The 67,515-nt window shown below is 54.5% G+C and overlaps 5 protein-coding genes across 10 annotated transcripts in view; 3 read left to right on the forward strand and 2 right to left on the reverse strand.

Annotated features, from left to right (window-relative positions):
• Window positions 1-386: 386 nt before the first annotated feature.
• Window positions 387-7,855, reverse strand: PLEKHJ1 (pleckstrin homology domain containing J1). Its single transcript, XM_058821095.1, has 6 exons — window positions 7,738-7,855; window positions 6,129-6,196; window positions 4,801-4,867; window positions 3,194-3,284; window positions 2,966-3,029; window positions 387-2,369 (listed from the first exon to the last, which is right to left on the reverse strand). The coding sequence occupies exons 1-6, from the start codon at window positions 7,850-7,852 to the stop codon at window positions 2,301-2,303; spliced, it is 474 nt and encodes a 157-aa protein (XP_058677078.1). The 5' UTR covers window positions 7,853-7,855; the 3' UTR covers window positions 387-2,300.
• Window positions 7,856-7,939: 84 nt separating this feature from the next.
• On the forward strand, window positions 7,940-20,011 carry SF3A2 (splicing factor 3a subunit 2). Of its 2 annotated transcripts, none has more exons than XM_058821183.1 (9): window positions 7,940-7,986; window positions 10,106-10,273; window positions 12,160-12,231; window positions 13,500-13,546; window positions 14,284-14,393; window positions 15,579-15,628; window positions 17,424-17,564; window positions 18,557-18,625; window positions 19,630-20,011. In XM_058821183.1, exons 2-9 carry the CDS (start codon window positions 10,148-10,150, stop codon window positions 19,960-19,962), a joined length of 948 nt encoding a protein of 315 aa, XP_058677166.1. In that variant the 5' UTR covers window positions 7,940-7,986; window positions 10,106-10,147; the 3' UTR covers window positions 19,963-20,011. The 2 variants fall into 2 exon arrangements, with proteins under 2 accessions (XP_058677166.1, XP_058677165.1); XM_058821182.1 differs by lacking the exon at window positions 7,940-7,986 and adding an exon at window positions 8,021-8,069.
• A 2,149-nt stretch (window positions 20,012-22,160) lies between these two features.
• AMH (anti-Mullerian hormone) lies at window positions 22,161-27,289 on the forward strand. Of its 3 annotated transcripts, none has more exons than XM_058821048.1 (5): window positions 22,161-22,739; window positions 23,700-23,872; window positions 24,416-24,536; window positions 24,682-24,883; window positions 25,029-27,289. In XM_058821048.1, the coding sequence occupies exons 1-5, from the start codon at window positions 22,199-22,201 to the stop codon at window positions 25,930-25,932; spliced, it is 1,941 nt and encodes a 646-aa protein (XP_058677031.1). In that variant the 5' UTR covers window positions 22,161-22,198; the 3' UTR covers window positions 25,933-27,289. The 3 variants fall into 3 exon arrangements, with proteins under 3 accessions (XP_058677031.1, XP_058677032.1, XP_058677034.1); XM_058821049.1 differs by having other exon boundaries at window positions 24,685-24,883; XM_058821051.1 differs by having other exon boundaries at window positions 24,706-24,883.
• Window positions 26,843-34,002, reverse strand: LOC131568892 (cilia- and flagella-associated protein 251-like). Of its 3 annotated transcripts, none has more exons than XM_058821052.1 (7): window positions 33,945-34,002; window positions 31,641-31,727; window positions 30,212-30,377; window positions 28,678-28,830; window positions 28,529-28,591; window positions 28,251-28,393; window positions 26,843-28,144 (listed from the first exon to the last, which is right to left on the reverse strand). In XM_058821052.1, exons 3-7 carry the CDS (start codon window positions 30,309-30,311, stop codon window positions 27,494-27,496), a joined length of 1,110 nt encoding a protein of 369 aa, XP_058677035.1. In that variant the 5' UTR covers window positions 30,312-30,377; window positions 31,641-31,727; window positions 33,945-34,002; the 3' UTR covers window positions 26,843-27,493. The 3 variants fall into 3 exon arrangements, with proteins under 3 accessions (XP_058677035.1, XP_058677037.1, XP_058677036.1); XM_058821054.1 differs by lacking the exon at window positions 33,945-34,002 and adding an exon at window positions 33,706-33,856; XM_058821053.1 differs by lacking the exon at window positions 33,945-34,002 and adding an exon at window positions 33,657-33,730.
• A 32,143-nt stretch (window positions 34,003-66,145) lies between these two features.
• OAZ1 (ornithine decarboxylase antizyme 1) overlaps window positions 66,146-67,515 on the forward strand; it is a 3,800-nt gene continuing 2,430 nt past the window's right edge. Inside the window, 1 exon segment of the mRNA XM_058820893.1 lies at window positions 66,146-66,261. Coding sequence (XP_058676876.1) covers window positions 66,146-66,261 — 116 coding nt within the window.

Below are 67,515 nucleotides of genomic sequence, written 5' to 3' on the forward strand. Positions count from 1 at the left end.
AGCTGGAGGCCACAAACATTTCCTGAGCCAATTCCTTGTAGAATTTAAAAGGAGACACAGCCCCAGCTTCACCCTGAGCCCCCAGCCCTGCCTGACCCAGCTCCTCTTCCTACACAGCTTTGGCACCTGCCCTTGGCTCCAATACCAAAACCAGCTGGATTAGAAGACTTTTAAAGGTTCCTTCCAACCCAGAATATTCTGATTGTCTGAAAAAGCCTCCCCAAAGCCCCTGGTGGAGCCATCCCCAGCTGGGTCCTGAGCAGGAACCACCCCTGGTGCCCCTCTGCCTCCAGCCACCCCTCCCAGGGAGGCTTTGGTGTTGTACAACAGCTCTGACCAGCACAAAGATTAAAACAGGATTTATTGGGAATGTTCACTGTACAACACAGAAATGGCTCTCAGCAGAAACACAACAAGCAAAGTCATCAGAATGTGAAAAATGAACAATTGTCTGTAAATCACCAGCAGTTGATGCAGATTTCAAAGTGTCTACAAAGTACCAACCTCCCTCCCTAAATCCTTAAATCCCACCCCGTGTCCCAGCCCTGCCCTACAATGGATTGAGTCCCTGGGCCTGGAACTCTTCACAGCTTTTGTTGTACATTCAGGTAAGAAATGTCATTGGTGATGAACACTCAAATGTTGGGCTTTGCTCTTGCTCACCCAACTGTTCCCTGGAACAGCAAATAAAACCCATGTTCTGCACAGTGACACTGGAGGGTGGCAGCTGCACCTGGGGCAGGTGTCCTGCAAGGCACAGGTGACACATTTGTTACAGTGGTGGCAGGCCCAGCCGAGAACTCAGCTCTGCTTTGGAAAAATGCAGGATTGAAATGCCCTTTGGAGTCATGCAAGGACACTGATTCCCTAAAGCACAGCTCCTGTGTGCTCCTGCTCTTAATCCCTCACTGGATTCCCCCTGGAGCTGCCATCTGTCTGCAGCCCCCCCTGGACTCCGCTCCCTCCCTGCTGCCCTCAGCTGATCCCTCAGGGCAGCTGCCCTCGGCTGATTTTGGTAATTTCTGGAGCAAGCACCTGGAATGATTCAAGGGAAAGGGGGGAAAAGGGAAAATCTCAGCTTTGAGATCAAAACTAAAGCCTCAGTGACAGGAGTCACCCCTGGTGCTCAGCTGCATGAGGTAAAGAGGGAACACCAGGATACCAAAGGCTGGAGTGTGGGCTCTGCTTTGGGCATTAATTCCCAAAAAAAACCCAAAATTCCTTTCAAACCCAGCTCAGAGGCTGCTCCACCCCCGCCCTGGGCTGGGCAGCTGGAGGGGAACAATGCCCAGAGCTGCAGCTCCCAAAGGCCAGGCCCCCACCCTGCCCTGCCCTGCCCCAGCCCCTTCCTGCTGCCAGCAGCCTCTGACAGGACCCCTGGCACCTTCCCAGAGGCCTCTCCTGGGAGTTTTCCCGGGCTGGGTCCAGGGAAGCTGCTCAGGCAGTCGGGAATCTGGGTCTGCAGCAGCCCTGGGTGTGGGGAGTGTCCTCACCCCTCATGTCTGGGCAGTTTTCCTTGGGGCAGCCAGAGCCAGGGCTGATCCTATGGGGATGTTCCTATCCTGATCTCCTCCCTGCAGCCCTGCTTCCCTGGCAGCTCATGGCACCTTGGCACAGCTTTTGGTCTGTCCCTTTGGACAAAGGGGACACACAGAGGGGTGAAAAGCTGCAGCAGTGGCTCAGGGAATGAAGGGTTAATGCCTGGCTGAGCTGGTGCATGTCCTGCAGCTCCATCCTCCAGCCAAAGGGAGCAGCTCCTGCCTTTGCCAGCTCCTCCATCTGGATCACTGCAGAGCTCTGCAGGCAGGCAGGATCACACAGGGATCCCTCCCTGCCTTTGTTCCCTCCTGCTCTGCAGCTTTGTCCTTTTGGATGGGCTCATCCAGCCCCCAGGAACTGCAGGGGAGGGAAAGTAAGACCCCAAAAGGCTGCACAGGGCTGCAATGCTCCTCTCCATCAGCTGGAGCTGTGGAATTCCCACTCCTCCCTGGAGGGCAGGAAGGGGTTAATGTGGAGCCCAGAAATGCATCAGTCACATCCTCTTACACCAGGGATGGGCCTGGGGGACTGCAGGAGGATCCTGAGCCAGGGGAGCTGAGCTGAAGGGGGGAGCTGGCCCAGCATGGCCTGGAGGAGCTGGGGGCTCTGCTCCCACTGCAGCACCCCCAGAACAGCTCAGCCCCCCCAGCTGGGGCACTGGGAATGTGCAACGAATTCCTTTTAAAAAAAAGTACAAAATTATTGGGTAATAAATAAAAAAAAGTCAGGTGGTCAGTGTGGGGAGCTGCAGCAGGGGAGGGTTACAGCTCCCTGTGTGCTCCCAGCTGGAATCGAGCTTCCTCTGAGATCCCATACTGCTCCAGGGGGTCCTGTGGGGAGCACAGGGAGGCACCAGTGAGATGCAGACAAAGCCCAGCAGCCCTTGGGACACACAGGACACAGCCAAGGTCCAGGGAGCCACAGCCACCTCCCTCCCCAGAGCTGGGATGCTCCTGGCACCTGGCAGGGCGTGGCTGAGCAGCATCTCCACCCATGGAGCTGCTCCAGAGAGCCCCCGGGAGCTCCAAACCTTGGCCCACTCCAGCACTGGAATTTGTGCATCAGGGTTGGAGTGAGCACCCAGGGCTGGAACACCCAGCCACTCCAGCACTGGAATTTGTGCACCCAGGACAAGGTGCTCAGGTCTGGCTGTGCAGATCACAGCTCCCTATGGGATCTGGGATCTCCTTCCCACACACAGCCCGGGCAGGACTGGCAGCAGCAGCCCCTGTTGCTGCCAGGGAATTTGCTGGGAGATTTCAGGGAAGAGTTTCTTCCCCAGATCGCCTGGAAATGGGGGATCTCCCTGAGCCCAGCCCAGCCCCAGAACCTCCCTCCACAACCAGACTGGATCCCATTCTGTTCCACTCCAGATAGCCCCTGCTGGCACCCAGAGCCACTGTCACACCTGCAGGGACTCACTCACCTTCCCTGTCATCTTCTGGATCTCATTCCTGTAGAAAATCAGGCTCCTCCTCAGGAACTCGTAGCTGCAAGACAGGAACAGAGCAAGGGAAGGATGTGGGCAAGTTTCAGATGCTATTTAGAGCTGAGGGAAGCTTGTCTGGGAGGAGACAGCACTGCCCTCCCAGTTCCTGCTCCCAGAGCAGCCCAGAGCCCCCAGCCCTGCCCTGGCCCTGAGGGCTCAGCCCACCTGGCTCTCTTGAGTGCCTCCACCCACTCCTGGCACTGCTCCTCCGTGGCACACTCAAAGCAGTATTTCCTCTCTGGCTCCTCGATGAAACCTGCCAGGGACAGGGAAAAGGCTCCAGGCAGGTCCTGGCAGAGCTGCTGCTGCTGCTCCCCTGGCTCTGCCCGGCCACAATTAGCAGCTCTGTTAACGAAGATGAGCTGGGAGTGAGTCTGCAATCCCCACCTCCAGCCCCTCTCCCATTCCCTGGGTGCCTGGGGCAGCTGCCCACAGCATTTCCCAGCTCACAGCACCTTGGGAAGAGCAACTTCTCAAACTGAGGGTGACCTGAACAGGATCAGCATGGCCACAACCAGGCTGACTCCCTGAGGCCCCTTGCAGACACCAGGATTTAAATCCAAGTGGGAAACAGCCCTGAGGGAGGAACTGGGAAACCTGCAGGGATAGCCAAGCAGTGAAACTGCACTGGGAGCAGGCCCTGAGCTGCTTTTGCTGGAGGATTTTGGGGATGTGACACTCACATGGCACTGCCACCATGGGGAGCAGGTCCTGGTGCCACTCCAGGACATGCCCCCAGTTCCTGTCCCCAGGGCTCTGTTGAGCTCACCCTCAGGGCTGCTGCTGCCAAACTCCTGGGTCAGGAGGTGCTGTGGACACATCCCAACACCAGGAACTGCTGCTCAGGAATCCTGCCCCATCAGAGCTCCCAACACCCCCAAACCCCAAAATCCAGCCCGTGGTGCTGTGAGTACTGCTGGGTTTAACCCTGCTCAGGAATCCTGCCCCATCAGAGCTCCCCAAAGCCCAGAATGCAGCCCCTGGTGCTCAGTGTGCTCAGGCTGTGTGAGGGAAGCACAGAGCAGAGCCACAGCTGTGCCTGGCAGCCAGGCCAAAAGATACAGGGATGGCCTTGGAGAAACATCCTGTTATTGTGGCCACATACCTCTGGCACAGGGGATGAAAGGCTGCTCCCAGGGGAGTGCAGCTGCACAAGGACACACAGACGGGAGGATGGGGCTGGAGCAGCTTTATCTGAGCCTCTCCAGGGTGTTTTTTTGGATCAAATGCAGCAGGACAGAGCAGATCTGTCAATAAGCAAGCTCCCCCTGCCAGGGATTCCACAGGGGCCTGGCTGCTCTTAGTGCTGCAGTGCAAACCCCACAGGCTGTGCCATGGAACATCCCTGAGATCTCAGGATGGGCCATGGGCACAGGGAGGAACAGCTGAGGAGGGAAAGGCTGAGGAATTGGTGAAGTTGGAAAACTCCAACCATCAGCCCAGCACCACCAGGTTCACCCCTGTCCCCAGGTGCCAGTGCTTCCAAACCTTTTGGGGGAGTAATTTTTCCCCAATATCCAACCTAAACCTGCCCTGGGCACAACTGGAGCTCATTTCCTCTCACCCTGCTCCCTGGGAGCAGAGTCTGAACCCCACCTGAAGGACCCTGACCCCACAGAGGGAGAGGAGAAGGGCTGGGGGCAGAGACCCCAAAAGGAGGGGAAGGGCTGAGCTGCCCCAGGGAAACAGGGAGAGCAGGAACTGAGCAGTGCCAACATTTCCTCCCCCCTGTGCCACCAGGAGAAGGCAAAGGGAGCACAGGCAGCACTCACTGATGGAGAAAACATTCTCCTCCTCTTTGGTGATCTTGCAGTGCTCCAGCAGCAGAGCTCCAATGGGCTGGAAAACAGAGGGAGAGGGGGTTTAACCCACAGAGCCCCCACACCACGAGGGTTTAACCCACAGAGCCCCCACACCACGAGGGTTTAACCCACAGAGCCCCCACACCACGAGGGCTGAACCCACAGAGCCTCCACACCACGAGGGCTGAACCCACAGGGCTTCCCTGGAGCCTTTAAAGCAACTTTCACAAGCTGGGGCTGCTTTTAAATAATTCAGTCTGCACCATATTTCATGTTTCTTTAATCAACCTATTCATGCCAGTCTCACTTGTAGCACTTGGCATTTGTTAATTAGGTGTTAATTACCTTCAGCCTGGTCTTTACTCTGTGATACCAGAGAACATTTGCTTTTAAAATCAAAGATGAAACATTGACTGTGACACCCAGAATAACCAACACTGAGCTGTGTAAGGGCTGTGCTGAGCCTTGCAAGGGGTTAAACAGTGGGAGGGGAGCTGGGGCAGCTCAGGATGGACAAAAATCCACCTGGTAAAACTCAGGGACATGGGGACAGCAGGTGACACTGGCCATGAACAACATCAAGCACAGGAAATCCTTGTCCAAGTGAACCAAAGTGTCAGAAGCAAATCAGACAGCAGGGAAGGCATTGAAAACCTGATTTATCTTGTATTTTATAGAACTCTTTGGGTTGGAAGAGACTTTAAAGCCCATCCAGTGCCACCCCTGCCATGGCAGGGACACCTCCCACTGTCCCAGGTGCTCCCAGCCCTGTCCAGCCTGGCCTTGGGCACTGCCAGGGATCCTGGGGCAGCCACAGCTGCTCTGGGAAATCCATTCCAGGGATGGATTCCACAATTCCTGATTCCCAATCTCCCACCCAGCCCTGCCCTGTGGCAGTGGGAGCCATTCCCTGTGTCCTGTCCCTGCAGGCCTTGTCCCCAGTCCCTCTGCAGCTCTCCTGGAGCCCCTTCAGGCCCCAAAAGGGGCTCTGAGGTGTCCCTGGAGCCTTCTCCTGTCCAGGTGAGCAGGCCCAGCTGTGCCAGAGAACAATTCCTGCCCAATACCCCATCTAAATGGAATTTTTTCCCATCTAAATGTCACTTCTTCAGTGGGAGCCATTCCCTGTGTCCTGTCCCTCCATCCCCAGTCCCTCTCCAGCAGCCCTGCTGAGCTGGTGGAAGAGGAAAGGTGGACCCTGTTCCTTTTTCCTGCACCATTTTCCCAGCCCACACAATCCAGGCACACAAAGAGAAGAAAGGAGGAGGGGAACAAACCCCAGCCAGGGGCTCAGTCCCTACCTCGGCCTCATCGGTGCGGAAATAGAAGAGAAAATTCACCACGAGCTTCACCAGGCGCTTCTTGAGCACTGCAGGGACAGGGGGAGCAGGAAAGGCTGAGTCAGGGGGCACAGGGGGCACCTCTGCCAGCCCTGAGCCCACCAAAGCACCCCCCAGACACTGCCTGGGGGAGACAAAGTGGCCTCGGGGTGACAGAGCCCCAGAGCAGCTCAGGAGGGCTCCCAGCAGCTCCTCCCGGGCACTCAGGGCTCCCAGCAGCACCACGGGGCCTCAGGCACTCCAGGAAAAGCTCCAGATCCCAGCAGCCCCACCTGGAGCTGCCAGCTGGGTGTCACCTCCCAGGGGACAAAGTCCAGCAGGAAAGGCTCAGCACAAGGGAGGGAATAGGGAATCAGGGCTGGTTTGCCAGGGAATTTGCTGGGGATTTCAGGGAAGAGTTTCTTCCCCAGATCTCCTGGAAACGGGGGATCTCCCGAGCTCAGCCCAGCCTCAGAACCTCCCTCCACGCCCAGACTGGATCCCACCACTGGTGCTCCCCATTCCCACAGTCCAGCTCCAACCCTCCCAGTCTGCCTGTCCCAGTCCTGCCTCCCAGCACTGCCAGCCAGTACAGCCAGTCCCACCCTGACCCTGTGCCCCCAGTGCCGTGCCCAGTGCCCTCAGTCATGCCCACCCATCCACCTCTGCCCAGTGCTCCCAGTGCTGCCCACCCAGTAAAGCCAGTCCCACCCATCCCCTGTGTCCAGTGCTCCCAGTGCCCTGCCCAGTGCTCCCAGCCTGGATCCTCCAACACCCTCAATGCTCCCTCCCAGCTCCCCCAGTCCCTCTCCAGCCTTGCCCCCCAGTAACTCCAGTTCTGATTCTGCAGTCGGGGTCCCTCAAGTACCTCCAGTCCTATTCCCAGTTTCTCACCTGTGATTCTCCAGTTCCCACAGCCCCACCATCCATGGCACTCACGGCACTCTCCCAGTACCTCCCCAGTATCCCCAGTCCTGATTCTGCACTCGGGGCCCCCCAGGAGTCCCCACTCCTGACCCACCTTCACCTTCCTCCCCACACCCCCTGCCTCCCCTGTACTCCCAGCTCTCCCAGTCCGGACTCGGTCCTACCCCAGTTTCTCACTGGTGATTCTCCAGTCCCCTCAGTGCCACCACCCCAGTTCTCCCAGTCCCTCCTCGCCCACTGCTCCCACTTTCCCAGCCCGGATCCTCCAGCACCCTCTCAGTGCTCCCAGTCCCTCCCCAGTAACCCCAGCCTGGACTCCCCATCTCGGGCCCTCAGGTACCCCCGGTCCTGCCCTGGTCCCATCCCAGTAACCCCAGCCCTGATTCCCCACTCGGAGTCCTCAGGTACCCCCAGTCCCGCGCCCCCTGATCCTCCCAGTACTCCCAGTCCTGCCCTGCTCCTACCCCAATAAACCCAGCCCTGATTCCCAACTTGGGCCCCTCAGGTGCCCCCAGTCCTGTCCTGCTCCCTCCCCAGTATCCCCAGCCCTGATTCCCCACTCGGAGCCCACGGGTACTCCCAGTCCTGTCCCGCCCGACCCTCCCAGTACCCCCGGTCCTGCCCTGCTCCCATCCCAATAAGCCCAGCCCTGACTCCCCCTCACCGTTGCCCTTCTTGGGGACGCTCATGCGGATCTCGGCCGCTTTCTCGGCGGGCTGGCGGGCCAGGGACAGCAGCTCCCGCTCGTTGTAGCGCATGGCGGGCCCGCCCCGGCCCATGGCCCCGCCCGGGCGGCGCCGCCGCCGCCGGAAGCGCCCTCAGAGCCGCCGGAAGGGCTCGCGGGGCGGCGGGAGCGCGCATGCGCAGGGACGGGAGCGCGCGTGCGCCGGGGAGAGAGCGGGGCCGCGCGCAGGTACCGAGAGGGGGAGGGGGCCGTGAGGGGAGAGGGGGAACCGGGCAGGAGCGGGAGAAGCGGAGCTGGGATAACCGGGAGAGGTGCGTGAGGAGAGACCGGGGGAGCTGGGAAGGGGGCATTGGGAGAACTGGGTATGAAGGGTCTGGGTGAGCTGGCAATGAGGGATTGGGAGAGCTGGGTCAGGAGGGACTGGGAGGGTTGAGTATGGAGGAACTGGGAAGGAGGGATTGGGAGAGCTGGGTATGGAGGGACTGGGAGAACTGGGAAGGAGGGATTGGGAGAGCTGGGTATGGAGGGACTGGGAGAGCTGAGTGAAGAGAGACCGGGAGTTCTGGGTGAGGAGGGACAGGGAATGTTGGGTATGGAGGAACTGGGAAGACTGGGAAGGGGGGACTGGGAGAGCTGGGTATGGAAGGACTGGGAGAGCTGGGAAGGGGGGATTGGTACTCTTGGGTATGGAGGGACTGGGAAAACTGGGTGAGGAGATACCGGGAGAGCTGGGTCAGGAGGGACTGAAAAAGTTGAGTATGGAGGGACTGGGAGAACTGGGAAGGAGAGACTGGGAGTTTTGGGAAAGGACAGACTGAGAGAGCTGGGTATGGAGGGACTGGGAAAACCGCGTAAGGAAGGGCTGGGAGAGCTGGGTGAGGAGAGGCTGAGAGAACTGGGTGAGGAGAAACTGGGAATGTTGGGCATGGAGGAACTTGGAAGGAGGGACTGGGAGAGGTGGGTATGGAAGGACTGGGAGAGTTGGGTCAGGAGGGACTGGGAGAACTGGGAAGGAGAGACTGGGAGTGTGGTAAAGGAGGGACTGGAAGAGCTGGGTGTGGAGGGACTGGGAGAACTGGGCAGCCTGGGTGATGGGGCTGGGGAAACTGGAGAATCACAAGTGGGAAACTGGGGGAAGGGCCCAGGCAGGGTTTGGGCTACTGGGAGAGTCAACAGGGCAGGACTGGGAGCACCTGGGAGACCCTGAGTGCAGAACTGGGATGGAGTTACTGGAAAAGTACTGGGGGAACTGGGTGCCCTGGGTGGGAGCACTGGGGGTGCTGGAGAAACCGAGGATGCTGGAAAAGGAGGGAACTGGGAGAACTGGGGTGGTGGGGCTGGTGGAACTGGAGAATGACGAGTGAGAAACTGGGGTAGGAGCAGAGCAGCACTGGGAGCATTGGGACGGCAGGACTGGGGCCCCTGGGTGCAGAATCAGGACTGGAGTTGCTGGAGGGGGACTGGGAGAACGGGGTGAGCTGGGTGGGAGGACTGGTGGTACTGGAGAATGAGGACAGGGAAAATGGGGGTAGGACTGGGAGGACCAGGAGAAGCAGGACTGGGGATATTTGGGGGACTTTGACAGGAGAATTAGGACTGGGGTTAGAGGAGAGGCACTGGGAGAACTGGGTGCTCTGGGGGACCAGGGGTAGGATCAGGACAGAACTGGGAGTACACAGTGAGGAGGGACTGGGAGAACTGGAGAATCATGAGTGGGAAACTGGGGTAGGGCCAGGGGAGGACTGGGAATATGTGGAGCATCAGTGGGAGTCAGGGGGCCTTGAGTGGAGAATCAGGACTGCAGCTACTGGGGGATGTGGCTGGAGAGGGACTGGGAGAACTGGGCTCTCTGTGGGGAAGGATTTGGGGTTCCTTAAAGGTCCTTCCAGTGTTTGGGCTCTGTGTGGGAAGGTTTGGGGGGGACTCCAGGACCTCACCTGGGGCTTGGGGACACTCAGAGCCTTGTTGGGGGCTTGGGGGGCTCTGAGCCTCCCATGGTGGGAGGGTGGCCCTGGGGCTTTGGGGGGTGTTGGGGTGGTGGGGAGCAGCAGATCTGGTGGTGGAGAGGGGAGAGCTCTGGGGCTCTTGGTGCCTCGGGTGAGGGGGGAAAGCTCCTGTTTGGGGTCTCGGGGGGCGTCTGGTGGGGCTGCTTGGCTTGGGAGTGGCTGAGGAGATGGGAAGGGCTCCGGGGGGACTTTCTGGATCCTTTTACTCCACTTTCCTGAGTTGGTACCAGATGTGGGATTGCATCCCGTGCTGTGTGCCCAGGGCATGTCTGGGGTGCCCTCCCCATCCTCGCTGCTGGGCTGAACAATCCCGTGATTCAATTATCCCTTTCTTTTGCCAGACTGTCCATTTCTCCGGGAGCTGAAGGCCAGGAATCCCCGCCATGGATTTCCAGCACCGGCCCGGGGGCAAAACGGGCAGCGGGGGCGTGGCCTCGGCCTCCGAGAGCAACCGCGACCGGCGGGAGCGGCTCCGCCAGCTGGCCCTGGAGACCATCGACATCAACAAGGTACAGAGACCCCCTGGGCCACGGGGACAGGGTCACATCCATGGTGCAGGGACCCCCAGGGCCCTGGGGACAGGGTCACATCCATGGTACAGGGACCCCCAGGGCCCTGGGGACAGGGTCACATCCATGGTACAGGGACCCTCATGGCCATGGGGACAGGGTCACATCCATGGTGCAGAGACCCCCTGGCCTGGGGACAGGGTCACATCCATGGTACAGGGACCCTCATGGCCATGGGGACAGGGTCACATCCATGGTGCAGGGACCCCCAGGGCTGTGGGGACAGGGTCACATCCATGGTGCAGGGATCCCCAGGGCTGTGGGGACAGGGTCACATCCATGGGACAGGGACCACCGTGGCCATGGGGACACAGTGCAGGGTCACATCCATGGTGCAGGGACCACCGTGGCCATGGGGACACAGTGCAGGGTCACATCCATGGTGCAGGGACCCCCTGGCCTGGGGACAGGGTCACATCCATGGTACAGGGATCCCCAGGCCATGGGGACAGGGTCACATCCATGGTACAGGGACCCCCTGGCCTGGGGACAGGGTCACATCCATGGTGCAGGGACCCCCAGGGCGATGGGGACAGGGTCACATCCATGGTGCAGGGATCCCCAGGGCCCTGGAGATACGGTGCAGGGTCACATCCATGGTGCAGGGACCCCCTGGCCTGGGGACAGGGTCACATCCATGGTACAGGGTCCTCCATGGCCATGGGGACACCGTGCAGGGTCACATCCATGGTACAGGGATCCCCAGGCCATGGGGACAGGGTCACATCCATGGTACAGTGATCCCCAGGCCATGGGGACAGGGTCACATCCATGGTACAGGGTCCTCCATGGCCATGGGGACACCGTGCAGGGTCACATCCATGGTACAGTGATCCCCAGGCCATGGGGACAGGGTCACATCCATGGTACAGGGATCCCCAGGCCATGGGGACACTGTGCAGGGTCACGTCCATGGTACAGGGACCCTCCACAGCCATGGGGACACTGTGCAAGGTCAGATCTATGGGATCATGGCAGGGTTTGAGCATTAAGGCTCATCCAGGGACATCTTCAGCTATCTCAGGTGCTCCAAGCCCCAACCAGCCTGGTCTTGGATGCTTTCAGGGGTGCAGGGGCAGCCACAGCTGCTCTGGGAAGTCCATGCCAGGGCCTCACTACCCTCACAGCCAAGAATTTCATCCCAATATCCCATCTAAATCTACTCTTGGTCTATTTGAAGCCACTCTTCCTTGTCCTGTGCCCAAGTTCCCCTCCAGCTCTCTTGGAGCCCCTTTATGCTCCATGGTACCCTCAGAGCCTTCTCATCTCCATGCTGAGCTGTGGGTTGGGTTTAAATACTTCTGTTTGTGGACATGTGGGGTTTGAATAAGGAATATTTGGGACAGAGTGACAGGGAGGTGCCAGCTCTTGTGTACCCATCTATTTCCAGTCTCCTCAGGGCTGGTTTGGGTTCTGGTGTTTCCTGCTGCAGCTGGGAATTCTGTCACCATTGCACACAGCTGCTGTTGGTTCTCTCTCTGTTTCCTCCTGCTAAAGCTCTCTTGTGCTGTTAATTTAAAATCTGAACTCAGCTACAGGATCCTGGGATTTCCTGAGCTGGGAGGGACCCTCAGGGATCATCAGTGCAGCCCCTGGCCCTGCACAGACACCCCAAAAATCCCACCCTGGGCACCCCTGCGAGTGGAATCCAAACATTCCTGGAGCTCTGTCCTTGGACTGGGACCATTCCCTGGGGAGCCTGGGCAGTGCCAGCACCCTCAGGAGCAGGAACCACTTTCTCCAATGCAGAACTCTGCAGTATTTTGGTTATTCTCCTGCTTTACCAATGGATTTTGTTTATAACTTGTCCATCATTCTTTCCCCAGGACCCCTATTTTATGAAAAATCATCTGGGCTCCTACGAGTGCAAACTTTGCCTGACACTGCACAACAATGAGGTGAGGGAACATCTGCCTGTCCTGATCCCAGCAGCAGCACCTTGGGAACAGCAGGAGCTTCAGTGACTGCTGAGATGTGAGGGGTGGTGTCTGGGTTTGAACAGACAAGAGTCTGCTTAGGAAGGCAGGAACCTCCCTGAAATGGAAAATGTAATCCCCCTCCCTCTGAATTGTTATAAATTTGAAATGAAGGGACTCTCAGGCAAAGATATGGGAGCAGGAATAAAAATTCTTTATTAGGGAAGAAAATAAAAAATTAAATAATCAGTGCAGTAGTACAAAACAACCCAGAGTCAGGATAGGAGCTGCCCCCTGTGTGCCAGGGTGGTGTCCCAGCCCCATCCCATGGGGGCTCAGCCCTCCTGCAGTGCCAGCTGTGGTTCTGCTGCAGCAGGGTGGAGTTTACCTCTGAAGATCCAGTGGAAAAGGCAACTGCTCCTCTGGGTTTCCAGTGGAAAGGCTGTGCTGGTGTCCCAAACCTCAGATTGTGCCCAGGTAGGAATGCTTGGCTCCTCCCCTGGGCGGAGCATCTCCCCATGGGATGCTGGCATTGGCTCAGCCCTGCAGGGACACTCAGTGGCCCTGGACAGCAGAGATCTGGAGGGAGGGTTGGCTGTGGGAGAGATAAAGAAAAAACTGCCCCATCAACAGCAGAGAACTGCCCCAGCTCTGATGGGAATAGAACACACAATGCCATCTAGGACAGATGGTTAAACCTGACAGTGTGAGCTGTGATCTTGTTGAAGTGTGTAGTTTTCTTCTGAAAGTTCAGTAGTGTAGATGAGCTTGATCTTCTGAGAATCTAATAGAAAAGAAAGCTGTTCTTCATAGAACCTAGTAGAGAAAGACTTCTTCTGAAAGAACACTTCTTCTAGTGTGCTAAATCTCAGATTATATCCAAGTAAGAATGCTCAGCTCCTCCCCCTTTGCAGGACATCTCTCAATGAGATGATGTAATTTTATCAGTTATGAAGTGAGATTCAATAGCCCATTAACAAAAGATATTTCCCCAGAGGGAAGATTAGTTGTAGGAGAGATAGACTGCCCAATTAACAAAAAATAACTGCCTCACTTCTAACATATAAGAAATAAAATACACACATATCTTATAACCCAAGCTCAGCAGCTGAGAGCAATCTGCACTTTTGGAGTGAGATTCCTCTGTGCTGAGGATTAAAACACCCTTGTCAGGGAGTGCTGCAACCACCCTGTGACAGGAATGTTTCAGTCATGGCTTCATTTAACTTCTACCTTGGTTTTTATTTCAGGGGAGTTACTTAGCACATACCCAGGGGAAGAAGCATCAGACCAATTTGTAAGTTATCCTCCAAAATAACTTTATTCTTTATTACTGAATTCTTTATTACTGAAGCATTTTAATATTATGATTTTGGGTGTCTGTAGTCCTTTATCTCCACTGCACTCAGCTTGATTGTTATTTTACTGTGGTTCCTTATGCAGCCAGGAGGCACAGCCTGGATCTGGTTGAAAAATGATGCTGAAAATCTCCATTTTAAGCTAAAGTTCAAATCCAGTTGTGAAATTTCTAAAGGAAGAGGGAGATGGAGTTTTAAAAGCAAATTGTCTGAGTCTAGTTAGGAGGCCCTCTCAGTGTATGGACAACACTCTCAGGGATGCTCAGGGTGGGATTTTTGGGGTGTCTGTGCAGGGCCAGGGGTGGGATTTGATCCCTGTGGGTCCTTCCAACTCTGGAGAGTCCAAAATTCTTTGATCTGGATTTGTCAATACAGGTTTGGAGAAGTTTGTAAGTTTTGTTTTAAAGAAACCAGTTTGCTTTGCTTGATCTGTGGGTTTGGTTTCATGTTGATTTCAAGAATTCAAGTTTTCTCCAATCCATCTGTGGAGCCTGGCCTCAAGGTCATGGTGAGGGTGGATCAGATGGTTGAGTGACAACCTTTAGCTAAGGGGGAGGATGGATACAGCTGGGGATAAAACAGGATTTCCTGGCATGATTCCTGTGGAATGCTGTGCTGAGGGATTCAAACTGCTCCTTTAGAAACAAGAATTCTTAAATTCTGAATTAATCCCCAGGGCACGACGAGCTGCCAAGGAAGCCAAGGAAGCCCCAGCCCAGCCTGCCCCAGAGAAGGTGAAAGTGGAAGTGAAGAAATTTGTGAAAATTGGGCGCCCAGGCTACAAAGGTGAGCCCAGGAGCTCCCTGATGGGCAGTCCCTGCCTGGTGGGATGTGAATTACTCATTGGTCTTTTGAGCAGCTCTGCCCATGAATAAGATATGGGCTCTTTCCTGGAGTCTTTTTATTGTTTAAGTTGCTCATGGAACTTCTTTTTATGGCTGACAGGCAGGGAGAAGCACTCAATAATACATGGGTGTGTCTCAGGCTGCCAAGGAGATGATGGCATCTCATCTTCTCCTTCTCTTGTGCTGCAGCACCTTTCATTAATGCTGTAAATCACTCACTCCAGGCAGAATTCATGGGTTTTTTTCTGTTTTTCATGGTTTTTTGGCCTTCAGTACCAAACTTGGCTTTTTAATCTCACCAGTGCTTTGCCCCACAGCAACTGAACTTCAGTAGAGGAGAATCATGGAATAATTTAGGTTGGAAAATACCTTTAAGGTCATTGAGTCCAACAGTAAACTTAGCACTGCCAAGGCCACAACTGAACCATGTCCCCAGGTGTTTTAACACTCCCAGGGATGGTGATTCCTGGACAGCTCCTTCCAGTGCTTTACAGCCCTTTCAGGGAAGGAATTTTCCCAATATCCAACTTAAATCTGGCCCAGCTTGTGGCTGTTCCCTCTCATCCTGTTCCCTGGAGCAGAGCCTGACACCTCCAACTGTCCCCTCCTGTCAGGAGCTGTGCAGAGCCACAAGGTCCCCCCTGAGCCTCCTTTTCTCCAGGCTGAGCCCCTTCCCAGCTCCCTCAGCCTCTCCTGGAGCTCCAGGCCCTTCCCCAGCTCTGTTCCCTCCCTTGGACACCCCCAACCCCTCAATGTCCTTCTTGGGGTGAGGGACCCAAACCTGCCCATGGCAGTGACACAATCCCAGACTGGTTTGGGTTGGAAGGGACATTAAATCCCATCCAGTGCCACCCCTGCCATGGCAGGGACACCTTCCACTGTCCCAGGCTGCTCCAAGCCCTGCCCAGCCTGGCCTTGGGCACTGCCAGGGATCCAGGGGCAGCCCCAGCTGCTCTGGGCACCCTGTGCCAAGGCCTGCCCACCTTACAGAAGTAGCTTTGTGACATTTTGTTTGATAAACAGGAGAAAAATCTTGTAATACTTAATTGTTGGAAAATTTAATGCAGATTAATGCTGCTCTCACTCTGCTGGAGCATGTTCTCAGCTTTCTTACTTTTTTTTACAGTGACCAAACAGAGAGACCCAGAAACAGGCCAGCAGAGCCTTCTCTTCCAGGTAAGGGCAGAGTTCAAACTCTCCTTGTCAGGGTTTTTCAGGTCACACTGCTGCTAAATGAGCAGCTCTTTGCAGGATCTAATAAATCAATAATTATAAGGAGGCCTTATCTTCCTTGCTGCTGCAGCTGATTGTGTTGAGCAAATCCCTGAGCTCAGCTGTCAGGCTGTGTAGTGGGAGAGGGATATTCCTGAGGTGGAATGAGGTGAGAATCACAGCAGAGTTTTGGCTGAAGAAAAAAAATAAATTAAAAATTATCTGTTTCCATCCCCCTGTGATGGGCAGGGACACCTTCCATGAGACCAGGCTGCTCTAACCCTGGCCTTGGACACTTCCAGGGATGGAGCTTCTCTGGGCACCCTGTGCCAGGCCCTCCCACCCCTCACAGGGAACAATTCCTTCCCAAAATCTCTCCTAAATTTCCCCTAATTCAGTTTGTGGTCTTTAATCCCAAACTATTCTGGGATTCTCATCCTTTCCTTTGCTGTTTATTTCCTTTGCATTGGGGATTGCTCTGGGTGTGCTCCACACTGGGGATGTGTTTGGTGACCAATGGCTCCTGGCCTGGATCAGGAATTGTGTGGCCAGGAGGAGCAGGGAGGTCATTCTGCCCCTGTGCTTGGTGATGGTGAGGGCACACCTTGATTATTGTGTCCAGTTCTGGCCCCTCAGTTTAGGAAGGACCTTGAGGTGCTTGAGCACATCCAGAGGAGGCAGCAAGGCTGGAGAGGGGCTGGGAACACAAACCCTGTGAGGAATGTGTAAAGGAGCTGGGGTTGTTTAGGCTGGAGAAGAGGAGGCTCAGAGGTGACCTTATTGCTCTCTACACCTCCCTGAAGAGAGGTTGCAGACAGGTGGGGTTGGTCTCTTCCACCAGGCAGCACTGACAGAACCAGAGGACACAGCCTCAAGCTCAGGGAAGGTGTAGGTTGGATATTAGGAGGAATTTTTTCACCAAAAGAATAATAAAGTACTGGAATGCTCTTCCCAAGGAGGTGGTGGAAATGCCATCTCTGGATGTGTTTAAAAATAAAGATTGGACATGGCACTTGGTGCTATAATCTAGTTGAGGTGTTAGGGCAGAGGTTGGGCTTGATGATCTTAGAGGTCTCTTCCAACCTCATTATTCTGTGATTCTGTGTTTCTGTGATTCTGGGATTCTGAGCAGAGCTGGGGGTGCAGAGGAGGGGTTGTTTGTGGTGGTGTTCACAGCAGTCCCAGGACGAGGGAAGAGATGAGAATCTTGACTCCATGTTTCAGAAGGCTGAATTATTATTTGATGATATACATTATTTTAAAAGAAAAGGGTATATTAAAACTATACTAAAAGAATAGAAGAAAGGATTTCATCAGAAGGCAGGAAAGGAAAGGAAAGGAAAGGAAAGGAAAGGAAAGGAAAGGAAAGGAAAGGAAAGGAAAGGAAAGGAAAGGAAAGGAAAGGAAAGGAAAGGAAAGGAAAGGAAAGGAAAGGAAAGGAAAGGAAAGGAAAGGAAAGGCTCGTGACTCTCAGAGAGTCTGAGCCAGCTGACTGTGATTGGCCATTAATTAGAAACAACCAACATGGACCAATCAAAGATGCACCTGTTGCATTGTTTTTGAGGTTTTTTTATTGTTGTTTACATTTAATTTCTGAGGCCTCTCAGCTTCTCAGGAGAACGAATCCTAGCAAAAGGATTTTTCATAAAATACATCTGTGACAGAGATCTCTCCCAGCCTCATCACTCTACGATTCTGTGACTCTGAGCAGGGCTGGGGGTGCAGAGGGGGGGTTGTTGATGCTGTCCTGCCCCCCCAGATCGATTACCCAGAGATAGCAGAGAGCATCATGCCCCGGCACCGCTTCATGTCGGCCTACGAGCAGCGCATCGAGCCCCCGGACCGGCGCTGGCAGTACCTGCTGATGGCAGCTGAGCCCTACGAGACCATTGCCTTCAAGGTGAGGCTGCCAGGGAAACCTGGGACACTGCCTGGGTGTGACCAGGGCCACCCTGTGCTGGGGGCACCAGGCCCAGGGAGGGATTGTCCCACTCTGCTCTGCCCTGGGGCAGCCTCAGCTCCAGTGCTGGGGGCACTTTGGGCACCACGAGATCAGAAGGACCCAAAGCTGTTGGAGAGTGCCCAGAGGAGGGACACGGAGCTGGGGAAGGGCTGAGGAGCAGCTGAGGGCACTTGGCTCGTTCAGCTGCAGCCCAGGAGACTGAGGGGAGGCTCCTCGGGGGCTGCAGCTCCTCCCCAGGGCAGGCACAGGGGCAGGGGCTGAGCTCTGCTCTGGCACAGGGACAGGAGCCCAGCAAGGGCTGCAGCTGTGCCAGGCCTTGGCATGGAGCTCAGGGCAAGGTTCTGCCCCCCGAGGCTGCTGGGCACTGCCCAGGCTGCCCAGGGAATGGTGCCAGGGCTGCCAGAGCTGCAGGAGCTCCCAGGGCTGCTCAGGGTGGGGGTGTTGGGGTGGCTGTGCAGGGATGGGGCTGCACTGATCATCCCTGAGGGTCCCTTCCAGCTCAGGACATTCTGTAATTAATTCCTAATGAATCCTCTGATGTCTGTGCTAACCCTCACGGAGTGGAAGGGGGGGTCAGGAAGACGTGGCTGGAAGTCTTTAAACCCCACTGAGGTTTGGTGGAGGACTCTGGCATAAAAACCAGACTGTGCTGAGCCCTGGGGAGCTGTGAATTCCCAGAGTCTGGCACAGGCAGGAGCCTCCTGGGTTTCACTCCTCAGCCTCTGTGCAGATGTTCAGGGAGGGATTTTTGCTGCTTGTCCTTGACCGATAGGGAAGTAACTTAATTCTTTCCTGCCCCCACCTCTGTCTAATAACAACCCTGCAAGGCCTGGAATAACTGTGCTTATCTCTCAGGCTCTGGGGCTAAAAAGGGCCTTTGAGCTAATCTGGTGCTGCTAAGAATAGCTCTGTGTTCTCTTTCGTTGCAGGTGCCAAGCAGAGAAATTGATAAAGCAGAGGGAAAGTTTTGGACTCACTGGAACAGAGAAACCAAACAGGTAACTGAGGTTTTGTGATGTCTGTCCTTAAGGGGAGCAGAGCAACTTGAGAGAGTGACATCAGTTCTGTCCTGCTGTTGAAATCTCCATTCTCTAAATGCACCTGAGCACTGAGAGGTGACAGAGATCCTCCTGTGGCGGATCTCAGAGAGGATTCAGTTTCTGGCAGCAGCAGGATGAGGCATAAATACCCAGAGAAAAGGAGGTTCAGGGGGAATCTTCTTGCTCTTACAGCTCCCTGGCAGGATGGTGCAGCCAGAGGGGGTCAGGCTCTGCTCCCAGGGAACAGGAGAAACCAGAGGGAATGGCCTCAAGCTGTGCCAGGGGAGGTTTGGGTTGGAAATTGGGAAAATTCTTTCACTGAGAGCATTGTCAGGCATTGGGACAGACTGCCCAGGGCAGGGGCATACTTCCACCCTTGGAAGTATTCAAAAACACATGGATGTGGCATTTGTGGCCACAAATGGTTTAGTGGTGAACTGGGCTGATGGCTGGACTTGTTGATCTTAGGGTTAGGGTTAGGTTTGGCTTTTCCCAGCCATGATAAATGTTCAGCACTGTGTCCTCTCCATGGCTCTGTGCCCTGTGTTCCCTGCACACACCTGCCTGAGGGAGCCTGAGGAACAGTGCCTGGGGGGGCTCCCACCCCTCACAGGAACCTCAGAGTCCAGAGGAGTTAAAATCTGCGGCCAGACTGGCACCAGTCACAGATGCTGCCAGGGACAGGAGGGTGACAGGAGGAGCCTGAGCTGTGCTCTGGGGCAGAGAGCAGCTCCTGGGTGCTGGCAGAGCTGTCAGCAGGGTGCTGGGCACTGCCCAGGCTGCCCAGGGAAGGGTGCCAAGGCTGCCAGAGCTCTCAGGGATGCTCAGGGTGGGTTTGGGGTGTCTGTGCAGGGACAGGGGTTGGACTGATGATCCCTGAGGGTCTCCACCCAGCTCAGGGCACTCCAGCATTCTGTCAATTCCTGATTAATTAATTCCTCCCTTTTCTCTCCCATTCCCAGTTCTTCCTTCAGTTCCACTTCAAGATGGAGAAGCCCCCGGCCCCCCCAAACCTCCCCCCGGGGCCCCCGACCGTCAAGCGGCCGCCGCCCCCTCCCCTGATGAACGGGCTGCCCCCGCGGCCCCCCCTGCCCGACTCCATGCCCCCCCCTCCCCCTGGGGGCATGGCCCTGCCCCCCATGCCCCCCTCGGGGCCGGTGCCACCCCCCCCAGTGCCCCCCCAGTTGCCCCCAGCGCCCGGGGTGCCCCCCCCTGCCCCGCTGCCCCCCATGCTGCGGCCGCCGCTGCCCACCGAGGGGCCGGGCACCATCCCTCCTCCTCCTCCCTCCAACTGAGGCCCCTCCTGGGCCCCATCCCGTGGGATTTGTGTCTTTTTAACTGCAGCTCACCCCCCATCCAGGGAACAGATCCTTTTTGTACCTCTGCAAAGATGGCTGAACTCTGTAGGTTCATTAAAAGGTTTTTGATTCTCCTTTCCCTCTGCTTTCCTGTGCTGCTTTTGGGGTTCACTTTCCCCACCCCTTAGATACAGGAGATTATATATATATATATATAAAAAAAATATAAAAATATATAAATACAAATATAAATATATATAAAATATATAAAAATACAAATATAAAAATGTATAACATATATAAATATAAAAATACAAATATGTATTAAAAATATATATGGAGCTAAAATATAACCAGGCTATTTTGGAAATCCTCCAAAGAGGAGGCAAAGAATTGGGAATTTCAAGACATCCTTCCATCAGCTGTCTTGGCCTGAGGAATCCCCCTCAGGCTGCCCCATTAATTACCCCCCATTAATCAGTTTTAATTCAACCAGAGCCCTTCATCTCTGTTCATTCACTTCATTCTCTGTTCATTCACACAGACAGGTTCCTGTTACTGATATTAAATCTTAGTTTATTGATATAATTCATTAAGTGGCAGTACCATGGTGTAGCACCTGCTGTCACATGATTTTATTGTGTGCCCTCCTCCCACTTCCAGCTCTTTTCAGGCAAGTTTTTAGTTCTCTGTGGGTTTATTTATCCTGAATGTTTCCTTCCAGCCATCACTTGGTTCCCATAAAAAAGCAGCAGCAGCACCAGCAGCAGTTCTGCCATTTCTCTGCCCTTTCCCAGGTTCCTGAACTGGGGGGTCAGTGGGGGATCCTGGGTGAGGGCATGGCCAGGGTTGGGGTTCCTGACCAGTTCTGGTTGTTTGAGGGGCCATGGGAGCCCTGCAGCTGCACCCCCTTGGTGGGGGAACCAAAGCCTTCCTCTGCTGGGCTGAGATGGTCCCAATCAGTTAAAAATCCCAGACTGGTTTGATTGGGAGGGACCTCAAAGCCCATCCAGTGCCACCCCTGCCATGGCAGGGACACCTCCCACTGTCCCAGGCTGCTCCCAGCCCCGCCCAGCCTGGCCTTGGGCACTGCCAGGGATCCAGGGGCAGCCCCAGCTGCTCTGGGAAATCCATTCCAGGGATGGATTCCACAATTCCTGATTCCCAATCTCCCACCCAGCCCTGCCCTGTGGCAGTGGGAGCCATTCCCTGTGTCCTGTCCCTGCAGGCCTTGTCCCCAGTCCCTCTGCAGCTCTCCTGGAGCCCCTTCAGGCCCCAAAAGGGGCTCTGAGGTGTCCCTGGAGCCTTCTCCTGTCCAGGTGAGCAGGCCCAGCTGTGCCAGGCTGGCTCCAGCCCTGGAGCAGCTCCCTGGCCTTTGTCACCCCCTGTAGAAGTGACCTCAGGTTCCTCCAGGCCTCGCTGTGTCCATGTCCTGCTCCAGTTTGGGTGCTTCATCCTTTTCTGATGATCCTGAGCTCCAGACTGCAAATGCTTGGAAACCCAGGAAGGGTCTGGAACTTTTTTGTCTGGACATTTCCCCAAAATCAGGAACTCTTTTGGGATGGTTTAGACCACCTGGCATTGACAATTCCAGCTGTTCCAGTGGGTCTGGGCATCTCATGGAGGGAAAGGTCTTTGCAATTATATTAAGAAATCTGAATGGTGTGTGAGACTTTCTAAGGGAGGCACTGAGTGCTCAAAGTCCTCAAGCTGCTGCTGCCCCTCATGATTCCCATTCCCAGGATGAATCCCTATTCCAGGGCAGCCTGTTGAGCTGCAGGGTGAAGGTTTTCCAGCCAGAAGAAGGAATGCTTTCCATACATTTACTTTTGATTTCAGCCCATTATCTGCCCCTGTCCCCCTCCTCCTGCTCTGGCTCTCAGCGCTGATGGGGTCGTACGTGCCAGTCCCCATGAGGATCCCATTCCAGACACTCATCCTCCTTTAGAAAATATCCAAAGTCAAGGCCGTGCATCCCTTCGAGCCAGTGCAACAGCTTCGATCTTTGCACGTTTCCAAAACGAGCTGCAGACCCAAAAATAGAACAAAACAAAGTTTCTTTGCCACCTCCCTCGCTGCTCCGCTGCGCGACAGCCCCGGGGCGGCTCAGGGGAGGTGGTTGTGCCTCGGCCACTCAAGGCCACCCGTGGTTAAAAGGCAGAGCTGTCCTCCCTCTTCCTGCCGAGGTTGTTCGGGATCCTGAGCTGCTCCAGGGAAGAGCTGAGGTGGCACCATGAGCGCTCTCGGGGGGCTCCTGCTGTGCCTGCTGCTGCTGCTCCCCTCTGCAGCTCTGCCCAGGAACCAGGGAAGGGATTCCCTGCTGGAAGCAGAAGGGAGAAAGGTGGGCAATGGAAGCTCGCAGGAGTCACCCAGGTCCAGGAGAGCTGCTGCCACTCGCCCATTCTCCAAGGCTGAGCCAAAGGGAGCCAAATGCCCGCAGGGAGCGGCTGAGGATGAGGAGGGCCCGGGCTGGCCCCGCTCTAGCCCGCAGCCCTGGCCCCTCGGGGGGCTGGAGGGGCCCGTGTGCAGGGTGAGGATGGAGCAGGACGGGGCCCACCCGAGGCAGCTGGAGGTGGTGGGAGTGCTCAGCCACTACGAGAGCAGCTTCATCAAACTGCTGCGGCGGCGCCGGAGCTGGGACGGGAACTTCCCGGGCACCTTTGGGCTGTGCCGGCCCGGGGAGGCCGGGGCTGCTCCCCATCCCCTGCAGAGGATCCACCAGCACGTCCTGGAGCCCGGCCTGGAGAGATTCCTGGTCCTGCACCTGGAGGAAGGTTGGTGGAGAGCCCTGCAGGCTCTGGGGTGGAGCAGGGAGGGGAAGGATGCAGGCTCGGGGTGGTGGTGCTGTTTGCTGGCCCAGAGTCAGGGATTTAAACACAGAATTAAATCTGGGGGTTGGGTTCCCTTTAAAAACAGCGAAGTGATGGAGTGAAACGTTTCTGGACATGTTTTGAAGGAGGTGAGGATGGCAGCGTGGCTCTGCCATCTGTCCAACACCCAGTGCCACATTCCAGCAGCGTTTGGGACACACTCTCAGGGATGCACAGGGTGGGATTGTTGGGGTGTCTGTGCAGGGACAGGGGTGGGACTGGTAATTCTTGGTGATTCCCTTCCAGCTCAGGACATTCTATGATTCTTGGTGGCTTCTGCTCTGCTCTCATGAGTGTTTCTCCCTTTCTGTGTTTGGGTCCCCTCCCAGCTCTGGGGAGAACGGAGAGGCTCAGACCCAGGTGCTCCTGCTGTGCCGGTAGCCCAGCACCTGCTGATCTCCGCTCTTGGGGCTGTGGAGCTCCTGCAGCTTCAGCCTTATGGGAGATCCTCAACACACATTCCCCTGTCCCATCCCGGGGGTGATCCCGGTCCTGGAGAGGGAGTTACAGCCTCCAATTTAATCTATAACGAGAGGTCCTGAAATTTTCTGCCTCTGGCTTTGGATTTTCAGCTGGGCTCAGCAGTGCCGGGCAGCGGCGAGGTGCCTCTCCCCCGGGCAGTGCCCACAGCGTTCCCGAGGCACTGAAAGCCGATTTCCATGGGCTCTGGGGGAGGCAGCTCCGTGCCCGCCGGGTGCGGGGTGTGTCCCGTTCTCCATCTCCCTGGAGCCGGGATTTGCTGCGTCCCTTCTCCCCCTCGGCTCCGGTCCCGCTGCTCCGGTCCTTTCACGGGGATAGCGCTGGGCCCGAAGCCCCTTCCCCACGCTCGGGAGGGGATTCACGGCCGTGTCTCCCCCGTTGCAGTGCAGTGGGAGGCGCAGGTGAAGCTGCGGTTCCAGCTGGTTTTCCAGGCGGAGGTGGGACGGGCGGTGGGAGAGCTGCAGGCGGCCGTGATGCTTTTCTACCTGGGCCGCCGGGAGGGCTCCGGGCTCCCGCAGGAGCTGCTGGCCACGGGCCCGGGGCTGCCGAGGGACCAGGTGGGTCCGAGCCCTGCTGGGAGCAGGGGAGGGATGGGGTGTCCCAGTGCCGCTGTCATCCCTCCCAGCCCATTCCACAGCCCCTCCAGCTCCCTCCCTATTCCTTCATCCTTCCTCCCAGTCCATTCACCATCCCCTCCCAATCCATTCACAATCCCCTCCCAGCCCCTTGTCACCCCTCCAGGCCTTGGCCAGCCCTCCCGGTCCCTTTGCGGTCCCCTCCCCGCAGCTCCGCCCCGTCTCCCGCTCCCGCCGTGCCTGAAGATGGAGCTCTCGCCCTGCCCAGCGGGGCTGCCCCGGTCCCCAGCCCGGTCTGGGGTGCTGAACCTGCCCCTGGGGGGTTCTCTGGGTTCCCTGCACCCCGGAGCAGCTCTGGGGATGGGGATGAAGCTCCCAGCGCTCCCCACCCTCCCTGTGGCCGCTCCCTGGCGTGGGTGACCCGGGCCCCGCAGGGACCGCAGCGGGGGCTCAGGTGAGTGTGTCCCCCGTGATGCCGCACTCACTCCCTCCCTCGGGGTTTCTGTGCTTTCTGCCTCGATGCAGAGGCTCTGCCTCTCCAGGGACACGCAGTACCTGGCCCTGGCAGCCGCCGCAGCCTCGGTGACCCGCAGCGCGGAGCGGCTCCGCTTCTCGGCTTCCCTGAGCATCCACGGCGGCGCCGGAGGTAGGGACGGGGGGACCCTGGGGACAGCAGCATCCCCGCCCTCCTGTCCTCGCTTGGGCCTCTGGGGTCCTCTCAGGCCCGCGAGAGGTGGTGGGGACACGCAGGAGACCCCAGAGACGGACGTTCTCCCCTCTCGTGGCCGCAGCAGGTGCCCCCCTGCCCCGCACAGAGGTGCAGCAGCTCCTGTTCGGCTCCGATGACAAATGCTTCACCCGCATGACGCCGGTGCTGCTGCTGCTGGCCAAGTCCCGGCAGCAGGAGGAAGAAGAGGAAGAGGAGGCTTTGGCCCCATCCTCCTTCCTCTCTGCTGAGGGGGTGCTGGACACGGCTCCGTACCCACAGCTCAGGTCCGTGGCTGTCGCTGCGGGCACAGGAGAACACAGGGGCTGGGGGATGAAGTGGGGCAGGGGCAGCCCCAGCTGTGGGGACAGGGATGGCTGTAGGGCACAGCCTGGTGGGACCCCCGTGACTCTCCCTGTGCTGTCCTTGCAGCCCACCCCAGGAGCTGCCGACCCCCACGGCCCCGGGCCAGGCCAACACCTCGTCCCCAGCGCCCGGGGGCAGCGCCCAGTTCCTGGCAACCCTGAGCCGCTTCATCCGGCAGCTCCTGAGCTCCTCCAGCGAGCCGCCCCCCCAGCCCAGCGCCCACCACTGGCTGGACTTCGAGATGATGGAGACCCTCCCTCACCAGCTGCTCAACCTGTCGGAGGAGGCGGCGCTGGAGCGGCTGGTGCAGTCGGAGGAGCCCTCGGTGCTGCTGCTGCCCCAGGACAGCGGGGCCGTGCTGGAGCAGCACCTGGGGGACTGGCAGCCGGAGGGCACCGTGCTGCAGCTGCTGATGGGCAAACTGCAGCTGGTCATCCAGGAGCTCAGGGACATCCCGGCTTTCCAAGCCAACGCGGCGCTTTTCCAGCACCTCCTTTCCTTCTGCTATTACCCAGCCGAGCCCGGTGAGGCCGAGGCGGCCGAGCGGGGCCCGGGCTCCCGCAAGCTGCGCACGCTGCTGCTGCTGAAGGCGCTGCAGTCGGTGCGGGCGCGCTGGCAGGAGCGCAGGAAGGTGCAGCGGCAGAACCGCAGCGCCCGGCAGCAGGGGCACTGCCGCCTGCAGGAGCTCACCATCGACCTGCGCGACAGCCACTTCGTCATCATGCCCACCATGTACGCGGCCAACAACTGCGAGGGGCCCTGCCGGCTGCCGCTGTCCACACGCATCCCCAGCTACTTCTCGCACACGGTGCTGCTGCTGGGCATGCAGGACCAGGGCTCGCCGCTGCGCAGGGCTCCGTGCTGCGTGCCCGTGCGCTACTCGGACCAGCTCATCATCAGCCTGTCCTCGGACGGGCTGGAGATCCGCAAGTTCCCCAACATGGTGGCAGAGGAGTGCGGCTGCCGGTGAGGCTCCCGCCGGCCTCTCCCCGCCCGCCCCACCCCGGCCCCTCTCCCGGTTCGCCCTCCCGGCTCGGGGTCCGGTGCTTCTCCCGTGTGTCCTTGCCCATTGGTTTGGCTCGTTAGCGTCGCTCTGGTTCTGGGTTCACCCACGCCTGTCCCTGGGGCTGTGTCCCACTGGGGATGTCCCCTCCTGCTGCTGGGGGTGCCCGAGGTGACTCTGCTGGGTACATGGGGGAGGACAAAGCTTGGCAGATCCAGGCAGGACCATTCTTGTTTATCCCTCACTCTCTGCTCTGTAGTGCAGGGAAGGGCAGCTGCTGGTGCCTCCAAGCCTTGCAGCATCCTCTGGCCATTCCCCATCTCACGGGACCCCCCTTGGATGCACAGCTCTGCCTGTGACAGCAGAGCAAGAGCCCAAATCCCCTGGCAGAGCCCAGCCCTGCCCTGGGGACACGGCTCTGTGCTAGCCTGGCCGTGTCCTGGGGCTCCCGGCCAGGTCACATCTGCTCGCCCCGCGCTGACCCCGCCGCCGGGCCGAGGGGAGGAGGGAGGGAGCGATCCCGTTACAGCTCCCGGGCTGCTCACACCATTCATGGTGCCAGAGCACCTGCTCCGTGACCCCGCCGGCGTCAGCACGGGCTGCCCGCCCCAGATCATCTTCCAGCCCAGCCAAACCCTTGGGAGCAGCTCCTGGGCTTGTCCTGGCTGCACCTCCTCGGGGTTTGCAGGGCTGGAGGTTGGTACCCACCAGTCCCACCTCACAGACCTGCAGGATGAACCCTGAAAACACACACACACATAACCAGGGACAAAACACAAAACCAGGGACAAAACATGTAACCAGGGACAAGGGCTTTTCTCATTTTCCATTTTTTTTTTTTTTTACCTTATTTTTTAAAAACTTCCACTTGAATACCTTATTAAAAATGAAAATAGTTTATTTTAACCACTGTTGATTTAGCAAATACTGAAACCTGCCATGGGTGGGGCTGCGAACATCTCTGGCTGTGTGATATTGCTCTTGTGTTTCCTTCCTAAAGTGACTCGGAGAAGGCAAGGCCTGCAGGGATCCCCTGGGTGAAGGGCTCCAGCCCTGCTCTGTCACCAGCACCTCCTGGGCCACCCCAGTGATGGCACTGGGCTGGCTGAGGTCTGGGTCTGTCCCTGATGTCCCTTTGAGGATGGCTGCAGCCTGGTTCTGTAACCCAGAATGTTCTTCTCTCTTGATTTGCTCTCAATAAAACCATTAACCCAAGAGCTGCACAGTCTGGACATGACTCTGTTCATGGGGATCCCCAGAACCACGAGTGGAGGGGAACTGCAGAGGGGTTTGGGTGGGGATGGAGAAGGCAGGAGGCCCAAAGAAGCTCCTTCCATGAGTCCTTTCAGGTCACCTTTGATCCAGGGGGTCCCAAAGCCCCCGGGGAGCTCATGCCAGGCTCCTGGGCTGCTCTGCTGCTGCTCGGGGTCCTGGTGCTGCCCGTGCCCGGGGTGTCTCTGCAGGGCAGGCAGGGTGGGATTGGATCCCCCTGGACCCGGCTCCATCCAGCCCCGTGCCCAGCCCGGCCTCAGTCGCGCCTTTTGCCCTCCCTGGCCCTGCCGTCCCTGCCCGGCTCCCAGGGCCTCCTGCCCTTCTGCTGCTTCCAGTCCCGCCTGGGGCTCTCCCGGCCGCCCTCAGCCCTGCCGGGCCGGCCCCTCCACCCCTCCCTCCTGGGCTCATCCCGCTCCCGCCGCTTCTCCTTCCTCTCCCTCCTCTCCCGGTCCCGTTTCCTCTGCGGCTGCTGCTCGGGTTCCCTGGGGGCCCGGGGGGCTCGGCCGGGTCTGTCCCTGTGCTTGGCTCGTGGCTCCCTCCGGCTGCTCCGCTCCGCATGGACAGCTCGGCCTTCACGGGCTTTTTCCTTCTTCTCCTCCTTCTTCTTGTGCTCCTTCTCCTCTTCCTCCTCATCTTCCTCCTCCTCACTCTCTTCTTTTTCTTCCTCCTTCTCCTCCTTTTCTTCCTCTTCCTCCTCCACCTTTTCCTCCTGCTTCTCCTGGCTCTTCTTCCCCTCCGTCACAGCCGTTGGCACCTCGGGGACATCTGCAGGTTCTTCATCCTTGTCCTCATCCTCATCCTCATCCTCATCCTTGTCCTCATCCTTGTCTTCATCCTTGTCCCCGTCCTTATCCTCATCCTCTGGTGTTGCACGGCCAAACCATTTCTTGAAGATCCAGGGTTCTCCCTGTGGGGACAGAGGGGACCAGAACTGCTGATGCAGCCCAGGGACAGGGACCCCTCTCCATCCCTCCCCCTGGGGACAAGCAGGGAGGTGCCACCCTGACCCATACCAGGTTGCTGTCAGCTTCGCTGTCATCGTCATCATCACCATCATCATCATCATCATCATCCTCCTCCACTGCGCTGCTCTCGGGTGGCGGCGCAGGCTGGGCAGTCACCGCCTCTGGCACCTCCACCTTGGGGCTCACAACCTCTGGGAGGGGACAGGGACAGGCCACGGTCAGCTGGGGCTGCTTGGGTGGGACATCCCAGCCCGGGGCTCGCAGGGCCCTGTCCCTGTCCCAGGCCAGACCCGGGGCATCGGGCAGGGATGGAAGGTCGGACCCACCGGGAACGGGAGGAGGTGGAGGCTCCTGGTGGCCACGGGCGAGTCCCTCCTTGGAGCATGGAGCTGCAAGACAGGAGGGGACAGCAGGGGACAGGAGGTGACAGCACGGCCTGGCCACCCCTTCCCGCTCCTCCCAGCTCCCCGCTCACCTTGCAGCACCTGGAAGGTGACGCTCAGCAGGGCCACCACAGAGGCCACCAGGATGCACTTGTTGAGGGTGAGCCCTTCCCAGAGCAGCGGCTCCTCCGCGGGGTCCAGGCTGGGCGGCTCCGCCTTGCTGGGCACGGGGAGGCTCCTGGGGACTGGGACACGGAAAATGTTACTGGGGGAACGGGGAGGAGGAAAAGGGCTCTGAGGTGGGGGGTGGGAAGAGCTCTTAATGTCCTCATGCACAGCCTGCTCAGGGCAGGGATAGGGGCAGGGACAAGGACAGGGGCAGGGACAGGGATGGGAACAGGGAGACAGGGGCAGGGACAGGGACAAAGAGCAGGAGCAGGGGACAGGGACAGGGACATGGGGGCAGGGACAGGGACAGGGACAGAGACAGGGACAGGAATAGGGGCAGGAGCAGGGACAGGGACAGGGACAAGGGACGGAGACAGGGATGGGGGCAGGGGCAGGGACAAGGGCAGAGACAGGGGACAGGGACAGGGATAAGAACAGGAGCAGGGGACAGGGCCAGGGATAGGGACAGGAGCCGCTCCTGCCACATGTTTGCACTGCAGGAGTGGGGACAAGAGTGTCTGGGGGGGCTGAGACTGAGGGGTTTGGGCCATGGTGGCATTAGAGTATCCTGGCAGTCAAGCTGGGAATAGCTCTGCCTGTGCTCCTCCTCCAGCAGCAAATCTGGGCAGGATGGAGAGGAGGAGGAGGATCTGGCAGGAGGCGGAGGAGCCCCATCTCCATCCCCGAGTCACTGATTTCCCCTTTCCATGGCCAGGGGACACAGGACTGTGCCTCTGTGGCCATTCTGGGGCAGGAAAGGCCTTTCCCACTGTTGAAGATTGCAATGCAAGATGTTTTCAATTGCCATCTGTATGGCAGATTATCGTTGTCAAGTGGGCAGTTTGCCTTATCTCTCTCTCTGAGTGACCACAATCACACCTCCCTCAGGAGGGGACATCTGCTGATAACAGCTACTGAATGTCACTGCATGGCTGATAAGAACTACAGCATCCCACTGGGAGATGTGAGCCCAGAGGGAGGAGCCAAGCATTCCTGCCTGGATATAATCTGGAGATTCTGGAACACCAGCACGGCTTCTGCACTGGATTCCCCAGAGGAACAGCAGCTGCCTCTTCTTCCACTGGATATTCAGAGGAAGAATACATCCTTCTCTACAGGATCCCTGCTCCAGCAGAGCCACCCCTGACACTGCAGGAGGGCTGCAGCCACAATTCCAATGGGACTGCTGCCAACAGCCTGACCCACAGGGTGTCAGGTTGTGTTCTGACTCTGTCAGTGTTATTTTATTTTACTGCATTGTTTATTTTATCCTTTTCTTTTCTTCCCTATTAAAGGACTGTTATTTCCTGCTCCCATATTTTTGCCTGAGAGCCCCTTAATTTAAAATTTATAGCAATTCAGAGGGATGAGGAGGGTTTGCATTCTCCATTTCAGGGGAGGCTCCTGCCTTCCTTAGCAGACTCCTGTCTTTCCAGACCGAGACACCCACACACCCACCTGGCGGCCCAGCAGCGCTGCCCTTGGCTCCCACCTTCTCCACCCGCTGCTTCTTCTCCGCCGCTCTCCTGTCCCCGCTGAGCGGGGCTGGCTCGGGCATGTCCAGCTCTGCCTCTGCCAAGGGATGGCCCCGGTGCTGCTCGGAGTCGCTCTGCTGCTCTATTCCCTGCGGGGAGGGCACGGAGCATGGCTGGGGGACAGGGACAGGGAAAGGGACAGGGATAGGGACAGGGAAGGGAAAGGGACAGGGAAAGGGACAGGGACAAGGAAAGGGAAAGGGACAGGGGCAGGGACAGGGACAGGGATGGGGCAGGACAGGGATGGGACAGGGATAGGGACAGGGACAGGGAAAGGGACAGGGACAGGGGGAAAGGGGGACAGGGACAGGGGCACAGGGACAGGGGTGGGATAGGGGCAGGGGCATGCGACAGGGATAGGGGCAGGAATAGGACAGGGACATGGACAGGGGTGGGACAGGGACAAGGGCAGGGATGGGGACAGGGGCAGGGACAGGGGCACGCTGCTCTGGGGGTCCCGGTGCCACCCCAGCGAGAGGCACCAACCCAGCTCCTGCAGCACCTGGGGCTCGTGTTCACCTCAACAGCCTTAAAGCTGGGGTGGATTTTATGTTATTTAAGCTGGATTTAGCCACGAGTCAGCCCCGACTAAGGCATGGGTGTGCTTGGATTCCCCCCGGAGCAGCCCCCGGGGCAGGCTCGGTGTGCGGGAGCCGAGGGAGCCGCGCTGTGCCCCGGGCTCGGTGCTGAGCAGGCTCTGGGCTGGGCGTTGGTCGGTGCCACCAGGGAGAGCTGCCCACCGGCACAGATCAGTGACAGCGACAGCTGGGGGACCTGCAGGGACGTGCTGCAACCCTGCTGGGCGGAATGGCACCGCGGGACAGCCCCAGCCCGGCCCCTGACCCTGACCCGGCACAGGGATCCATTCCCAGTACCCCCTGCCCTGCCCTGGCACAGGGATCCGTCCCGGGCACCCCGTCCCCTGGCATAGGGATCCATCCCCTCAGGCACCCCCTCCCCTGGGACAGGGATCTGCCCAGACACCCCCTGCTCTGAACAGGAATCCATCCCTGGCACCCCCTGCCCTCCCCTGGCACAGGGATCCATCCCTGCCACTCCCTGCTCTGGCACAGGGATCCATCCCAAGCACCCCCTGCTCTGAATAGGGATCTGCTCAGACCCTCCCTCCCCAGGCACAGGGATCCCCCCAGGCAACCCCTGCCCTGGCAGAGGGATCCATCCCTGGCACCCCCTGCCCTGCCCTGGCACAGGGATCTCTCCAGGCACCCTCTCCCCAGTCACAGGGATACTCCAGGCTCCCCTGCCCTCCCTGGCACAGGGATCCATCCCAGACACCCCCACCCACCCCTGGCACAGGGACCCCCCAGCCCCTCCGTGCCCTGGGCACTCACATGGGCTCTGCGCTGTCCCGTGGCTGTCGCTGCTCACCGGGGCGCTGCCATCTGTCACAGACACAGCTCAGCTCCTCAGGGACAAACCTGGGGACATGGGAATCACCAGGGGCTGGGGGGACGTGTGGGCCCCTTGGGGACACCCCCAGCCTGCACAGAGGGGACATCTGGCCGTGATTCCCCCATTGGTGTCACCCATGGATGGACAGAGGGGTCCCAAGCCAGGAAAAAAAACCCCCCCAGGAATTGAGGGGTGCAAGGGGAGCTCTGAGACTCTGAGCCCCAAAAGGTCACCAGCCTGGAAATCCCAGGGGAGTGGCAGCCAAAGGGACAGTGACCTCCCTGCCAACAGGGGGGAGACCAACAGCCCAGGGTGTGCTCAGACACCCCAAAACCACAAAGCTGGACACTGCAGGGCACAGCCTGGCAGCAGGAGAAGGCCCAGCTACCATGGAGCAACCAGGGCTCCAAAAGGAACTCAAGGAGCTCAGGGAGGGCTCTCAGGGCTTTTCCTGAGGGTCCCCAGGGCTCTGGCACCAGGAAGGGCTGGGGAGGGGGTCCTGGGGGTTTCTCTGCCCTGGGAGGGCTGCAGGGGTGGGAAGGCACCACAAGGTCCCAGCACCACTGGTCCCAGCTCTCTTGGCATCTCTGAGTCCAGTGCCTCAGGTGCCACATCCTCTGCAGAAAGAAGAAGAATTTCTGCCCCCTTTGAGGCAGATTTAGTTGATTTCCCCTCTGTGGAACACTGAGAAAGAGACCAGTACCCAGGATGAAACCTAGACTCAGTGCTGGAGGCAGAACAGATAAATATGAGGAAACCTTTTGGCCATGATCTGCAAGGTCTTTGCTTTCATGAGGAAATAAAATGAATCTTTGGTTTATTTAAGTGGTGTAGGTCTGGTCCTTTCTCTGCTGGGAAGGGACAGAGCTGCCCCAGGACTCTGGTGGTACCTGAGGGGTTCCAGACCCAGGGAAAGCACAAGGGTGGAGAACTTTTCCCAAAGTGTTTCCCCCCCATGTGCTTGCCCTGTTTTTGAGCTTCTCAATCATTCACCCTGGTTTGGGGCACAGATGAGCACCAGGAAGGTGGAGGAGGGTCTGAGCCTCTGTTCCTTCTGCCTGGCCATGATCCATGTGGTGTCACACAGGTGTCACACAGGTGTCCCTCAGTGCCTGAGGTCACCCTGAAGTGACACCACCCTGCAGAACCATCTCTGCCAGGCTGAGCTGTGCCCTGCAGAGTCTCACACACCTCACCAGTGGCCAAGGAACTTCTCCTGTCCTTCCCTGCCACCTCTGAGCTCTCCCTGCCCACCTGGACAGCCCTTAGGTGGCCTTAGGACATCCCAAGTCTTTCTCCAACACCACACAGGGACCATCACCAAACTGAGAGGGGTCAAACACTGTGCCCACAGCACACCTCACTCCTCAGCAAAGCCCAATGCCCTGTCACAGAGTGCCAGGCTCTTTCCATGCCTCCACCCCTTGTGTTTCACCCTGATGGAAGAGCCCAAAGAGCTCCAGACCCAGGGCAGGCAGGTGTCCTTCCCTGCCATGTGCCCCAAGGGCATTAACTCGGCCCCAGAGCTGAACAGATCCATGTCCAGCTCTGTCCCCTCTGTGCCCTGGCAGGGGTGGATGCACTCTGGGGCTCACAGCCCATCAGGGTCCTTGTCCCCAGGCAGGATGGGCCGTGTCACCTGCAGGAACAGCCACCCTGGGCTGGTGATCCAGGGACAGCCACTGCCAGGCCAGGCAGGGCAGGGATGGCCACAATGCCAGGGGTGGCTGTCAGTGCCATGTGAGGCCATTAATTCCAAGGGTGGCCACAGTGCGAGGGGTGGCTGTCAATGCCAGGTATGGCCTCAGTGCCAGGGACACTTTGCCCATGGCAGGGCTGGTCACCCGCAGCCCCCAAGTCCTTGCTCACAGTGCCCCTGCCCAGGGGTGCATCCATCCATCCATCCATCCATCCATCCATCCATCCTCCCTCCCTCTCCCCCGCCCATCCCTCACCCCTCACGCCAGATCCGCCCGTAAATGCTGAAAATCGCAGGCACTTAACAAATAATCAGCTCCGCTCTGCTGCCGCTGGGATTTCTCCCGCACGGGCTCCCGAGGTCGCCTGCACCGCTGACTCACGTCAGAGAAACTTCCAAAAATATCCCCTGGCCTGCCCCGTGTGCCGGTCAGCCCCGGCCGGGGATGAGCCCCGTGGGGTTCAATCCCACCCAGAGCCGGCTGTGGCCAGAGCTGCCTGGGGGCTGCCTCATATCAGGGTTTAAAATCCCCAGAAATTCGTACCTGGGGTCGGCACCGCCTCCTCCTCCTCGGCTGCAGCCCCCGGGCGGCCCCGGCTCTCCCGGGTAAAGAACAGCAACAGCTGCCGGGGGGAGCGGAGCAAAATAGCGCCCAATCACCGGGGCTGAGAGCCACAAAAGGCAGCGCAGCCCCGGCACCGAGCGCTGCGGCTGCCCCGGGCACGGGCTGAGGCTGCCGGGGCACCTGAGAGGGGTTTGAACCTCTGTGACACTTCTGGGGACACAGGGAGGGAACAGGAGCCTGGGCACGGGTGTGTGAGACAGGTGTGGGAGGGATGGAGGGATGGATGGATGGATGGATGGATGGATGGATGGATGGATGATGGATGGATGGATGGATGGATGGATGGATGGATGGATGATGGATGGATGGATGATGGATGGATGGATGGATGATGGATGGATGGATGGATGGATGGCGGATGGATGGATGGATGGATGGATGATGGATGGATGGCGGATGGATGGATGGATGATGGATGGATGGATGGATGGATGGATGGATGGATGGATGGATAGATGATGGATGGATGATGGATGGATGGATAATGGATGGATGGATAGATGATGGATGGATGATGGATGGATGGATGATGGATGGATGGATGGATGGATGGATGGATGGATGATGGATGGATGGATGGATGGATGATGGATGGATGGAGGTGCTGGGTGTGCAGAGGTGGAGCCAGGCACAGGTGAGGAGAGAGGTTGAGAAATCCCCCTGGGGGCAGCAGTGCTCAGACAACCCCAGTGCAAATCCCATTTTGCAGTGTTTGCAGGGATCCATTGCGCTCCCATCCCTCTGATGTCCCCATTCCTGTCCCCAGGAGCCCTGTCACAGCCACAGGCACCTCCTGGGCAGGTGGGAGTGGGGATGTCCCATCCCCGGATAGAGGGAGGAGATGAAGAATCCCACCTGGGGAGCAGCAAAAGCCCCTGGAGCTCTGGCCCTGCCTGTGGGGTTATCCCAAGCCCCCAGCTCAGCACAGCAGGAACAGCCTCAGGCAGGAGCTCCTGTGCCAGGGATGTGGAGCAGCAGTGCCTGGTATCAGTCTGGCACATCCCACTTTGAGGACATTGCTGTTATGCAGAGGCTTCAGACCCCAAAACCCCCAAAACCCCAAAACTGTAACATTTCCCACCTGCAGCACTGACATTTTTCTTTAGCACGCTCTAAAGGAGGAATGAACCAAGCACTGCCTTTTCCAGGTGAGGCTGGATCCAGGCCCTGCTTTAGGGGGCTCAGGAGCAACCTGTGCTCCCCAGGGCAGGGATTTGGCCTTTCTGGCAGGGACAGGATGAGCACACGGAGGGAGAACAATGTGGAAGCCCCCAGAGCAGCCAGAGCGCTGGGCACACCCTCAGCAGAGTTTTCCCGTTTGTATTCCCATTCCAGCAGGGCCAGAGCTGTTCACCGGCATGGCATTTGCTTTATAGGGAGGTGATGAAAGAAGAAAATCATCACCAGGACAAATAAAATCCCTTTTCCTCCCAGTTAATCACGTTTCCATGCTGCCCCCAGGTTTGCTCGCTGCTCCTGCCTCCCGTGGCTGAGCTGCTCCTTCCAGGAAAGATGCCAGGGGCTGAACCGGCACCGGCAAAACACCCTCCCACTTCATCCTTACATGGAGCCAGAGGATCCAGAGCTCTCCTCACCCTTCCCAGGACCTTTCAACACCCCCTTCCCGCAGCGTTTCTGCCTCCACACGTGTAGCTGGGAGCTGTTCCCCGTGGAGCTGCAAAGCCTCCACCTCCATCGCGCAGTTTATCCCGGGCAGATGGAAGAAAGAGATTCCCGCAGGCAAATTCTTTCCTAATCTCTTGAACCCCCCCCACCAAATCCCGGCCTCTTCCATGCCCTGAGCCTGATAAAAGTGTAGCTGGGACGGGGTGAGCTCAGGGAGAGGGAAACCCGATCCGGCTGGGAGAGCAGGAGCAGAGAGACAGGTGGGGAGCAGGGAGGGCAGTGGAGAGGCCAAAGAGTGACTTTGGATGGGGCTGGATGGCACAGCCCCTCTTCCCTGGCTTCCCATGGCCTCTGTCCCCATGAATTGTGGTCCGGGCTGTGCTGCAGCATCCCCTCACTGCCATGGCAACGCTCACTTCTCCTCCCACCAGGACATCATCTCCCTTTTTCTCCCCGTTTTTAATAACTCACAGTTAAAAGGCAATCAGAAAGGCATAAAATTAGTCACTGAGTATTTTTGGCACAGGTTGGTTCTGGGGATGGATCTTCTCTCAGTTCTCACAATTCCCTCTCTCCCCAGAGCCCCTAGGCCCTGCCTGACTCTGTCTCCTGCTGGCACAGGTATGAGGGGTGGCAGATGCTCCAGCTACCTGCTCAGGTGGCTTTCCCACTGCTCACCAGGCTGGCTGCAGATTTTTTCCCCTTGGATTTCATCCCTGGCTCCATCAGAACCTGCCTGACCATGTCCCAAGGCTTGAGACTCCAAAACACCTCCCAGCCTTTGGAGCCTTTACCCTCCAGCCTGGGCAGGGTTGGGCTCTTGGCCTGATTTTAGAGATGGGAATTCGGATGTTGTCTGCCAAGCCAAGTGCCCTGGGCACAGCACAGCTCTGCAGGCAATGCCCAGCTCCAGCAGTGTCACCCCCACGCTGGCATTGTCCCTTGGGGGCCACAGGTCTGAGGGTGCCCAGGGCAGGTTCCCACTGCTGGCACCAAAATCCTGCTGGAGATGCACGTGGAGCTCACCAGGTGCTGCACATGGAGCTCACCAGGTGCTGCCTGGGCTTGTTGGAGGAGCTTGGTGTCTCCCAGCCCTCCACCCTCCCCTCAGATGTGGTTGGGGATGCATTCAGAACGGGGCTGGTGGAGGAGAGGATCACAGAAACACCAAAATTCTCCAGGAAATGGGGTGAAAGAGCACCTTGATTCCCTGCACGAACCAAACCCCAAAGGTGTCCCCATGGCAACCTGGGCACAGCCCAGCGCTGACAGCAATATTCCCAAAATTCCTCTTTAGCTGGATCCACCATCTCCAGCTAGGGGTTGTGCAATGGTTGTGCTGACAGCTGCTGCCTCCTTCCCCTGAGGAACCAAACATCCACCCAGGAGATGATTCCTGCAGGAACCACGGAGCTTCCCAAGCACTGAGGAGCACTTGGGAGCTTTCAGGGAGGGAAGGAATGTCTCCCCTCTGCCAGCTGTGCTGCTCCTGTCAGATCCCATCTGTCAGCATGGAGATTTCAGATCTGCCAAGCTGAGCCATCTCCTTGCAGAGGTGTGGATGATGGAAGGCCTGGAGCAGTTTGGATGCTGGATGTTCCTGTGGCTCCACATCTCCAGGTGTTGCAGCAGGGCTGGAGGGAGCCAGCAGGAGATGAAGCATCCTCTGCATGAGCTGATTCCCACAGCTGATTCCTGGACAGGCTCCACATGCCCAGGAGGCCTGGCTGCACCTCACGGGCCTGCAAAGATCCTCATGCCACTTCTGATCAAGAACTCAGACCTGGGCCCTTCCTCGTGGCTTCAGGGATTTGGTTCAGCTGGAAAACACAGCCAAGGGGATCTTCTGTCTCCTCTCCTGGGTTTGAGGTGGTGTGGAACTGGTGAGGGAAGATGGGAGCTCTCTGGGCTGGTACCTCCTTGGTTTAATGAACCACAGCTTGGAGCATCAACAGGACAAGAGGAAATGGCCTCAAACTGCTCCAGGAGAGGTTCAGGTTGGACATCAGGAGGAATTTCTTCATGGAAAGGGTGGTCAGGCATTGGAAGGGGCTGCCCAGGGAGGTGGTGGAGTCACCAAAGAACAACTGGAGGTAGCACTCAGTGCTCTGGGCTGGTGACAAGGTGGGGATTGGACACAAGTTGGACTCAATGGTCTCAGAGATGTTTTCCAGCCTAAATGAGTCTGGGATTCTGGGATCTTGGAGGATCTTCTTCCTTTTACCCTTTTAGCCTGGAGGGAATGCAAGTCAGATAAATAATGGCTCTTTGTTTAAAGGGAAGGGGCCCAGGAAGAGAGGACACCTCACCACAGGGTTTTGGGAGCAGATGCTACAGCTTGACACATTCCTCCAGCTGAGCATGGAAAAAGGGATCACATCTCAGAAAAACTCTCCCATGCCACCTCTGGCTTCCCAGCCCTGAGCTGGATCCATCCATCATCCATCTGTTCATCCATCCATCCATCCATCCATCCATCCATCCATCCATCCATCATCCATCATCCATCCATCCATGCATCCATCCATGCATCCATCCATGCATCCATCCATCCATCCATCCATCCATCCATCCATCCATCCATCATCCATCCATCCATCCATCATCCATCCATCCATCCATCCATCCATCATCCATCCATCCATCCATCCATCCATCCATCCATCCATCCATCCATAAATCCATCCATCCATCCATCCATCCATCCATCCATCCATCCATCCATCCATCATCCCTGAGCCTTCCATGGGCTCATCCATCACCCCTGGAATGACCCACAGCTATCTGGAGCAGCTCCACATTTAAATCCCAGCCTGGAATCCACGTGTGCCCTAAATCTTCAATTCACAAATCTCAGAGGTTTTTCTCCTTTTCCCTGGCAGCAGGAGCTCATTCAGGTCAGGGGGACGGAAGATCCAGATCCTGTTAAATCCTACTTTTAGTCTCAGCTCCTTTCTGTAATTGTTCCATGATCCCTTTTCTCACAGCTCAGCACCACTCAGGACTGATCACTGTTCTCCCTAAAGATTTGCAGTTTGTCACTCCCAGGAGAATAGGAGGTGTGATTCCACTCCAGGGAATTATCCCTGGAAGTGCCATTTGGGATTGGGAAGGGGGCCATGACAATTGTCCCACCAAGGGCTGGGGCTGTGGCAAATAAACCTAGCAAAAACTAACAATAAGGTTAGGACTAAGTCTTTTGTCCTTGGGTGTGTGTGGCAGCCATCTTGACCTCTTCAGTGTCATGCTTTATATAAGCTACAAGAATGTAAGATTTGGTGGGTGATTGGTTGATGATTTATCATCATGGTTTGTATTTTTATTTGGCTTCTTGGGGGGAGTTAGTTCTGGGGTTAATTTACGGGAAACTGAGGCAAAGGGAGATTTAGGGCAAGTGAAGCTTTGGGTGGAACAGCCTGGCAATATTTAACATCCCAATGATCACAAATCTTTCCTTTTTTTTGGCTTTCCTGATGGATGGAGCATTGGTGCATTTACCCAGACAGGTTCCAGCACTGGGGGCTGCAGATCCCAAATCATTCCCAGTGAAGGAGCTGCTTCCCTCTGCTCTGAACAGACCTGCAAACAACCCAGGGCACCAGGAACCAGAGAGCTCTGCCTCCTGTGGGAATAACTTCATCATCCCAGCCTCTTTGGGATGATGGCACCCACTGGAGAGCAGGTCCTGGTGGATTTAAACCTTTCCCAGGGCCCCAGGTTGGCCCCACAGAACTGAGCAGTTCTGAAGCAACAAATCCATGTCCAGAGAAACATCCCTGTGCTGTGGGGATGCTCCCAGACTTGGCAGCTGGGCTGTGGGACATGGGGAGGGAGGAGATGTTCCAGGCAGGCTTTAGGTCTTAAAAGGGTCATAAAAGTACAAAATCCACCGCAAAGTCCAGCACAAAGTCCTGCAGGGACAGCAGAAATAGCAGGAACTTCCTACCCACCTCCAGCCCTCAGCTGGGGTTTTCCAGTTTCTCTGTGCCTCCCATCCTGTTCCCCGTTTTCTCTCTCTGTTATCAGACCAAAAATTCCCAAATTAAAACTCAGCAGCCTCCAGACACCAAGGGCAGAGGTTTCACCCTGCCAGGCCCCTCTGCTCTCCCCTCCCTGCCTCACACCACGGATTTCCCAGTTCCTTTGGGCCACTCTAGGAAGGCTGGAGGGGTTTGGGTTCCTTCCTTATCCCCTTGCAAGACCAGGACTGTGCTCTGGGGCCCTTTGTCCCTCTCAGGCACTTGCTGGGGTGCTCATGGAGGGGCTTTGTCATCTCAGAGGTCTGGAAACTCTGATGATGACTTTACCTCTGCAAAATTCTAGCAAACTCCTCTGATCTATAGCAGGACAGGAAGGGCTGGGACCTGAGGATGAGGTTTTTGAGTGACGCCCCCCTTTCTGCTCCAGCTTTCCCTCTTCCTATTTTCACACAGCAATGCCAAATTCAATATATTATGTAATGGGAACAAGCAAGAACCAAACCAGCAAGGGCTCCAAGCTGCAGGAAACTCCCTTTCCAAAGCCACACTCTCAATGAGTCACTTTTCTCTCATTTCTGCTCACCACCCTTGCAGACCAGGCTTTGTCCAGTGCAATGAGAAGACATCAAAACTCAGGATCTTTAATGTTTCCCAGTTCTTCCTCAATATGTCCTTGCTGGATATTTGTTCCTAAGACACATCCTACTCAAACAACAAGATTTGTGTTTAAAATAAAGCTTGGGCACTGCCAGGGATCCAGGGGCACCCACAGCTGCTCTGGGCACCCTGTGCCAGGGCCTGCCCACCCTGCCAGGGAACAATTCCTGATTCCCAATGTCCCACCCAGCCCTGCCCTGTGGCAGTGGGAGCCATTCCCTGTGTCCTGTCCCTGCAGGCCTTGTCCCCAGTCCCTCTGCAGCTCTCCTGGAGCCCCTTCAGGCCCCAAAAGGGGCTCTGAGGTGTCCCTGGAGCCTTCTCCTGTCCAGGTGAGCACCCCCAGCTCTGGGATTTAGAAGGCAATCCCAGAGCTCACAGGCATCCAGGAGATCCAGCTTTAGGACAGTTCCTCCTCCTCAGCTCTCTGCCAGCACCACGACAAAGCAAATGTCCCACAAAAGCCAGGCTGGATCCACCAACTCGTGATTAATATAAAATCAGGTGGAATCTTTCACTGAGTGACAGAGAGGAGGTTCCAGGAATGAACCTGGAGTGGCTCTGCCCACCTGGCTGGGGAAGGTGATCCAAGGGATTTGGACAAGAACCTCCCTCCTGGTGGCTCCTGAGCTCAGGAATCTTCCAGCCTGCAGCACTGCCCTGGATTTTGGGCTGTGTTCTCACAAACACCACATGGGGATGTGAGCACCGAGCCTTCTCCTCTCCCTCACTCCCACACAGCCTGTGCTGCACTTTGGGCAGGGCTGCGCTCACACCTTGGATCACAGAGTTCAACACAGACTCAAGTGGTTCCCATGATCAGATACGACACCAGTCTGGTATTTGTTGGCAAAAAGGCACAAAGGAATGAAATGTGCCCCAGGATGGGGCAGGAAGGTGCAGAGACATGCAGGGCAAGGGCAGCCTGCCCAGGAGCTGAGGCAGGAGCCTGCAGGCTGTGGTGGTAACAGTCCTGGAAGTGATGATGGAATTATTAAAATGTGGCAACAACACGGGTGTAGGAGTGGGCAGAAGAGCAGGAGAGGAGCTGCTGCTGCCCAGACATTCCCAGCAGGAAGGTGCTCAGTGTCCCTGCAGCCAGGATCTGTCCCTGGGAGCACCCTCACATCCCTGGGGAGCCCCATGGAGAGCTGGGGGTGCTCACCTGAACAAGAGAAGGCTCCAGGGAGAGCTCAGAGCCCCTGGCAGGGCCTGAAGGGGCTCCAGGAGAGCTGCAGAGGGACTGGGGACAAGGCCTGCAGGGACAGGACACAGGGAATGGCTCCCACTGCCACAGGGCAGGGCTGGGTGGGAGATTGGGAATCAGGAATTGTGGAATCCATCCCTGGAATGGATTTCCCAGAGCAGCTGTGGCTGCCCCTGGATCCCTGGCAGTGCCCAAGGCCAGGCTGGACAGGGCTGGGAGCAGCCTGGGACAGTGGGAGGTGTCCCTGCCATGGCAGGGGTGGCACTGGATGGGCTCTAAGGTTCCTTCCAACCTAAACCATTTTGGTTTCTGTGATCTCCTGTCTGTGGGCTCCTCAAGTGACCAGTGAAGTCTCCATGACTTTGTAGATGACAACGAGAGGAGCAAGGACCTGGATCCAGCTGCAGGCTCCATCCTGGGAAGGAAATGGAGGCAGAGCAGTTCGAGGGGGTTTGGCAGGGCCATGGCAGGAGCTCTGTGTCCTCTCCCAGCCCCACTTTGGCTCAGCTGCCCTCAATTGGCGCCTCTGGGTTCCAGTGAAGGGACATTAAGGGACATTAAGTCTCCAACTCAGCTCCAAGCCCAGTGTTTAGGCACCATTACCCACACTTCCCCCATTCCCTCCTCTTCTCCCCACCTGTGCCCAGCCTGCCTCAGCTGGGGGGAACCAAACCAATACCAGTGGAATCCTTCTGGTTTTTCTGACTGTTTCACTGAAATATCCACCACAGCCTGAAAGAATTCCCTCCTTGAGTCCCAAGCTAGGCCCCAGATGAGACGCTGAAACCCATGAGGAGGTTTTTCCATAGGAAATGCTGCAGGAGTCTCTCCCAAATCCAAACACCACATCTGCCACACTCAGGGAGGAACCAGGTCCTGCAGGACACATTCCCTGAGCCAGCCTCGGGTCCCTGCAGGTGCTTTCCTGGTCTAGATACCCAAGGAAAAGTGAGGAGAGAAGTCACCTCCCTTCCACCTCCCTCTGCCCTGCACAGAAATGGGACATGGGACCTCTCCATCCCCACCAGCCCCTTGTGGTGTTGGTGGAACCCAAACACCACCCATCCCCACAGCCTGCTGGTTATTCCCACCCTCCACAAGGCCAGGGAGGTGCTGCAGGAATTCTGGGGGGAAAGGGGCAATTTCCCATTTTCATGCTCACATAAGCCATCCCCAGATGGCTGGGACAAAATCCAAATCTAGCTGGGGGACAAAACACCCCCAGATTGCTGGGATCTGGTCTGCAGATTGCTGGGATCTTCACCATCGGGATCTCCTGTCCCACAGCAACCAGGACCAGAGAACCATGGAATCATTATGGTGGGAGAAGATTTTTAAGATTAAGTCCAACCATGAAGCCACCACCATGGCCACCACTGAGCCATGTCCCCAAGTGCCACATCCAATGCATTTTGGAGCACTCCCGGACAGACATAGTGCTGGTGATGAGAAGATGTCTTGGGTTGGAAGATGTTAGTGGGGCTGTGTGTTCTATTCCCATCTGTCAGAGCTGGGGCAGTTCTCTGCTCTTCATGGGCAGTTTTTTCTTTATCTCTCCCACAGCCAACCCTCCCTGCAGGAGATCTCTGCTGTCCATGGCCACTGAGTGTCCCTGCAGGGCTGAGCCAATGCCAGCATCCCATGGGGAGATGCTCCGCCCAGGGGAGGAGCCAAGCATTCCTACCTGGGCACAATCTGAGCCTGGCACAGCACAGCAGCCTTTGCCCCCTGCATTGCCAGAGGAGCAGCTTTCTGCTGCCCTGCATGGCCAGAGGGAGCCCAGGCCCATCTGCAGCAGCCCTGGAGCTGCAGAGGAAAATTCCCCCCTTGTGCAGGATCCCTGCTGCAGCAGAGCCACAGCTGGCACTGCAGGAGGGCTGAGCCCCCTGGGATGGGGCTGGGACACCGCCCTGGCACACAGGGGGCAGGGCATGGTCTGACTCTTCAGTAGTTTATTTTCTTTTTTTGTACTATTGCATTTGTATTTTTAATTTTCCTAGTAAATAACTGTTATTCCCACTCCCATATCTTTGCCTGAGAGCATTTTAATTTCAAAATTATAATAATTCACAGGGAGGGGGTTTGCATTTTCCATTTCAGGGAGGCTCCTGCCTTCCTCAGCACACACCAGTCTGGTCAAACCCAGACCCCAGGTCCCAGGGCTGCAGAGCACAGGTGCACACACAGGGTGTCAGGTCTATTCTGACACTGGCAGTAGGTTATTTTGTTTGTACTATTGCATTTGTATTTTTAATTTTCCTAGTAAAGAACTGTCATTCCTGCTCCCATATCTTTTCCTGAGAGCCCCTTAATTTCAAAATTATAATAATTCAGAGAGGGTTTACATTTTCCATTTCAAGGAAGGCTCCTGCCTTAGCACACACCTGTCTGTTCAAACCAAGACAGAAGAGAATGAGGAAGAAACCTGGAGAATGAGGAAGAAACCTGGAGAAAGCAGTGCCAGAATCCCCCTGGGAGTGTTTTGCTCCTGCACTGGGAGGTGAATGATCTCACCAGAGAGGCATCAAAGCTTCTCTGCAGGTGAATGAGCAGCAGAGCCAGGCTGGGAACCTGGGACATGCCAGGACAGGCTGTGACACAAGGAAGAACTGGGATTTTGGCTGTGGGGAGCTCGACACCCTGAGCTGCCCCGTGGGAATTCCTTTTAAACTCAGGCTGGGGAGGAGCCTGGCTGAGTAATTGCTCCATGGCAGGTCCAAGAAGTGAATAATATTCCAAGAATAAAGGTTAAAAGCCTGGAGACTCCAATGAAAGGCACTCTATAAATAGGATGAAGTAGGCAGAGCAGTGGGAATTACAGGAGGAAAAACTCAGTGTGGAAAAGGGCTGGGAAGGATCTGACAGCCACAGTGGGGTCGGGCATGGCTCTGCAGAACAGATCTCATACGTGTGTCAGCATTTTGGGGTTTGATCAAAATCAGATTCTGGGCACCCTCAGAGGGAATCTGGTGCCTGTTGGGATCTGCCTGGAGCCATCCTGCCCCAGCAATGTGGGATTTGTCCCTGGATGATGTGAATGGGACAATGCAGCAGCAGGACAGGAGGTGAAATTTGGGGTTTCCACCACATGGGACAACTTCTGCTGTGGCCAAGGGAACTGGAGGAATTTCCTTTCCCATTTTTGTCCCGTTTTCCCATATTTCTGTGTGGGACAAGGGGGTGCAGGGACAGCCTTGCTGCCAATGTGGCACATGCCCTGCATCTTCCCCTCCCATGGGAAAATCACCCCTCCCAAGGATGTTTGCCTGCCTTCCTTCCTTCCTTCCTTCCTTCCTTCCTTCCTTCCTTCCTTCCTTCCTTCCTTCCTTCCTTCCCCTGTTATCAGAAGGAGGGGTGAAGTCACAGCAAAATGTATAACCAAAACCACTCTGGTTCTTTAAGAAATAATAACTTTTCTGCAGAACTGAGCTGTAAAGGAGCCCAAGCTGCTCAGAGGCCTCAGAGGATGTCACTGTGCAAATGTCAGCTCGGGGCTTAAGGCAGCAAAAAGCCTTGCCAGGGAATTGCTGTGGTGGACGGATGATTGGAAAGATCATGCTGTGTTTGCAGGAAGCCCCTGAATCCTCCCTGTATCTGCCAGCAGCTCTTGGTCACCTTGAAAAGGGAGAGAAAAGCAAGAAAAAGGGATGGGTGTGGGAACAAATGGTGTAAATGGAAAAGCTTCCCCAGGAGGAAAGGCTGAGGAGAGGGAAATGCCAGCTTGGAAGAGAAACCACAACCCCAGGGAGCTCTGGAGAAGGAACAGCTTCCCTCTGATCCACAAAGCACAGAAATTTGGGTCCAGATGGAACTGGAAAGCCACAGGTTGAAATCCAACAAAGATCCCTTCATGGAATCCTGGAGATCCTGAGGGGAAGGGATCAGGGACTGCAGCCCCTGTTCCTGCACAGCCACCCCAACACCCCCACCCTGAGCACCCCGAGAGTGCTGGTTTGGGTTGGGAGAGACCTTAGGGACCATCCTGTTCCACCTTCCAGCAGCCCAGGCTGCTCAGAGCCCTGTCCAGCTCTGTCACCCTGGGCAGCAGCAGCCACTGAGAGTTCAGGTGACACCAGGAGTGACAGACACAACCCCACTGCCTGCTCTGCCAGCACAGCCAGCTCCACACAGGCTCAGAGACTGGACAGACCACGGAATCCTGGAATGTGCTCAGTGGGAAGGGACCCTCAGGGATCATTGATCCCAGCCCCTGTCCCTGCACAGGGACCCCAACACCCCCACACCAAGCACCCCTGGGAGCTCCTGCAGCTCTGGCAGCCTTGGCACCATTCCCTGGGCAGCCTGGGCAGTGCCCAGCAGCCTCGGGGGGCAGAACCTTGCCCTGAGCTCCATGCCAAGGCCTGGCACAGCTGCAGCCCTTGCTGGGCTCCTGTCCCTGTGCCAGGGAGTTCAGTGCCTGCAGAAGGGACACCTGGATCTCATTGCTGTGGGATGTGGCTGGAGCCAAGTGTTCCATACTGTGGGAAAGGGTTAAAAACCCACCCGGAGGAAAGATTTGTGAAATCAGACTCTGAGATCTGGTCTGCTGGGATCTTCACCATTGGGATCTTCTGTCCCAGGACCAGAGAACCATGAAATTATTAAGGGGGGAAAGATTTTTAAGATCAAGTCCAACCATTACCCCACCACCAATTCATACTTGAGAGCCCAAATTCAGACTCCAGAGCCCAAAGCTGGGCAAGTTGGTGACTCTTCTGCCCAGCCCAGCCTTACCCCCTGACTCCAGTGCCAGGGCAGATCCAGCAAGGGCAGATGATTTACAGGAGCTCTGGAATTGTGTGCAAGGCTAGAACAGGGGCCCAGATCTGCACATCAAAACAGATTCCCCATAAATTACTCTGTTAAAGCTTTTCAACAAAGTTTCACAGGGGGAGGGTTCATAAGGAACCAGTAATGTTTAATTAAAGGGGAGAAAATGATCCTGCCATGAAAATCTTTCCCATCCCATGCCAAGCTCATCACTGACTTGATTTATGGGGCATTAACAGGCCAGAAAATGGCATAAGTGAGAAAGCTGAGGAACTTCTGCCAATTTTGGATACAGAGATGTGCAAATGGCGGGAGGGGGGGATTTACAAACTAAGTGAGGCAAAGGTGGAAGTGCAGCAAAAAAAAAAAAGAAAACAAGGAATAAACTCCTGGGCACAGGATGGGAGGATCCAGCCTAAATCCAACCTCCAGCTGCTGTTTTTGCTCCTACCCTGAGTTCTGCCTCTTGACATGAAGGTCACTGCCATGAAATTCCCTATTGCTTAAATGACCTGTGTCCTTCAGGCTGGAATCCCACATGGAAAAGTATCAGGGCTGTGATGTTGGTGACACAAACACTGCTCTGGAAATGACAGAATGACTCTGGACTGACCCACTTCCACCCCACCCACTGCCAGGGGAACCTTTCTCCAGTTTTGCTCAGGTTTCCCTGCCCTGCTCATCCCCCTCAGTGTAACAGTGCCCATGGTGGGAGGCAATGTGTGCCCAGAAAGGGATTCTTGGTGTTATTCACATGGAAAAAATGCTGTGGGATTGCTTCAACCCCAGAACTAACTGGTCCCATGAGCTCAGCTCATGATTCTTGATCCCTGAGTGGAAGAATTTCCAAAAGTGAGGAGGGAGAGGCTGCTGGGTTTGTACAGAAGGGAGAAGGGAGGCTGCAGTGCTGGGAAAAGAGAGAGCTCAGCTGAGCCTGGCTCCCCACACCATCATTCCAGACCAAAGCAGGGAATTGGGACCCCAAGAGCCACAGAAATCTGCTGCTGGGGATGCCTCTGATGAGGAATTCACCAGCCACTAAACAGAGCAGCTCCCCACTACCAGGGGAAAGAGGGAAGTGAGGAATTCAAAGGCCAGGAGGGAGAGGAGGTCACTGCAGAGCTCCCCCCGCTCAGCAGCAGTTTCATAAATGCTTTAAAGAACTTGAAATAAAACACTTGCAACAACACTCACTGCTGGCCTGGGCACTGCAGACAAAGCTTAAAGCTCAAGGTTTTGGGGGAAAAAAAAAAGGTGAACAAATGCAGAGGAATGTCAAGAGCAGCTCCCTGATTGTACAAGGAGATGCCTCCACCTCCTTGGATGATCCTTGTCCAGCTCAGGACATTCCATGATTCTACAATTCCTCCGTCCTTTGGTCACTGTCAGAGTCAGGATTTTGCAACAAAGCTGAATTTGAGTGGAGGGAATTGCCATGGCAGTCAGGTGCTGCTGTCACATCCTGGAGCATCCCACAGGCAGCCCCAGCTGAGGACCTGGGATGTTCCACCTCCTTGGGAAGAGGCTCTCATTGAGTTTTGGAGGTAGCAGGGGCACAAGAGGGATTTCAAAGCAGAAGAAAACAAATCAGAAAGGCAAAAATACAAGGAAAAAAAGCCCAACCCAAATCCCTCAGCTGCAAAATGTTGCAGGAACCAGGAACGACTGTGCATGATCCACTTTTATATTTCCATAACGAGGAAATATCCTTGATCCAGTGTTTGCATTCCCACAACCAGGAATCATCCCTGATCCAGTGTTTGCATTCCCACGACCAGGAATCATCCCTGATCCAGTATCTGCATTCCCACAACCAGGAATCATCCCTGATCCAGTGTTTGCATTCCCACGACCAGGAATCATCCCTGATCCAACGTTTGCATTCCCACAACCAGGAATCATCCCTGATCTGATCCAGTGTTTGCATTCCCACAACCAGGAATCATCCCTGATCAACTTTCACATTCCCACAATCAGGAATCATCCTTGATCCAGTGTTTGCATTCCCACAACCAGGAATCCTGTCCCTGTCCCTGTCCCTGTCCCTGTCCCTGTCCCTTCCTGCCCTCCCCTGCCCAGGGAAGTGTCCCCAAAGCTCCAGAGGGGCTCAGGGATGGAGCACAGCCCCGGTGGGAGTGGGACCAGCATACTCCGCCACGGGCACCTCTCCCATCTGCTCTTCCCTGTGCCAGATGGGCAGGGGAGGGAGGGAGGGAGGGAAGGAGGGAGGCAGGGATGGGGGATGGAGCCGCATCGCTGGGATGGCGGGGATTCATTTCTTCCCGTTCTTTTCTCGGTGCCATTTCAGCGGCTCGCCCCAAAACGCTTTCTGATTGCTTTGCCTGCCCCAGTGACACCAAGGCAGGAGCCTTTCAGAATTCATCATTTCGAGGCACAGAGAGAGAAAAAAGCAGCAGCTCCGACCCCAAAGGCGCAGACACCTCCCTCCTCCTCCTCCTCCCCTCCCCGCATGTTTTGGAGCTGCTGGAGCAAAGGGGAGAGCGAACAGGAGTAATTTTCCACGGATGCAGGGAACAATCGAGCCCCGCATGGTTTTTTCTGGTTGAAACGCTTCCCTGCAGCACTTCGTGCTCATCCCCGGCACACAAAGGCGATGCACATGCAGGGACCGGTCGTGTCTTGCTCCAGCCGCCGGTGCCGAGGTGCGGGGGATGGAGGAGCGGGGGAGATGCTGCAGGAATCATCCCTGATCCAATATCTGCATTCCCACAGCCAGGAATCATCCCTGACCCAGTGTCTGCATTCCCACGACCAGGAATCATCCCTGATCCAGTGTTTGCATTCCCACAACCAGGAATCATCCCTGATCCACTTTCACATTCCCACAACCAGGAATCATCCCTGACCCAGTGTCTGCATTCCCACGACCAGGAATCATCCCTGATCCAGTGTCTTCATTCCCAAACCAGGATTCATCCCTGATCCAGTGTCTGCATTCCCACGACCAGGAATCATCCCTGATCCAGTGTTTGCATTCCCACAACCAGGAATCATCCTTGATCCAACGTTTGCATTCCCACACCAGGAATGATCCCTGATCTGATCCAGTGTTTGCATTCCCACAACCAGGAATCATCCCTGATCCACTTTCATATTCCCACAACCAGGAATCATCCCTGATCCAGCGTCTGCATTCCCAAACCAGGAATCATCCCTGATCCACTTTCACATTCCCACAACCAGGAATCATCCCTGATCCACTTTCACATTCCCACGACCAGGAATCATCCCTGATCCAGCGTTTGCATTCCCACAACCAGGAATCATCCCTGACCCTGTGTCTGCATTCCGACAACCAGGAATCATCCCTGATCCAGTGTCTGCATTCCCAAACCAGGATTCATCCCTGATCCAGCGTTTGCATTCCCACAACCAGGATTCATCCCTGATCCAACGTTTGCATTCCCACAACCAGGAATCATCCCTGATCTGATCCAGTGTCTGCATTCCCACAACCAGGAATGATCCCTGATCTGATCCAGTGTTTGCATTCCCACAACCAGGAATCATCCCTGACCCAGTGTCTGCATTCCCACAGCCAGGAATGCCCTGGGCAGGGGATGGCTGGAGCGGCGTCTGAGTCAGCCCCGGGCACAGCCCCTGCCCTGCCCAGGGACGGGAGAGGGCACAGGGAGGAGGAACCTGTGGGTTTAGGGTTTGGGGTTTAGGAGCATCTTCGAGAGAGTCTGGGGGAGGAAGGAGGCCATTGTGACTTCACAGTGGTTTTTGCTCCAGCTTTGTGCCCAATTTCTCTTGGGATCCAACCCCTCCACTCACACCCAGACCCCTGCCCGATCCAAGGGTTGCTCCCTGGGGACAGGGTGTGCTGGTGCTGAGGGTGGATCCTGCCACCACCTGGGGAGAGGCTTTAGAGGGGAGCAGGGAGCCCTGGGCACCCTCAGCACCACCCCCCCAAAGGGGGCTGGGCAGTGATGGGGTGCAGGCAGGACCTGGGAGTGGGGTTAGGTCCTGCAGTGCTGTGGGGTGAGCTCCAAGTCAAGCAAAGCCTTGCCAGGATCCTTTTTCCCCTTTGTCCCTATTCCCTTCCCATCCCAACTCCTTTCAAAGAATCCTGGAATGGTTTGTGTTGGAAGGGACCTCAAAGCCCATCCAGTGCCATGGCAGGGACACCTCCCACTGTCCCAGGCTGCTCCCAGCCCTGCCCAGCCTGGCCTTGGGCACTGCCAGGGATCCAGGGGCAGCCCCAGCTGCTCTGGGAAATCCATTCCAGGGATGGATTCCACAATTCCTGCCCAATCTCCCGTCCATCCATGCCCTGTGGCAGTGAAAGCCATTCCCTGTGTTCTGTCCCTCCAGGCCTTGTCTCCAGTCTCTCTTCAGAGGGAAGAATTTCCCCAAGCTTCACCCTCAGCCCCCTCAGGAGGAAGGGTCCTCAGAAATCCCCTCCCCACTTGTCAAACCTGTGAAAAGATCAACTTTTATAGCCCAGACTTGCCCCAAGTAAGAGCTTCAGACCTCTGAACCAAAAAGAACTTTGAAATGTCCATCTCTGGGGCCTGCAGGACAGCAGGAGGTGTGGTTTGGTCTGGCAGTTTTGCTGCTCTTGCACATCATGACACCATTTCTGAGCCCCTTTTGGCTCCTCTTCCCTGGGGTGTGCCTGTTAAACCCTCTGGGAGCACTCAGGGCTCAAGGGACAACACCTCTGGTCTTGTGGGAATCCTGTCAAGAGGACCCTTAGCTCTGGCTGTGAAGAAATATGAAACCCACCCCCCCACCCAGTTTCCACAAAAGAACCCAAAATAATTCTTAGTTCCTCATCAAAGATCAGCACACAGGAGCCAAACAGACCCAGACTCCTGCTGGGAGATCTCTAAGCAACATTTTTGTGGTGCAGGGTGAGGTTTTCCTTCCACCTCCATCCTCCCGAGGCAGGGGCTCAGCCAGGGCTGGTTTGGATCCCTTCGGGGGCAGCTGCCAAAAGAACATCACAGCAGAGACCAACAGGGACCACAGGATGCAGGGTGAGGATCCAACAGCAACACTGAGATGGGAGATTGGGCAGGAATTGTTCCTCTGAGGGTGGGGAGGGGCTGGGATGGAATTCCCAGAGCAGCTGGGGCTGCCCCTGGATCCCTGGCAGTGCCCAAGGCCAGGCTGGGCAGGGCTGGGAGCACCTGGGACAGTGGGAGGTGTCCCTGACATGGCAGGGGTGGCACTGGATGGCCTTGAACAAACCATAAACCACAAACCATTCTGTGATTGTGTGGAATCCTTTCAATCCCAGCTGTGCTCAGGGGTCTCCCAGGTGTGGCTGTGGCTGCAGGGCCAGGGAGGAGCTGCCTCTGCCTGGGGAGCTCCCTGGGCTGGGCTGAGCAGGCAGAGGGGTCAGTGGCACTGTGTTTGTGTCCCCAGTGGAAGGACACGACTCCAGTGAGGATGCCAGAGCCTGCATGGAGCTGATGGTGTGGAAGATCAGAGAGGATGCCCCTGGATCCCTGGCAGTGCCCAAGGCCAGGCTGGACAGGGCTGGGAGCAGCCTGGGACAGTGGGAGGTGTCCCTGCCATGGCAGGGGTGGCACTGGATGGGTTTTAAGGTCCCTCTAACCCAAAGCACTCCAAGATTTTGTGATCCTTGTCAAATCCTAACCCTGCCATGTAAATGTGCCAAACTCTTCCCTCCTTGTTCTGCTTGGGTGTTTGTGCTTTTTTAGCTCCGTTTCCAACATTCAGCAAATAAATTTAGAAACATTTGGGTTTTACCTAAGAGGTGATGGCACTGAGGTGGTCGTGGAGAGAAGCTTTCTGTAAATAACTTGTGTGGGAATGATTGTGGATGGCTGAGAGGCTTCCTCGACGAGAAGCAGGGAAAGCAGAAAGGAAGATTTACAGAGGAAAGTCTCAGTTTGCTTTGCCTACCAAAACAAAGGGGTTGGATTGCTACACACAAAAGCACCAAGAGAGAGCCAAGATGCCAATTTAAGCATAAAGACAATGCTGGCATGAAACCAACTGGGGAAAAAAAATGGCTAAAATAAATAAAACTGGAATTAAAAAGGAGCTTTGTAATTCTGAGAGCTCCCAGCTTGTGCAAGGGACACACTGGGGGCTGAAGGGGGAGCTCTGTGCCTTCATGAGTCCTTGGACCACATGTGGACAGCAGGATTGGGCTCAGAAGGTCCCTCCCTGCCCTACCCAACAGCAAACACATCCACATCCAGGTCTCCAAACTGGGAAGCCAAACCTTGCATGTGGAGAATGCTCAATGTCCCCTTAAAGCTGCACCAAGAGCTCTTGAAACCTTCTCAGAGGAAAAATCAATCCAAGGAATGGGGATTCCTTGGGAATGGGAGTTTTTCAAAACATTCCAAGGAGAAAGGATCTGGGAGAGCTGCAGCAATAGCTGATTTCCAAGGAAAATGAAGTTCAGCTTGTTTTCCCAAATCCCAATTTCCTCCCAATGTGTCAGAGCTGTTATACCTGGAGGTCAGGGGAAAAAAAAAAAAAAGCCGTGGAAAAAAGGCCTCACTGGAATGAATATGTATTTTGGATGAAAGAAAAGATTTGGGATGTGTCCTGGCTGAATCCAGTGAGGACAGACTGGAGAGAAACTGCTCCTGCCTGTGGGAAGTGAGGGATGAGCAGCAGCCATGGATTTAAGAAGAAAACCCCAAATACTTTATAAACACAGCAAAGTATTGGAGGGATTGTGTGGGGAAAGCTTGGCCTCCCTCTCTCTGAAGGGTTTTCTGAACAGCTTTGTCAGGAAGGGCTCCTGAAAATCCCTTTTAGGGCAGGGATTTGGGTTATTTGTCCTACAATGGTGACTAACACCACCTGTGACCCAAAATGGGCTCCTCTGTCCCAAACTGGACACAAAACTGGCAGGGACCCCAAGGACCCTGCACATCCCAGCTTGGGAGCACAGTTTGGGCCAGAATGATAAAGGATTAATCATATTAATTAACTTTATTTGCATTGATTTGCATGGAAGCCTCAGGAAAGGCTTGTTGTTAAAATTCAGAGTTTTTTAAGTCCCAGGGGCACTGAGAGCAATGATACAAAAAATTGCAGAACATAAACCTGACAGTGCCAAACAGCAGAGAAACCTGGGAAAATAAGCCAAATGGGATAGAAAAGAGAATTAAACATGATTAGCAGTGCCAAAGTGATTTCCCATTTTTTAAAGGTGACAAGGAGATCAATAAAATAAAATAGAATAAAATAAAATAAAATAGTATTTAAAAAAGGGGGAGTTGAGGTAGGATTAGGATAATAAATATAAAATAAATATTTTATCCTAAATAAATATTTAGGTGGTTCCTGTTGGAATCACAGCTCCAAAGGGGCAGCACGGGGCCACAGGGGGAGCCTAAACCCACAAACCTGGGCTCCCTGTCTCAGGTGGGTCTTGATGATCTTCAAGATGTCTTCCAACCTCAAAAAGCAAAGCAAAGCAAAGCAAAGCAAAGCAAAACAAAACAAAAAAATCCAAAAAAAGAACAACCCTCCCCCCTGAAAAAAACCCCAAAAATCCACCAAAAATCAAACCAAACCAAACCAAAAAAAACTCCAAAACAAAAAACCAAAACCACACCACCAACTCCCCCCAAAATCTCCAAAAAACCAAAAACAGAACACAAAAACAAAAAAAAAAAAAAAAAAAAAAAAACAAAAAAAAAAAAACAAAAAAAACAAAAAAAAAAAAAACAAAAAACACCCCCTCCAAAAAAAAAAAAAACCAAAACCCCAAAAACCAACAAAAACCCTCAGAACCCTGCAGCCCCAGGGATGCTGTGGGATCTGCCCTGCAGGGATCAGGTTTAAGTTAAGCCTGAGCCTGGGTTTAGCAGAGCTGCAGTGGTGGCTCTGTGCATTTTACTAAAGCCTGACCTGCTGGCTCCCATTGCTTCCTGTCACATCCTGTTCCTTCAAGGATTCCTGGTGGTATTTTCCTCCCTTAAAGGGCCAAGAAAGCTGAAGATGGGCTGAGAGTGATGATCCTGGGGCCAGGTGAGGCTGTGTGTGAAGCCAAACAAACATGGGAATGTTCAGGGGAATGAGGAACTGAGAGCTGGGAAATGAAAGTGCTGTAGGACAAAAGAGCAGGGAAGCAGAGCAACACCAAAATCTGACAGGATTTACTCACTGGAAAATCCAACAGGGAAATTCTAACCCAAAACCCAAGACAAATATTTATAAGGGGGATCAGAAAGGGCCTAAATACCCCAGAAAATGATTTCACAATGAAATTTCCGCTCCTGTCCAGTTTATTTCCAGTGCTCACAGCCATTCCCAGTCTTCCACACATCTCTGAGGAGGGAGATTTTCAGCTCACCACCTGATGTAGCTGGCAAAAGTCACCATGAGCAGGAAATCAAACTAAAGTAGGTCACAGCTCCGAACCTGAGCAGGAATTTCAAGGGTCTTTACCTTCCTTATGCCACCTCTTTATCTTCCAGCACCTTTAGGAAATCTGCTGCTCACATTTAGAGCTCAGCTCTGCTGGAAGTGGGGTGTGCCCACCCAAAGAGGATAATAAATATAAAATAAATATATTATATTGCAGAGTGTCTGTGTGTGCAGGACACATGGGAATGAAGAGCTCCTTGAATTCTGGTTCCTCTGGAAACACCAGGACAGGCAGTGAAACACTGCTCTGCTCACCCCTCTGCTGGAGCAATGAACCCTTCAAAGCTCAGCTTCTCCCACACTTAATGACCAACAGGAGGCAGGGGAAGTTAATCTGTATCTAAGAACAGCTTCATAAATAAAACTGGAAAATTCTGGCACTGAATTAAAGCTGCTTTCATTTTAAAGCCTCCACTCCTGAGCGTGGTGGCAGCCTGGGGGCTCCTTTGATGGCAGTGCCAGTCCCTTAGGGAGCACCAAATCTTTAGATTTTGGTTTGTCACTTCCAGAGCAGGTTTGTCACTCCCTGGGGAGATGCCAAGGCCGGCCCAGACCCCCTTCCAGAGGGAATTTTTGCCTGTAGAGCTCTGGGATGGGCAGGTTGCTGCAGGGAGGGCTGGTGTTCACCAGAGTTGTCACCTCTTCCCAGCCTGGAAATCAGGAGTATTTTTTAAAAAAAAGCTGTAAACAAGAGAAGCTGCTCAGCTGGGCAGGTTCCAGCCCTGCTCTCACTGCAGGGATTGCTGGCAATCCCAGCACACAGAGCCCTGAGTAAATATTGGTTCAGACACGGATGCAGAGAGCACGAGGCCGCCTGCAGCTCAACAAACAGCCTGGCCAAAGCAGCTTTCCCCAGGCTGCACCTTCCTGTCCCTCCTGCAGCTCAAAAACCAGCCTGGCAAAACCAAAGTTGGACCTTCCTGTCCCTCCTGCAGTCAAAAGAAACTTTTTACCAAAGTTGGACCTTCCTGTCTCTCCTACAATCAAAAGAAACTTTTTACCAAAGTTGGACCTTTCTTGTTGTTCCTGCAGTCAAAACCAGCCTGGCAAAAGAAACTTTTAATCAAAGTTGGACCTTCCTGCTCCTCCTGCAGTCAAAAACCAGCCTGGCAAAAGAAATTTTATACCAAAGTTGGACCTTCCTGCTCTTTCTGCAGTCAACAAACAGCCTGGCAAAAAAAAAAAACCTTTTAACCAAAGTTGGATCTTCCTGTTCCTCCTGCAGCTCAAAAACCAGCCTGGCAAAATAAATTTTTAACGAAAGTTGGACCTTTCTATCCCTTCTGCAGTCAAAAACCAGCCTGGCAAAAAAAGAAAACTTTGAACCAAAGTTGGACCTTCCTGTTCCTCTGGAGCTCAAAAAAACAGCCTGGCAATACCAAAGTTGGACCTTCCTGTCCTTCCTGCAGTCAAAAGAAAGTTTTTACCAAAGCTGGACTTTCCTGTCATTCCTGCAGCTCAAAAACCCGCCTGGCAAAAGAAGAAACTTTTAACTAAAGTTGGACCTTCCTGTCCCTCCTGCAGTCAAAGACCAGCTTGGCAAAAAAACCCTTTTAACCAAAGTTGGACCTTCCTGCTCCTCCTGCAGCACCCCAAGGGCTGCCCTGGCCTTTAGCACAGGGATTTCTGGCCAGTGACAGAATCCACGTGGATTATCCCCAAAATAAAGCAGTGTGGAGCACACAGAGCTTGAAGAAATCCACCTTAGCCCGTTGGTCTCTGGCTCTCCGGGAGAGCTGGTTCCCTCAGCCCCAGCTATCCAAGGGGTGAGTGTGGGATAGAACTGATTCCAGGCAAAACAACCTTCCCTGCCCTGCAGGCCTGCTCATTTTATTTATGGGAAAATATGCTCGTTAATGCTCTTATCACAGGCAGGATCTAATGGTGAGGGGGGGGAAAAGTCTCCTTGGAGAATCTCCACATTAATGAGCTGCTGGGTGAGATGTTCCAGCAGGCACAGCTCCCTCTGAGCTGCTTTTCTGACACAGCAGCCTCTGCACAGGTCTGAACGCTCATCCTGCTGGCAGCTGTTTGTTTGGATAACATTTCCAAACGAAATGAGGGGTTACAAAAGCAGAGCTGCACTTCCTCATCCCTGAGGCTGCCTGAGCCAAGCACAAGGGGAACTGGAGGAAAACAAGGCAGGCTGTCCCATTCCCATTCCCCTTCCCAGCATGAAGGATTGTCCTGCAGGAAAACCTGGGATGGTGGTGGATTTTGGAAGAAGGGAATGGAATAAAAATGGAATAAAAAAATAAACTCCTAAATCCACCATACAGGCTCCAGCAAGCAAGAGAGGAGAATGAAAATGGAGGAATTCGAGGGAGACTGAAATGCTGATCATGGTGGGATTGATTGTGAGGGGTGGTGGATTTTGGGAGGTGGGCAATCAAATAAAAAAATAAACTCCTAAATCCACCACGCACAGGCTCTAGCAAGCAAGAGAGGGGAAGGAAAATGTTCATGTCCAGGGAGCCTGAAATGCTGATTATGGTGGGATTGATTATGAGGAGTGGTGGATTCTGGAAGAAGGGAATGGAATAAAAATGGAATAAAAAAAAATAAACTCCTAAATCCACCATACAGGCTCCAGCAAGCAAGAGAGGGGAAGGAAAATGCAGGAATTCGAGGGAGACTGAAATGCTGATCATGGTGGGATTGATTGTGAGGGGTGGTGGATTTTGGGAGGAATGGAAACAAAAAATAAACTCCTAAATCTACCACACACACAATCCAGCAAGCAAGAGAAAGGAGGGAAAATGTTCATGGAGGAATTTCAGGGAGACTGAAATGCTGATTTTGATGGGATTGATTATGAGGGGTGGTGGATTTTGGAAGAAGGGAATGGAATAAAAATGGAATAAAAAAATAAACTCCTAAATCCACCATACAGGCTCCAGCAAGCAAGAGAGGAGAATGAAAATGGAGGAATTCTAGGGAGACTGAAATGCTGATCATGGTGGGTGGTGGATTTTGGAAGAAGGGAATGGAATAAAAATGGAATAAAAAAAATAAACTCCTAAATCCACCATACAGGCTCCAGCAAGCAAGAGAGGAGAGGAAAATGCAGGAATTCGAAGGAGACTGAAATGCTGATTATGGTGGGATTGATTGTGAGGGGTGGTGGATTTTGGGAGGAATGGAAACAAAAAATAAACTCCTAAATCTACCACACACAGGCTGCAGCAAGCAGGAGAGGGGAAGGAAAATGTTCATGGAGGAATTCTAGGGAAACTGAAATGCTGATTATGGTGGGTGGTGGATTTTGGAAGAAGGGAATGGAATAAAAATGGAATAAAAAAAAATAAACTCTTAAATGCACCACACACTGGCTCCAGCAAGCAAGAGAGGGGAAGGAAAATGTTCATGGAGGAATTTCAGGGAGACTGAAATGCTGATTATGATGGGATTGATTATGAGGGGTGGTGGATTTTGGGAGGAGGGGAATGGAATAAAAAGTAAACTCCTAAATCCACCACACACAGGCTCCAGCAAGCAAGTGAAGGGAGAGAAAATGTTCATGGAGGAATCCTAGGGAGACTGAAGTACTGATTATGGTGGGATTGATTGTGAGGGGTTTGCAAAGGGTTTGCTCAGGACCCCAACACCCTTTCCATACAAATAGGGACAGGGCTTCACTCCCTTCCCAAATTAAGTCCCCTTTGTAACTCCTCAGCAAGACACAGAGCTCCAGTGTGGGAAATGGATTTGTAGGAAATTCATAAAACAAAGAAATTTACCCATGAAGGGTAATTTAGATTATTTGCTTTAAGGCATTTACAGCATGATATCACTAAAGCTGATAGGCCAAGAAATGTTTATAATGTGTTGTAATTAGGAAATAATTGGCTTCTGATTGTGATGGTGTGAATTATAACATTTGTATAGTCTCACCCTTGACATGACGCTGAAAATAGAATAAAAGTTTTGAAAACGCCTCTCAGTTGCCCCATCTCTGAGCAGCTGAGAAAAGGGTATGAAAAATCTCAGAAAAAATCAGAAAAATCTCAGAAAAATCAGAAAAATCTCAGAACAGGGCACAATCCAACATCCATCACCTCTGGGTAACTCGGGAGAGGGGCTGGAGCTGAGCTGCCTCTGGCTCAGCAGAAACGAAACAGAAAATGGGCTGGGGAGGGGAGGCTGTTGCAACCTCTTTCACTCCATTGTTTTGCAACCACCTCCAAATTCCTCGGGGCCATTTGTTCACAACTGGCAGCAAGAGCCAGAGAAAAATCAATACAGGAATCGGTGTTGTGGAACATTATCCCTAAATTGCACACCCATAACATCAAAGTGCCCCAGCACACTTCCCAGAAATCATGAGGTGCCACCCTCTGAGTGTTTCTTGTGGCTCCTGCTCTTGGCCAAGCCCCTTTCCAGCTGATTTCCTGTTCCCACATTATTTTTGTGTGGGAACTGCTCTGTTTGATCCTGCAGACTCAAAAAGAACAACTCAGCCTTTCCCAGGTGCCCAGGTGATGTTGGAATCCACCCTTAATTCAGATAAATGAGAATTTACAACATTTTAAACATCTATTACCTCATCTGCATTCAATCCCTCTCCATGCCAGCTGTTTTGAAGTGGAAAAACAGAGATCCAGTTTTGTTTTTGTGAGAGCACAGATTTTTTTTTTGTTGGCCTGATGACTGTTTTCTTCTAGCTCAGTATCTCACAAAGATCTTGGAAAAATAAATTCTTCCCTGTGCTGGTAAACACCTAAAAATCCTGGCTTCATTTGGCAGAGTCTCCTTCCAGCACAAGTGGGTCTGACCTTCAACTGAAATCGTTCTCACAGGGATGACAATGAAAATGAGAGTTTTTCCAGCTAGGAAAGGTGTTCTAATTACTTGTCCCACAAAGATCAGAATAGATTCTGACACACTAAAGAGTGATTTAGTGGGGGAGTGTTTAAAATTAGATAACTGGTGCTTAACTGTTACCTGTGAGGAGATGAAGCAGAAGTACTAAGGAAGGAGAGAGGTAGATTTAAAAGCCATTTTTTTATTAAGAATTATAAAATATAGGTCTGATAAGTGTAGAAAAATTACTCCCCAGTGTTTTGGTAATGCCTCACAAGCTTTTGCTGTCCTTTGTCTCCACAGAGAGCTGACCAACAGGAACATTTAAATTATTCCATGACTAAAATCAGCTAAATGAGAGGGTGAAGTCATCACAGACAATGATTTCTATGAAAACATGTCCTGATGACATCTCTGCCTCAGCTTCTGTCCTGTTTTGGTGCTTGCCTGCATCTCCAGACACCTCTCAAAACTGCAAGGATACAAAGAGTTTTCTTGCAGTGGAATGGAGAGAAAAGGCAATCAAATCCACTTGATTTGAAAGCCTGCTTCAATAAATCAATAAATTACTTTTTTTGTATAAAAATAAATAAAATAATTTGCGTAATAAATAAATAAAATTTACTTATTTTATTTCCATTTTTTGGGGAGGTACTAAGTGGGCAATGCCATGCATGGAGTGCACATGCTTTGGAAGGGAGCTCATGTTTTTCTCTCATGTTTTTCTTTCATGTTTTTCTCTCATGTTTTCCTCTCATGTTCTTCCCTCACCAGCAAATCAGAGCAGGATGGATTCTCCTGATGCTGCTAAAAGCCACAAACATCCATTTCCACCTTCCAGGAGAGCCCTGAGAGTGTGATGCTGCACAGCACAAAACACACAGGGCTTTCTGCTACTCTGCAAAAAGGATTTTTGTCCCATTCCCCATCCCTGGAGCTCTGCTGCTCCTCTAGATGCAGAAAACCAGGCAGAAGCAGCAGTTTTTGCAGCTGTGTGATTTAATCCTGCTTTAATCACCTGAATGACAGAAGGGTTTATCTCTCCTTCTTGGAATAAATGATGTTACAGAGCTGTGGTTTCCACGTGCAGGATTTCAGAACCTTGGGAGGTTTATGGGTGTTTCAGCTCCTGAACATCTTTCTAAGCACTGATCTTGTGTTATCTGATCACAAACACTTGCACACCTGAAAACACAGGGAAGAGGGGAGACAGTTACTTATCCCACACCCATTTCTTGCTCTAATATGTTCTCAACAGTTTTTAATCTGGTTTTCTTCTTGTTCTGCCACAAAATCAACTTCCAGATTATTTCAGAAAGTTAAACCCATAAAAGCTTAGCAAATAATTACTGACTGGTGATTTTAACTATTGTTCGAGACTCTTTTTGTGAAAAGAGGGTAAAAAGTGGGAAGGGGAAGGGGAAGGGAAGGGGAAGGCAAGGCAAGGCAAGGCAAGGCAAGGCAAGGCAAGGCAAGGCAAGGCAAGGCAAGGCAAGGCAAGGCAAGGCAAGGCAAGGCAAGGCAAGGCAAGGCAAGGCAAGGCAAGGCAAGGCAAGGCAAGGCAAGGCAAGGCAAGGCAAGGCAAGGCAAGGCAAGGCAAGGCAAGGCAAGGCAAGGCAAGGCAAGGCAAGGCAAGGCAAGGCAAGGCAAGGCAAGGCAAGGCAAGGCAAGGCAAGGCAAGGCAAGGCAAGGCAAGGCAAGGCAAGGCAAGGCAAGGCAAGGCAAGGCAAGGCAAGGCAAGGCAAGGCAAGGCAAGGCAAGGCAAGGCAAGGCAAGGCAAGGCAAGGCAAGGCAAGGCAAGGCAAGGCAAGGCAAGGAAAATCTGGGAAAATCAACACCTTGGCTTTCCTCAGTCTGAAACAATTTCAGCTTGGATCTTTAAGAGATCAGTTTGTTGGTGCTTCTGTCCTTTCCTCATTAACTGCTCTGGTTATTGAGTAACTCAGGCTGTACAGGATTCCTTCCCAGGAGGATCCAGGCAGCCCAATTGCTGTGACCTGCTTGGGGTAAGAGCACAGAGCAAGTGGGACCTGCTGGGGCTCTCTGGAGAGCTCAGAGCTGAGAACTGACACCAGCTCCTGGCTGTGGGACTGGGAGAGTCCTTGGGAATGCAGATGTTGGAGAGGGGAAGGCTGTGGGAGCTGGAATGAGGAGGACTTTGTGTGTTTGAGGACACCTGCACAGGATTCGGGAGGAATGTGATGGATGAGATCCTCTGTTTGCAATGATTGTAAAAATGCAATGTAATAAAGAAATAAAGAAGGATCCAAAGCTGTTGGAGAGTGCCCAAAGGAGGGACACAGAGCTGGGGAAAGGGCTGAGGAAAAAAAAACAATTCAGCAGCAATCCCAAAGCCAAACAGGACCCAGATGCCCTGGAAATCAGCAGACATGCAGAGAACCAGACCAAGGTGCCCAAGCTGAGCTCTTGTAAGGCAGGAGCATCCCTTGGGATGTGCACAGCAACTGTTCCAGGCATCTCAGCAGATCTGGCTCATCTCAGAGCACTGCAGAAAGGGCCCTGGGGGTCCTGGTCAGTGCAAGTTGGATCTGAGTCACTGCTGGGTCCTGGCAGCCCCAAGGGCCACCCTGTGCTGGGGGCACCAGGCCCAGGGAGGGATTGTCCCACTCTGCTCTGCCCTGGGGCAGCCTCAGCTCCAGTGCTGGGGGCACTTTGGGCACCACGAGATCAGAAGGACCCAGAGCTGTTGGAGAGTGCCCAGAGGAGGGACACGGAGCTGGGGAAGGGCTGAGGAGCAGCTGAGGGCACTTGGCTCGTTCAGCTGCAGCCCAGGAGACTGAGGGGAGGCTCCTCGGGGGCTGCAGCTCCTCCCCAGGGCAGGCACAGGGGCAGGGGCTGAGCTCTGCTCTGGCACAGGGACAGGAGCCCAGCAAGGGCTGCAGCTGTGCCAGGCCTTGGCATGGAGCTCAGGGCAAGGTTCTGCCCCCCGAGGCTGCTGGGCACTGCCCAGACTGCCCAGGGAATGGTGCCAAGGCTGCCAGAGCTGCAGGAGCTCCCAGGGCTGCTCAGGGTGGGGGTGTTGGGGTGGCTGTGCAGGGACAGGGGCTGGATCAATGATCCCTGAGGGTCCCTTCCCACTGAGCACATTCCAGGATTCCGTGGTCTGTCCAGTCTCTGAGCCTGTGTGGAGCTGGCTGTGCTGGCAGAGCAGGCAGTGGGGTCGTGTCTGTCACTCCTGGTGTCACCTGAACTCTCAGTGGCTGCTGCTGCCCAGGGTGACAGAGCTGGACAGGGCTCTGAGCAGCCTGGGCTGCTGGAAGGTGGGACAGGATGGTCCCTAAGGTCTCTCCCAGCCCAAACCAGCACTCCCAGGGTGCTCAGGGTGGGGGTGTTGGGGTGCCTGTGCAGGGATGGGGCTGCACTGATCATCCCTGAGGGATCCAGCTCAGGATCTTTTGGGATTCTGTGACTCTTCCCTGTGTGCTGAAAGCAGCTGTGCCACAGCAGAGCTGGGCTGCTCACACTCTCAGGGCTCACTGCCCCCTGAAATAGGTAATTCCAGGGCCTGAGATGCCAAACTGGGAATGCAGCTGGAGCAACAACCATGCTGCAGATTACTCTGCCCCAGAAAGGGCAGTCATGGCAAAAACCAGCTGGGGATGGCAACATCTCCAACTGCCTCAGCCATAATCCCGAAATTGTGACTCAGAGGCTTCTGTGTGAAGATTTCTGAATCAGTGTCCCTGCTAGAGTGGAAGTTGGGCTATCTCAGCAAAACTGCAGCTGGAACTAATCCCCCTGTGGTGTTTAACACAAACCCAGCACAGGTTGCTTGGGCTTGTGCAGAGCTCTCCAGGCACTCAGCTGTGAAATGGAGATGGACCATGGAGGTGACAGGGATTCAAAGGGCAAAGCTGTTCCCAGTTCCCAGGGAAGAGGAAACAGCTGCAGTGCTGATTCCGCTCACACAGAGCCATTATAAGGAATTACAGCAGGATTACTACAGGAATAATAAATGCCATTATTGGAAATAATGAAATCTATCACTGAGCGCTGATGTGGCCCTGACACCCCCTGACACCTCCAGCCCCCAGCAGGAAAACCTTCCCACCACAACACACAAAGCAGGAATTGCTAAATCCCCTCTGATGTGCTCCGGAGATTCCGGAATTGCAGCTCCCCCATTGTTCCAGGCTGGACTCTGGGCAATGCATTCAACACAAGAGTTTCCCCTCCATAAATCAACACCCTGCAGGCTGAGGTGAGCACAAGCTCTGTTTATGTCATGTTCTGGGAGCTAAGGGCAGATTCCTGCAGCAGGAAAAGGACTTTCTCCTCATCCCTTTCACTTTCCAGGACTCCCAGATTATTTTTTTTCCCAGGCTTCTCCACTGAGCTGCAGACACTGTTTTATTTTTGTTTTTATTTTGACTTTTTTTATTTGACACTTTGTTCCATCCTGGGTTATCCCAGTAGCTTCGGGACACAAAAGGTGGGTGGAGATTTACACAATGATCCCTCTGCAAAGTGGAGCTGATCAATCCATTGTGCTCCGAGCTCCTGGATGGGGATATTTTCAAGCAAATAAAAATAAGGTAGCAAAAAAACACCCTAAGAAGTGGCCAAATGCAGCTCTGGTAGGTGCAGGTAATAAAACAGGTTGTGTTTTGGTGGCCACAGGTGTTGTGGCCTGAGTTGATGAAGAAAAAAAGAAATACAGCCATCTATGAGTTTTTTAATGGAAAACCATGATTTTTTAAAACCATTACAATGTCTCTTTAGCAGTTTTATTTGGTTCTATAAACACCTTTCCCCACTTAACTTACAAGGCATCCCTGCCTGCAAACACCATCACTTACACCATTCTTTTGAGCTCTCTTTCCATACAAGATAAAATCCATTGCTCTGGATGTGGCTCTGCCTTGGTTTTCAGGCTGAAATTATCAGAAACGGCTCAGCCAAAGATTTGATTCCCAAACCCATGGGAATGATGACCTATTTAGCTTTTTGTGCACATTTCCTGCTTTAAATTGGATTTTGAGGGCTGACCCTCACCCCCAAGGCATTAAGCTGCTTCCATCAGTCCCATCCAGAAGAGCAGTGGGGGTGTCCTGTTCCCAAATTCCCATCCTTTCCTCTGGACTGTTCTTGTTGTGGGACTGCACAAAGACCCAACCACATCCCCAAGCCTTGGATTTCCAAGCCCCTGGCAGGAGATGGAAAGCAGAGGGCATGGCTTGGCTGGGACAGGGATTAGCCCAACTTCTGCTGTGTAAATAACCAGAATTTACCTACTTCTTCGTGAAGGCACAGCAAAAAAGCCTTTTTAGCCTAAAAGATCATTACAATCAACCATTCCCTACCCCTAGTCCCCAACTGATCCATTAACCAACTATTCCCTATCCTTGTTCCACTATAAATCCATGAAACAACCATTCCCCATCCCTATTCCCCTATAAATCCATGAAACAACCATTCCCCATCCCTATTCCCTGATAAATCCAGGATCCAACCATTCCCCATCCCTATTCCCTTATAAATCCAGGATCCAACCATTCCCCATCCCTATTCCCCTATAAATCAACCATTTCCCACCCCTACTCCCTTATAAATCCATAAACCAACCCTTCCTCTTCCCTATTTCACTATAAATCTGTGAACCAACCTTTTCTCATCCCTATTCCACTATAAATCCATAAACCAACTTTTCCTCATCCCTGTTCCATTATAAATCCATGAACCAACCATTCGCCATCCCTATCCCACTATTAACCCTTAAACCATCCATTCCTTATCCCTTTTCCACCATAAACCCATAAACTCACTGTTACCCATCCCTATTCCCTTTTAAACCCTTGACCTAACTATTCCCCATCCCTATTCCCTTATAAATCCATAAACCAACTATTTCCCATCCTTATTCCACCCTAAACCCACAAACCAACTACTCCCCATCCCTATTCCCCTATAAATCCATAAACCATAGCGAGGCCAAAGGGAACCAGTCCAAACAAAACCAGCTCACAACTCCAGAACCCGACTTTTCAGGGACTCACCCCACTACTTGTGGTGGGTTTATTACTAATTTTTAATTAAAACTTTCCCTCAGCACCGAGCTCCGTGCGAAGCCCTGAGGGTGCGATACCCCCGGGGGTCCCACAGGTGATCCTGCGGCCGCCCCTCCGCTGCTTCCAGCCCCAGGGCTGCACCTTACGGACGTGCCCGTGTTTTTCCATGACTCTTCACGTCTCTCCCTCCCTGTTCTCCCTCACACCCCGCTCCTCCCCCGGCCCCCCCGGTTACCTCAGCCGGGCGGGGCGCGGGCGCGGGACTCGAACCGGCGGTTCCGAGGGCAGTGAGGGGTTGCGGAGCGCCCGCCGGCCGATGCCCCTCCAGGCCCCGCCCCGCCCGCGGCGCGCGCAGCCAATCACGCACCGCTACCCCCCGCCCCCCGTGCGGCACCCCCCAGCTGATGTCCCGCCTCCCGCGCTCCGCTCAGCCAGTAAACAGCGAGATATTTAAATAGACATCTAAACTGCCCAATAAAAGCCGTCTTCTCGTGCGAGGGCGTGGCACGCGCTGAGGGGCGTGGTCTCTTAGGGGGCGTGACAGACAGAGGGTATATAAGGAGGCAGTAGGGCTGCGGTGCCATTTTGTGTAGCAGCGCCTGGGGAGCGGGGGGCGGAGGCGGCGGAGGGTTTCGGGGTTCGGACCAGAGCGGCCGGATGGTGAAATCCTCCCTGCAACGGATACTCAACAGCCACTGCTTCGCTAGAGAGAAAGAGGGGAATAAAAGCACCATCATGCCCGCTGTGCTGAGCCTCAGTACCGGACAGAGCAGGTGAGGCGCCGCGGCCTCCCTCAGCCTCGCACCGCTGGGCCCTCGCTGCCTCCTTCCTCTTCCTCATCCTCGTTGTCGCCTCCCTGGTGGCCGGAGAGGGGCGGGGAGCGCTGCGTGGCCGGCGGGGGAGGGGCGGCCTGGCCCCGGCCCTGCGGGGAAAGGCGGCACGGGAGGGTGGAAAAAGCACCAAAAAAAGGAAATTTTAAGGCCCCAACGCTGTCCCGGCCCTGGGAGGGACCCCCGAAGGCAACCCCGGATTGGGGGAGGCTCCGGGCAAGGCTTGGGGGTGGGGAAGGCGGGGGGGGGGGGTGAGGGGAAAACAATAATTAGGCAAAGATATTGAAGGATTGAAGGCTGTTATCCCCTTATGTAACCGTGGATACTCCGCAAAACGAATCGAGGGTAAGAGTGTTACGAGAGCTGCTGGTTAAAAACTCAACCGAAAGATTAAAACACCCCCCACAGGTGCTGGGAAGAAAGAAAAAACCTGAATTAAGGTGCCTGGTGTGGAGCGGTGGATGCTCAGGACATCGATCTGCCCTTTCCACCTCGTGTGTGGACTGTGGAAAGAATTCTTTAACCGTTTTTATATTTAACTCCGAGCTAAAGATTCTTTTTTTTTCCTCCCTAAGAGCACGTAAACATCACTAAAATACTAAAATATATTTATGGCTGCAAACCTTCCTTCTGCACCACCTTTTTGGGGTAGAAATGTGAAATTATTGGAGATTGTCACAGCACACCTTTGGAAAAGGTTTTTAAAGGTTTATTTGTTAGGGAAATTAAAAATGTGTAGTTCGCAGTCATTCTCAGATAAAAATAAATAATGTTGATATTAAAGAAGAATATCTCTTACAAAGAGCTTAAAATAATGGGTTGGATACTCATTTAATTAAAATAACGCATTCAGTTAGCGCGGATTTTGTATTTTTAATAAAAGTTCGCAGTTGTTACCCTTGCTTCATATTAAAATATAAACATAATTTACCTTCCAGCACATAATATTTAACATCTCTGCCCTTTCCCAGCCTTTTTAATACGGATTATTCATCACAAGTTTCAAGCTCATTAAAAAAAAAAAAAAAAAACAACCAAAAAAAAAAAAAATTAAAAAAAAAAACCCAAACCAATCCAAACCCCGCAAGTCGGGTGTAAAATGGTGGATTATTTTGTAGCTGTTTATTCGGATTTGCAAATGGCTGCAGTGGCTGCTGCTGGCACCCGGAGACAGGACGATTGTGAAAATTCCCCCAA

This window comes from Ammospiza caudacuta, chromosome 28 (genome assembly GCF_027887145.1).
Source record: "Ammospiza caudacuta isolate bAmmCau1 chromosome 28, bAmmCau1.pri, whole genome shotgun sequence".
NCBI classification, from domain to species: Eukaryota; Metazoa; Chordata; class Aves; order Passeriformes; family Passerellidae; genus Ammospiza; species Ammospiza caudacuta.

What these genes read in the sequence shown, in the direction of transcription:
- PLEKHJ1 (XM_058821095.1), bottom strand. Translation starts at nt 7,852, where the DNA reads ATGGGCCGGGGCGGGCCCGCCATGCGCTACAACGAGCGGGAGCTGCTG. An exon ending in GGAGAATGTTTTCTCCATCA is followed by an intron (nt 3,285 to 4,800) that starts GTGAGTGCTGCC and finishes TGTCCCTGGCAG; the next exon opens with GTTTCATCGAGGAGCCAGAG. An exon ending in GAGGCACTCAAGAGAGCCAG is followed by an intron (nt 3,030 to 3,193) that starts GTGGGCTGAGCC and finishes CCTGTCTTGCAG; the next exon opens with CTACGAGTTCCTGAGGAGGA.
- SF3A2 (XM_058821183.1), top strand. Translation starts at nt 10,148, where the DNA reads ATGGATTTCCAGCACCGGCCCGGGGGCAAAACGGGCAGCGGGGGCGTG. An exon ending in AGCAGAGCCTTCTCTTCCAG is followed by an intron (nt 15,629 to 17,423) that starts GTAAGGGCAGAG and finishes CTGCCCCCCCAG; the next exon opens with ATCGATTACCCAGAGATAGC. An exon ending in GGAACAGAGAAACCAAACAG is followed by an intron (nt 18,626 to 19,629) that starts GTAACTGAGGTT and finishes TCCCATTCCCAG; the next exon opens with TTCTTCCTTCAGTTCCACTT.
- AMH (XM_058821048.1), top strand. Translation starts at nt 22,199, where the DNA reads ATGAGCGCTCTCGGGGGGCTCCTGCTGTGCCTGCTGCTGCTGCTCCCC. An exon ending in CGGGGCTGCCGAGGGACCAG is followed by an intron (nt 23,873 to 24,415) that starts GTGGGTCCGAGC and finishes GCCTCGATGCAG; the next exon opens with AGGCTCTGCCTCTCCAGGGA. An exon ending in CATCCACGGCGGCGCCGGAG is followed by an intron (nt 24,537 to 24,681) that starts GTAGGGACGGGG and finishes TCGTGGCCGCAG; the next exon opens with CAGGTGCCCCCCTGCCCCGC.
- LOC131568892 (XM_058821052.1), bottom strand. Translation starts at nt 30,311, where the DNA reads ATGCCCGAGCCAGCCCCGCTCAGCGGGGACAGGAGAGCGGCGGAGAAG. An exon ending in TCCACCTCCTCCCGTTCCCG is followed by an intron (nt 28,394 to 28,528) that starts GTGGGTCCGACC and finishes GTCCCCTCCCAG; the next exon opens with AGGTTGTGAGCCCCAAGGTG. An exon ending in GCGAAGCTGACAGCAACCTG is followed by an intron (nt 28,145 to 28,250) that starts GTATGGGTCAGG and finishes CTGTCCCCACAG; the next exon opens with GGAGAACCCTGGATCTTCAA.